The 72089-nt window shown below is 40.5% G+C and overlaps 5 protein-coding genes across 5 annotated transcripts; 2 read left to right on the top strand and 3 right to left on the bottom strand.

Moving 5' to 3' along the window:
* Positions 1-17430: 17430 nt before the first annotated feature.
* On the bottom strand, positions 17431-23476 carry LOC103711819. Its single transcript, XM_026806478.2, has 7 exons — positions 22874-23476; positions 22613-22762; positions 21939-22015; positions 20536-20632; positions 20402-20443; positions 19527-20131; positions 17431-18194 (listed from the first exon to the last, which is right to left on the bottom strand). Exons 1-7 carry the CDS (start codon positions 23430-23432, stop codon positions 17607-17609), a joined length of 2118 nt encoding a protein of 705 aa, XP_026662279.2. The 5' UTR covers positions 23433-23476; the 3' UTR covers positions 17431-17606.
* Positions 23477-30704: 7228 nt separating this feature from the next.
* On the top strand, positions 30705-34280 carry LOC103711818 (heavy metal-associated isoprenylated plant protein 4-like). Its single transcript, XM_026806477.1, has 3 exons — positions 30705-30770; positions 30993-31245; positions 34201-34280. Exons 1-3 carry the CDS (start codon positions 30705-30707, stop codon positions 34278-34280), a joined length of 399 nt encoding a protein of 132 aa, XP_026662278.1.
* Positions 34281-38629: 4349 nt separating this feature from the next.
* LOC103711793 (AT-hook motif nuclear-localized protein 23-like) lies at positions 38630-40319 on the bottom strand. Its single transcript, XM_008798072.3, has one exon. The coding sequence runs from the start codon at positions 39910-39912 to the stop codon at positions 39013-39015; it is 900 nt and encodes a 299-aa protein (XP_008796294.1). The 5' UTR covers positions 39913-40319; the 3' UTR covers positions 38630-39012.
* A 15298-nt stretch (positions 40320-55617) lies between these two features.
* Positions 55618-56686, top strand: LOC103711817 (transcriptional regulator SUPERMAN-like). The gene has a single exon (XM_008798102.2). The coding sequence runs from the start codon at positions 55618-55620 to the stop codon at positions 56200-56202; it is 585 nt and encodes a 194-aa protein (XP_008796324.2). The 3' UTR covers positions 56203-56686.
* Positions 56687-58819: 2133 nt separating this feature from the next.
* LOC103711792 lies at positions 58820-65198 on the bottom strand. Its single transcript, XM_008798071.4, has 9 exons — positions 64667-65198; positions 64278-64429; positions 63194-63289; positions 63038-63100; positions 60415-60483; positions 60201-60303; positions 60037-60108; positions 59421-59509; positions 58820-59290 (listed from the first exon to the last, which is right to left on the bottom strand). Exons 1-9 carry the CDS (start codon positions 65031-65033, stop codon positions 59138-59140), a joined length of 1164 nt encoding a protein of 387 aa, XP_008796293.1. The 5' UTR covers positions 65034-65198; the 3' UTR covers positions 58820-59137.
* Between the last annotated feature and the right edge of the window lie 6891 nt (positions 65199-72089).

The following is a 72089-nucleotide window of genomic DNA, read 5'->3' as shown; positions in this document are numbered from 1 at the left end:
AAAAAAATGGATTACTGTTGATTTTTAATCAATATAAAGTGCTAACACAGTGAGTTTATACAAATATATTGAGATTAAAATTCAGAATTTATCATTTATTTGTGAGGGTTGTAAAGATCTGAATTTGGGCCCGTCCTTGGGCCCAATGAATTGAAGTCGGCAATGGATGCCGACTTCAATCTGTTCTTCGTGGTCTCCCCACGATTACCACGCCGGCCGAACGGCCAGCGAAACCCCCGCAAAACCCCCTCTCTCGCTCTCTCTCTCTTCTCTTCGTAATGAGAGTTAAGAAACTCTCAGAGGAGCCCCATCCCTTCCCCATCCCTCTAAAAATTTAAGCTTTCCCTCTCTTTTTCCCCTTTTCTTGAGAGGATTGCCGGAGCCACCGTCGCCGCCGGAGCCGCCATCGCCGCCGGGAATCCAATCGTCGACGACCGAGGTGAGAAAGACAACCTATTCATTACTTTTTATAAATTTAGGGGGGAGATGAATGAGGGGATGTTTATCAGTTGCAACTTCCCCTATTTCGGGGAAGATTTGGTGAATTTTCGGCCGGCCGGGTCAATCCGGCCGAAACGAGTTCGGCCGGAGGTGGGCGAACGGGGGCCGGGCTTCCCAGCCCCGGTCTCTCTCTTTCCTCCCTTTCTTCCCTCTCCTTCTTCTCTTCCCCTTCTCTTCCGCGCCGCTCGTGACAGCGGTGTGGCCGACGGCGGCTGGCCGAGCGCCGCCGCCGAGGGCCACGGTCGGCCGCCGAAGGCCGACCGGAACCATCCAGCCACCCCCCTTTCTTTCTTTCCTCCCCTTCTTCTTCTTTTTCTTTCTTCTTCTTCTTCTCTTCCTTCTTCTTCTTCTCTTTCCTTCTTCTTCTTCTTCTTTCTTCTTCCTGGGTTTGTTCTTGCTTTGATTTCCGTGCCTCAATTTTGGACCAGAACCTAAATCGGTTGGGGCTATGAACCGGTTTCACCTATTCCGTGAATTAGGTTTGATCTGGGTTTGAGTGAATGGGTTTAGGTTATGGTCTGAATCTGAGTCATAAATTTGGGTTAGTCTGACTTGAGTGTAATCAGGTTCGTCAATATTTGATTCTAATCTGGTCTGATCAGATCTGGTTTGGGTTGGGCTGGGGACCTGTTTTTGGGCTGAGTTGGACCTAATTGGATCTGTGGGACTGGGTTGGTTTGGGCCTGAGATCTGATCTGAATCTGTAATCTGGTTTGGTTCAATTGGGCCTAATCTGTGTTGGGCCACAATTGGTTTTTTGGGTTTAAAGGATTCTGATTTTTGGATTTAGTTTACTTGTTCTTAGGGTCTATGTTTTGATCTTGGGGGCCCATTCTTGGATCTATGAACTTAGGAGTTTAAGGGGTTGGAATTAGTTTAAATTATGTTTCATAGTTAATTAAATAATTAATGTTTATGTTTCCAATCAGGGGTTCGTGATATCCGTGGCAGGGATTGTTAAGCTAGCCCAGGTAGGTGACCTAGTGCTTTAAAGTAGAATTTTAACATGTATCTTGCATATGTTGATGTTATGATTTATTATTGGCATTATGTGTTAGAATTAGAATTAAATATTTAATTTCATAAACTGTTAGTACTTTACTATTGGGAGTATGATCATGACTTTGATTTGGAAATTTTTAACCATGTGGAAAGTTGATTTATTGGATTTTTAAAATCCGTGTGACTATAGTCTAGGCCTCGCCAATGGGATGATACGTTGGCCCTGTCGACTTGTACTGAGGAACTAGTTCCGACACCCGCGACCACCGGTGATAGAATAGTGGCGGCACAGGGGTGCGTTTTGCTCTTCGGAGCAGCTCGGTGGAGCGTGAGATTGGGCACCAGGGGGTGCGGCACAGTGATGCGTTGGCTCAGTAGAGCGGCCTCTTTCAGAGAGTTGTATTGGCACTTCGGTGTAACATGCCAACTGGGTGATGTGGCCGTAGTCATGCGGTTGAGTTATTTTGAGTCTCGGATCGGGTTTACGGATTATCCGTGTGGATTTTTGGATTCATGAGTTTTAGCTGCTTTTTATATGCATTATGACATGTTATATGATGACTTTATTGCATGATGTTGCCTACTGAGCTGTTAGCTCACTCCTACTATTTACATTTTTGCAGGTGATGACATGATATGGGGATTATGGGATGGAGTGATCATGATGTATTTAGCTAGTAGATATTGACTTTTCTTTTGACATATGTGTATGTAGACATTTGATATGAAAACTGAAATTTATCTTTATGTAGTTATTGATGGTTGACTGATTTATCTGCCTTGCGTGCCTACGGGGTCCGCCCTGCAGGTGCGCGTCGTCTGCTCGCGACCCGGGCCCCGGGTTCGGGGCGTGAGATTTATTGGTATTCAGAGCACAGGTTAAAGATCACTAGGGACATTAAAACAGAATCAAAATATATATAATAATAAATAATAATAATTGATGAAAAAAAAAACTTAGGAATATAGGGACACCATGTGAAGAAATGAGAGTGGGGTAGAAAATCTTAGGGTGGATGGATCTAACACTAATGTTGTATTATTTGTGTAAATAATAATTAATAATAATAAAAAAAAAACTTAGGAATATAGGGACATATGCGAAGAAATGAGAGTGGGGTAGAAAATCTTAGGGTGGATGAATCTAACCCTAATGTTGTTTTATTTGTGTATGTATCAGCATGCCGCCCCGCCGAGCACGTGTGGCACCTCGTCGCCTGATCGAGACTATCGAGAGTGATCCAGCCACTTCTCATCCGACTGAGAGAGTTCAGGAGGACGAGATTGATCAGACGGTATTGGATGGACCAGATCATGGCCAGGAGAGCAGGATGGGAGGACCGACCCAGGTGTTGGAGCTGATTAGAGAGGTTGTTGGGTTAGTTCGACAGCAGAGGGAACCACAGCAGCTATTTCCATCTACTAGTTCTTCAGATCAGGGGAGGAGTATAGCAGAGTTCAGGAAGTTGGCTCCTCCGGCCTTCAAGGGAACTACCGATCCCCAAGAGGCCGAATATTGGATAGATGAGATGGAGAAGGCCTTCAGGGCCATGGGTTGTACTGAGGAGGAGAAGATCATATTTGCCACCTATATGCTTCAGGACCGTGCTCATCATTGGTGGGAGTCCTGTGGAGAGGACCATGATGCAGGATGTAGGATCTGTGACCTGGCCGGGATTTCGATGGCCTTCTACTCCAACTATTTTCCCTTCCAGTCGTATCAGGAGCTGGAGAAGGAGTTTCCTGAGCCTCTCTCAGGGAGTATGACCGTGGAGGACTATGAGGCTGAGTTCGATCGGCTGGCTGTCCCCGTTTGCACCAGCTCCTGTCCAAGACGCCCTAAATCTAGGATGAGATGAATTGAGGAAGACTGAGGCCTCGCCTTGCGTCATGCGGTTTAGTCTCTGTTCACTGACTGATTATGATGATCTAGTTGACAGAGGCCTAAAATATGGAGATCATCTGGAAGGAGACACAGGAAGGCTCATTGAGGTTCGATTGGCAGAGTTGGTGTTCCAGATTGATCCTACAGTCTGAAGAAGGAAATATGTATGGAGGAGGCTCACAGTACTGATCATCACAGTGCATCCCCTGTCAGTAACCAAAAATAATATAGGGATCTGGATAGTGGTGTTCTGTTGAATGGAACCAATATGAAGAGAGAGATTGCCTAGTTTGTATCTCAATGCTTAACTTGTCAGCAAGTTAAGATTGAGCATCAGAGACCAGCTGGTATGCTTCAGCCCCTTCCGATCCCAGAGTGGAAGTGGGAGCATATTACGATGGATTTTGTGTCAGGGCTACTTCGTACCCTCAGAGGTAATGATTCAGTCTGGGTGATTGTAGACAGATTGACCAAATTAGCACATTTCCTAGCATTTAAGACTGGGATGACACTATAGAGATTTGCAGAGTTGTACATTGAACAGATCGTGCGGCTGCATGGAGTTCCAGTATCTATAGTGTCTGACAGAGACTCCCGATTTGTAGCTCATTTCTAGGGCAGTTTGCACAAAGCTTTGGGGACCACTCTTAGCTTCAGTACAACCTTTCATCCACAGACAGATGGTCAGTCCGAGAGGACCATTCAGATTCTAGAGGATATGCTGAGAGCATGTTCTATTGATATGAGGGGTTCTTGGGATCATCATTTGTCGTTGGTAGAGTTTGCTTATAACAATAGCTACCAGGCAAGTATTCAGATGGCTCCTTATGAGGCTTTGTATGGTAGGAAGTGTAGATCAGCTATCTGTTGGGATGATGTGGGGGAGAGGAAGATTCTGGGTCCAGAGATTATTCAGCAGACAGTGGAGAAGGTTAAGCTGATCAGAGAGTGACTTCGGGCAGCTCAAAGCAGACAGAAGAGTTATGCTGATATCAGGAGGCGGGATCTGGAATTCCAAATCGGAGATCATGTTTTTCTCAAAGTGTCCCCTTCTAAAGGGGTAATGCGATTTGGAGTTCGGGGTAAGCTCAGCCCGAGATATGTGGGACCATTCGAGATTCTCGAGAGAGTTGGAGCTGTTGCTTATAAGCTGGCACTTCCACCTGCTTTATCGGGGGTTCATTCTATTTCCATGTCTCTATGTTGAGGAGGTATATTGCTGATCCCAGTCATGTGATTGAAGTAGCACCTTTGCAGCTTCGCGCAGATCTTTCTTATGTTGAGCAGCCTATCCGTATAGTGGATAGGAAGGACCAAGTTTGAGGAGGCGCACGATTCCTTATGTAAAAGTGCAGTGGAGCAATCACAGTGAGAGAGAAGCTACCTGAGAACTGGAGGAGGAGATGAGAGAGAAGTTTCCTGCCTTGTTCTTGGATTGAGGTATGTTTTAATTTCGAGGACGAAATTTTTTTTAGTTGGTTAGAGTGTAAAGATCTGAATTTGGCCCGTCCTTGGGCCCAATGAATTGAAGTCGGCAATGGATGCCGACTTCAATCTGTTCTTCGTGGTCTCCCCACGATACCACGCCGGCCGAACGCCAGCGAAACCCCCGCAAACCCCCCCCCCCCTCTCTCTCTCTCTCTCTCTTCTTCGTAAAGAGAGTTAAGAAACTCTCAGAGGAGCCCATCCCTTCCCATCCCTCTAAAAATTTAAGCTTTCCCCCTCTTTTTCTCCTTTCTCTGAGAGGATGCCGGAGCCACCGTCGCCGCGGGAACCAATCGTCGACGACCGGAGGTGAGAAAGACAACCTATTCATTACTTTTATGAATTTAGGGGGAGATGAATGAGGGATGTTATCGGTTGCACTTCCCCTGTTTCGGGGAAGATTTGGTGAATTTCGGTCGGCCGACGGTGGCCGGCCGGGGTCAATCCGGCCGAAACGAGTTCGGCCGGAGGTGGGCGAACGGGGGCCGGGCTTCCCAGCCCCGGTCTCCCCTCTTTCCTCCCTTTCTTCTCTCCTTCTTCTCTTCCCCTTCTCTTTCCGCGCCGCTCGTGACAGTGGTGTGGCCGACGGCGGCTGGCCGAGTGCCGCCGCCGAGGGCCACGGTCGGGCCGCCGAAGGCCGACCGGAACCATCAGCCACCCCCCCTTCTTCCTTCCTCCCCCTTCTTCTTCTTCTTCTTCTTCTTCTTCTTCTCTTTCTTCTGCTTCTTCTTCTTCTTTCTTCTTCCTGGGTTTGTTCTTGCTTTGATTTCCGTGCCTCAATTTTGGACCAGAACCTAAACCGGTTGGGGCTATGAACCGGTTCCACCTATTCCGTGAATTGGGTTTGATCTGGGTTGAGTGAATGGGTTTGGGTTATGGTCTGAATCTGAGTCAGAAATTTGGGTTAGTCTGACTTGAGTGTAATCAGGTTCGTCAAGATTTGATCTAATCTGGTCTGATCAGATCTGGTTTGGGTTGGGCTGGGGACCTGTTTTGGGCTGAGTTGGACCTAATTGGATCTGTGGACTGGGTTGGTTTGGGTCTGAGATCTGATCTGGACCTGTAATCTGGTTTGGTTCAATTGGGCCTAATCTGTGTTGGGCCACAATTGGTTTTGGGTTAAAGGATTCTGATTTTTGGATTAGTTTACTTGTTCTTAGGGTCTATGTTGATCTTGGGGGCCCATTCTTGGATCTATGAACTTAGGAGTTTAAGAGGTTGGAATTAGTTTAAATTATGTTTCATAGTTAATTAAATAATTAATGTTATGTTTCAATCAGGGTTCGTGATATCCGTGGCAGGGATTGTTAAGCTAGCCCAGGTAGGTGACCTATTGCTTTAAAGTAGAATTTTAACATGTATCTTGCATATGTTGATGTTATGATTTTATTATTGGCATTTGTGTTAGAATAGAATTTAATATTTAATTTCATAAACTGTTATGTACTTTACTATTGGGAGTATGATCATGACTTTGATTTGGAAATTTACCATGTGGAAAGTTGATTTATTGATTTTTAAAATCCGCGTGACTATAGTCTAGGCCCCGCCAATGGGATGATACGTTGGCCCTGTCGACTTGTACTGAGGAACTAGTTCCGACACCGCGACCACCGGTGATAGAATAGTGGCGGCACAGGGGTGCGTTTTGCTCTTTGGAGCGGCTCGGTGGAGCGTGAGATTGGCACCAGGGGGTGCGGCAACAGTGATGCGTTGGCTCAGTGGAGCGGCTCTTTCGGAGAGTTGTATTGGCACTTCGGTGTAACCATGCCACTAGGTGATGTGGCCGTAGTCATGCGGTTGAGTTATTTTGAGTCTCGGATCGGGTTTACGGATTATCGTGTGGATTTTTTGGATTTATGAATTTTAGCTGCTTTTTATATGCATTATGACATGTTATATTGATGACTTTATTGCATGATGTTGCCTACTGAGCCTGTTAGCTCACTCCTACTATTTACAATTTTGCAGGTGATGACATGATTATGGGGATTATGGGATGGGAGTGATCATGATGTATTTAGCTAGTAGATATTGACTTTTCTTTTGACATATGTGTATGTCGACCATTTGATATGAAACTGGAATTTATCTTTATATAGTTATTGATGGTTGATCTGATTTATCTGCCTTGCGTGCCTGCGGGGTCCGCCCCTGCAGGTAGCGCGGCGTCTGCTCGCGCCCCGGGCCCCGGTTCGGGGCGTGACAAGGGTAATCTATATTAAGTTATGATCAAGTATATAAAACAAGCTCATAATGAAGCAAGGTTTACCAGAAAAGAGTAATGACTTGTATGCTAAAACTCACATTGCTTTAAAATGTTGAAAACAAGTATCCGAGCCCCAATTAACTGCAAAAACATATATAGTTCATTAAAATCAACCAAATATTAGCATATTTATAGCTTTACCTCTAACCACAAATTATATAAAAAGAGCCAATACCTGGAATGCAAGCCAATTCCAACATGTCAAAAAAAGAGGCATAATTTGCTGGAAATTTTCTCCGAGATGTCGTCACAAGCTGTAGGCATTCATTGTCCTGTATATGCTCCAACATGCCTCATGTTTTTCGTTTAAAAGATGATAAACAAATATGAATATCAAGATAATCGTATATTGGAATAAAAAGAAAAAAATGTGAGTAAATTTTTTAGTGTGAGGAGTAAAAAATCCCTAGTGAATGTCTCATAATATTTAGAAAAATATTTCTTTTGCTGATGCTTGAAATGAAACAATTGATACTGTATTTTTCATAGTGGAAAAATTTTCATATATAGATGTTGTTCATAGGCCCAAGTACACATGTTTGTGTATGATGCCCGTATGGGGATGGCCGAGGAAATGAGGGCATGATGACCGAAAAGGTTGTTGTTTTGATTTATGATGGAGCAACAATTTCTTAATTATTTGTATCTACATTCTTTCAAGTGCACTAACGGGTGGCCCACGGCATTCTCTTCTAAGAAATCTGAAAGTGCTTGACATGAATGGTTTCTTCTGCAATATTTTTCCTTTTTATTTTCCCCCTACATGCATTCTAGAAGTTTGCATTAGAAGTCAAACATTATTTTCCCTTAAAGATCATTTACATTCTTCTCACCTATATCCAACTGATTTGTAGGTGGGCGCATGAGTGCGCACACATATATATAGATACATACATATATACACACCTACATTATACATACATATATAGTGATAATTCTAGTACTCAATTTTTGTATTATTAGCTTTTTTTTTTATCATGCCAATTGCATTCTTCCAATGTTCACAACTGCAAGAATATAATTCGACAGGTATCCAATATCAGGCTCGAAAAGAGGGAAAGAAAGATTGATTAATTAGGTCATATATGTCCAAATTTTCTTAGATTTATATGACAAAACGTTAAATGATTATTTATTAGGGTGTGCTTATTTAAGATATCTCATTTAAACCAGGCACTTGAAACAACAGAAATCCATTCCAAACATCACAACAACGGGTCCATTAGCATATTGTTGGGAAACTCCTAATGATGAACGAGAATCCCTGCTCTCCATGTTTTGGGAAAATGGAAGATCTTATTTTAAAAGAAAATTGGACAGGGGGTCACAGCATCCACATATCCAGATTATCCACACAAGGTTGCCACTTGAGCTCATCCTAGTATGAATTTATAACTTAATATCTCACCTTCCCTTATAAGTTAGCTATCTAAGACTTATTAATTTTCACGTAAAACCATAAATGCACTTCATCTAAGACATATAGTTGTCCATTTTTATAGTCCGCCCATCGCCTCATACGTGAAGGTTGATATAAGAGCAGTACTGGATCTTTACCTTGTATCGTGGATCGGAGGTTTCACGCACTGATGACTCCTCTACAGGCTTTTCATGTGTCTCTTCCAAAGGTATCCCTGAAATATAGAATAGAAGAACATGGGACTAAGGTATATGCTAAGCTATGACATGTTTCATAAATCCCACCATAGTTAGGATCGACAGTAAGTAATGGCTTATGACATGATTGTACAAAACAAAACAAGTAAATCTATAGGTAAATAAATCGATTTTATTTGTATAATTTTTTACCTAGTGCCATTTCTTAGAAATTCTTTACCTATACCATTTCTTAATTTATCATATCTTATGGTTTTTGGGTGATGGTGCTCAGTCTTCCTGAGGCTTACAGTACAGCACCCAAGTACCAGGGAATACTGGAGGAGAGGGGGCGTAGAGGATTTGTGGAACAATTGGAACATTTGGAGCAGTTGTGCTAGCTTGCTCAAAGAGATAAGCCAATGATGATAGGGTTTGTTTTCTCAAAAAAAAAGCAAGTGATAATAGGTTCTGAAATTAGATATTGTTGATATTGTGTGTTAAAAATTGGAAAGGTTATTTATGAACTAATATACGATGGTTTTGTTCGGAACTCTGCAATGAATGTTCGCATCAAGGTTCTTTTTTAGGTAATCGATCGGAAAGGAGAATATGATAGCGCAATTAATTTTCAATATCACATTAAAATCAGAGACTTCTATTTTCTCTCTAAACCACTACAAATAGGAAAAAGAGAGAGTAGAGTGCTAACATTCATAGATGAGGGATTCAAGAGGCCCAAGCTCAGATTGGCTTGGAAATGCCTCCGGAATGGTCACCATTAGCTGTAAAGGTGTGACAGCCTTTGTATTCCGACGAGACATCAGTTTTGATACTTTGTTGCTATCTCCAATGCCAGCTCTACAAAACATGTACAGGAACAAGCAATGAGTGGTGCCGAATCTCTAATAAAAAGTATTGTGCTTCTTAAAAAGCATGGATTATATTACCATCAAAAAAAAAAAGAAGCATAGATTATATGACTGATGGAGGTTCAACAGCTTTACACTGAAAGTAAAGTGAAGAATTTTCTTTTCGCTCTAAAATCCATGCCGAAAACTTGATAGAAAAAAACAAGTATGAACTTAAAGATAAAGATGTACCAAAAAAAAAAACTTAAAGATAAAGTTGCCCGTAGTACTTTATCAGAGAGATGGTACTTTGCTCAAAAAAAAAAAAAAAAATGCATGGTATTGGTACGAACCGGGTGCCTTGCTCACGATGGCACAATGCAAGATGTTTGTCGCCGTTCTCCTTCAATGCAAACACGTCGCTGCAGTGCCCGTGCCTCACCAGGTTCCAGAAGATTCGGCTCTGTCCGAACAGCGCGGCCTTGTGCAGCGGGATCTCCTTCTGCTTGTTCTTAGCCCGAGCAGGTTGAGCTGGGTGGTATTCTTTTTGACCAATGCCTCCACCACCCTCTCATCTCCCTCCTCCACCGCCACATGGAGGGCTGTGTCGTCATTAAAATTCTTGTCCATTAGTTTCTCCGGTGGCATGTTCGCCAACAGCTTGATCGCGAGCTTGCTCTTCCCCGCAGGCGATCACCACGCTGAGCAACGGGTCCCCCGATAGGTTCACAGGTCCCTCAACATGCTTCAGGAGCTCCCGCAAGTTGTCATGCCGTATAGCATCGTCCATAACGCGGAACTTTTTGAGGAAATCCTTGTCAAGAAGTATGGCGGGGGTGTCCCCTGCATCCCCTGCAGAGGAAGCAGGCATGCCTCCACCTGGACTGCCCATGGTGGTGCCTCCAACAGGAAAAGTTGCTGACATGCCTTCACCTGGACTGCCCACGATGGTGGAGATTTCAAAGGGAGGGTGGCAAAAGCTCTTGCTTCTGGATTGCATGAAATAGAGCATTATATAGACACGACAAAAGGTGATTTGGATTGGATGCCTTACTTCCTTCTGCTAATTTGCTTGCAGTTGGAGGATTAATGCATGCTGTCGGATTCTGTGAGGGCCAGCCGTTACTTTCGTAAAAGTCTCTTCAGCAACCAAAGTGCTGCTATGCCACACGAAGCCAAGCCGTTCTTAACTTATGGGAGTGGTTTAAATTAGCTAGTTGGTTTGTTTCTAAGAGACCTAGGTATTCAATTTAACAATTAAAGAAATTAGGCGCCGCAGCCCGCCGTCCCGGCCCCCTCCCGAGGCCCCCCTCCCCCCGTGGCCCGCCGTCCCGGCCCCCTCCCGAGCCCCCCTCCCCTCGCGGTCGCCACAGCCGGCCGTCCCGGCCTCCTCCCGAGCCCCCCTCCCCCCGCGACCCGCCGTCCCGGCCCCCTCCCGAGCCCCCCTCCCCCGCGGTCGCCACAGCCCGCCGTCCCGGCCTCCTCCCGAGCCCCCCTCCCCCCGCGGTCGCCGGGGCCCACCGTCCCACTCCCCTCCCGGGCCTCCTCCCGCGGCCGCCGCGACCCGGCCCTCTTCCGGCGCCACCGGCCTCGCGGGAGAAGAAAGGAGAAGAAGGAAAAGGAGGAACGAAGGAGAAGAAGAGAAGAAAAAAGAAAGGGAAAGAAAAAGAAGAAAAAGGAAAGAAAAAAAAGGAAAAAAAGAAAATAAATAAATAAATAAATATGTATATAAATGAAAGAATAAATAAATAAATAAATAAATAAAAATATTAGTAATTATTTAACTAATTTTTTCATCTAGCTAGAAAATTTGTTAGAGAAATAAATGGTCATCAAAAGAGTGAAAAATTAATTTATACTAATAATTATAATATTTTATACATTTATTATTGCATTATACTATAAATAAAATAAAATATAATATTATGTTATGTTAAATAATTTAATATTATATCAAATTATTATCCTATAGTATACAATGTTATAGTACTATGTTATAATAATATAATATTATATTACATTAATATTAGACTATATCATATATTTATGTATTAATATATATTATATTTTATTATGCACTATTGTATAATACTACTAATGTCCTTTATGGTCATTTTGTCATACAAAAGTACTTTCTCAGTTTGTTTACCAAACAAATGTTAAAGCGCCACAGCACTTTAGAAATGTAGTTACCAAACAGCAAACAGCTTTTTATAAAAGCTCTACTTCCAACAGCTCTACTTCGAACAGCTCTACTTCCAACAACTCTATTGCCAACAGCTCCCCCAAACAGGGCCTTAGCCTTCCTTCTTTTTTCTTCATTGGCTCACCCATGTTAAGCACACCACTTGGTCTAGTCCCCGACATACCATCGCCATGATACAAAGAGACAGGTGAATCCATGGGTTTCGTTACCAAAGAAGTCATAGTATTGAAGGATAACCGATTCCATGCATCATTCCTTCTGAATTTGGAACTACCATGGGACCATTTGGTGCTGCAGCTCCATAGGAATTGCTCTCCAGTCTCCACCATCATCCCCAGAGGCTGGGACGAGTTCAGTCTACCATCCATTCTTCAAAACCCTAAATACCAATGCGCTACCTCTTTTCGTGGCACTACCACTAAATCTTACGTCTTCTCAGTACAGAATAATACCATACCATAGACTGAACGAAAAGCCCTCTTTAAATCACACCTGCAGCTCCGAACAGACGCCTTCAGTGAAAAGAAGAAACTCTACACAAAATTTCCAGAAAAATAAAACGCAAATTCCATGCAGAAAAGGAAATTAACTGAAAGAGCATATCAGCATTACATCTCCGCTAAATCTTCTCCATTTACCCACCCGCATATATGATGCATTGCATCAACCCAAATTCTGCTATCAATTTTCTTAAAGAAAAAAAGAAAGCCTCCTATCCATAAAATCCACAAAAAAAAAGGAATGATAATAAACGGCGAAAGGGGAAACTGAGAACAGGACACTACCTCAAAATTGATCCATAGACTGAGCCGCGAACGTGACGAAGCACTAGAGTTTTCAGAGCGTACCAAAAAGTTATCATAATCAAAACGGATCAAATACATACTTACTTGTTATAGATCGGATTACATCACTAGCCGCGTAATTATAAAATTGAAAAACGCTTGTTGATCGTAGCTCAAAAGCCCCTTTTGTCAGAAAGAATATAGAGGAAGATCAATATTTTTTTCTTTATACGTTGTTCTCCTTTTTCTCTTATTATTTTTTTATTTTGCAACTATCCGCATATATAGAGGCAGAAATTAACTACCTCGGTAGTTATAAGATATCCAATAGGTATCATTGAAGGGTTGTTTCTCTTCAAATAAAATGGATCGAGTCAACCTATCATGGGCAGATTGACCTGACTCCATAAACCAATACAGAGTGTTAGGGTTAACTTGACCTCCAAGCCAAAGAAAAGAGAAAGCCCTAATTCTTCCATCTTTTCTTCATCACTAAACCGTCGCCGCACCACATTGCACCCAGACGTGGAATTGGGGAAAACAATGGGAAACGGAAGTAAATATTCTATGAACTTCGCATAGATAGAGAAGGGAAAAAGAAAATTATCGAGACGGAGAGCCCGAGCTTCGCATAGATTTATAATTTAATTTGGTATTGTTTTAGATTTATATCAATGAATTTAGGCATGTTTTATTATAATATATTATTTTATTATAACTTTGCCAGCTTTTCCGGAGTCCAAAATAACTTTATATATATAACATAGTTATTATTAGATGTTAATATTTTTCTCAGGTTTGGTCATGCCTCCCTCGAGGCGAGAGAGGGGGATGGGAGAAGTAGCGATTTTGGCGGGGGGTGGGTTCGTTGGGAGTTGGGACCAGGGAGAGTTTGTTCTCTCTGAAAACCAAGTCAAAGCCCAACTATTTTGGGCATTTCGCTTTTGGAGCCCAAGGCTCGTCCATGGGCCTAAACTATTTTAGGGTCTGGATCAAGGCTTCCAGTTATTGAATGCACTCGAGTCCCATTAGTGTTTGGATAAGCTTACCTAATAATCTCCCCGGAACCGGTGTTAAACCGGTTTTCAAGCCCATATAACGTGGGTCTGTGTTATTAAACCGGTTTGATGTCTTGCTATCAAACCCGGTTCACCTCGTTAACTTGAGGAGGATTTAGTAGGCTGTGAAAGAGAAAATAATATTTACTATTTGATGATCAACAGCCATCCATCAAATATTCATTAAAATATTATGCACGAGGATCCTAACATTATGTTAAAATTCGAGCAATCAATAGCTAATTTCTCTGTTGAATCCGAGGAAATATATTCTACACCTCTCGTAAGGACTTTTTTTCTTGGAAAAGATCCCGGATTCAAATTTTAGTGGCGTCAAACTTAGAGAATGTACACTAACAATTGATGTGCTCATACGTACATCTTGCTACAGTGCTAAGTCCATCACATGTGCAGTTTGCTGAATCCTGATCCTATCCTTTTGCTATATGCAATGGAAATAATTAATGTGCAATATTCATAACATGTTAATTTTCTCTATTAGATAGCCCAAAAGCTTAGGCTTAAGTGCTGACTTGTCATGACTTATGCATCTAATTTTGACGGCTACAGATCCTCTATGGTTCATATTTTACACTACAAAAAGTTGCGCATGCTCGGATAGCTGCCACACTGCTCATCTTACAGGCTCTCTGAACCTCACATTTACCTCAACGTTGGTTTCTCGAACACACGGTTGAGAGATTGTACGAAAGCCTCCCCATTCCTACATTAATAATGCGATGGTCACCGATCAACATGTACAGTATTTTACGGTACCAAACATGCACGTAACGAAGGCTCGTCCCATAAGACCCGGGACATAATTCCACCGCAAAGGCCCGATGCCATTGAAGGATGACGACCGGCAACGCGTCCACGCCCAGCCCTTTCATTTCTGTAACACCACCATAGCTTCACTAATTGTGTTGTTGCCACGGCACACGGATACAAATCTTTCATTTGTCACAACACCCTATTGATTCTGTCTATGGTGCATCATTCTGCACAAAATAAAGTAGACAACTAAGTTATTTCCTCTTTACGAAAAAGAAACTAATGTTCATGGCTGAAAATCTTTGGTCTATGATTTATTCAATATTTGCCATCTGATGGCATATGATTTGATGACTATTTCGTATATTTAAGTGCTAGCTCGGTACTATTAGTTTCTTTAGTTCTAAAAGAGAACATGAGGGATGCAACATGCCCATGGTGAGCATGCCAGATGGTACGTCGGCGCTATCCATTCAATAGCTATGTAATTTTTGTGTAAATAAAGAAAAATAAAGTTGTTATTCAGTTTTTGATGATTCTTCTTAATTGTTAAGTGTCTGGATTGTAGTATCCGAGAAAGAGTTTAATTGAATATGCATAAGAGTTAGGAAGACGGGTCACAACCATCCTATGAAAAAGATGATATGTGATGTAATTATGTAAAGGGGTTAATACTGAATAGCCTAATGTATCATCTTTGTCTCCACCCTTCACTACAGGAAAAGTAATCTTTTTCGGTATTTTTTACATCCTTCACCGACGCTTATAAGCGTCAGTAAAGATCCGCCCGACGCTACGCAAAGCATCGCCGAAGCGTCGGCGATACTTGAGTGAAAAAGGTTTTTCCCGACGCTTTTGAAAAGTGTTATAAAAGGTTGGTTTTTTAGCGACATTTTGTAGCGACACTTAAAAGCATCGCTAAAAGCATCAAAGCCGGCGTTAGCCTTCAATTTTTTTAAAAAATTATTTTCTTCACTAAGTGGACCTGGGGACTGCATGTAGGCCGGGACTCGAATTCCCTAGGCTTAGATCCAGATCATGGTCGCTGCGCCGGGATTTCAAAATCAAAAGAAGAGTGCAGAAATGGAAAATCAGAAAGAAAGAAAAAAAGGGGGAGGTGATGCCGAACTTGGTGTTGGAGAACTCGTAGAGGGGAGGAGATCTGAACACCATCTTCCCTCCTCCTTCTCCTCCTCCTCTTCACCTGGAGTCAAGTTTCCCAAAATAGAAAGAAAAATAAATAAACAAGGAGAGGGGAGGAGATCTGAACACCAGCATGAGGAAAATAGGATTTGAAAATAGAAAGAAAAATAAATAAACAAGTCCCCGCTTGCCTCGGTACGTGAAGCCCCAGGCCATGGCCAGCCCCTTCCCGGCCACCGCCTACCCCCGGTGGCGCGATGCCGGTGCTCCGGCCCCCGCAGCGGCGAGGGAGCAGTTGTCCCTCCTCCCGCTCTCCTCGTCCATGCATATCCGCTTGCTCCTGTCACGCCTACAACAAAAATAAAGAAAATAAAACTTCTAGAGAGAGAGAAAGAGAAGTTTGTACTCCCAAAATACCTATATGGGGGCTGACTGGAAAGATATGCTCACCTAGGCTTCGGAGGAGGGAGGATTGGAGATGGAATGGAGGAGAGAGAGTGTTCGGAGGACGGAGGTCTTGCTGAGGATTTGGGTGTTCTTTGGGGAGTCCTTCTGGGCTTCCAAACCCGCCATGGAACACTTTCCTTCTCTCCCTTCTTCTTCTTCTTCAGAAGCGAGGTTGGTGGCGAGACACTCTGGCTTAGATTCGCGGTTCAGATCCAAGAGACGGGGGAGGTGGTGGATTGATGTTGGCGCCGGAGGGAGGAGGAGAGGAGAGTGGCTTGGATTCGTGTCTCAGATCCAAGAGACGGAGGAGGCGGTGGATTGATATCGGCGCCGGAGGGAGGAGGGACCTACGACGCTTCAAAAGCGTCATCGATTCTAAAGCTCTACCGATGCTTTTTAGAAGCGTCGGCAAAATTTGGCGCTGAACCAAAATTTTCCGACTCTTTCTCCTAGCGTCGGAAAAAAAAGCGCTTTTCCTGTAGTGCTTGTCTCTTATGGTAATAATTTATGACAATTCTCATTCCATAGAACTTTGACTTTGTGAATCTTAGATATGAGAGATAGGACCGATGGGTTTGATCTCAAATGACAAAAGAGAGGTGGATGGCATGTGCTTTACATACCTGTTTGACAACAAAGTTGCACAAGTCGTACATATATTGGAGGCTTTTTGTTATACTTCAGCCTATTTAGCCTTGTCGTGTATAACTTCTATTGAAAAAAAATGCTTATGGCATATATTCAAGAGATGAAATTGTTTTGCCGAGTTTATATTAAGTTTCTTACACCAGATTGTTTCACGTTGTTATCAAGGATTAGAGTCTTGCTATAGAGGAAGAGAAAAGCACAAGGAGGAAATAGTTAATGTAGTGTTTTTTTATTTTATTTTGTTATGCATAAATTGCATGATTCTTCATTTACATGTATAGTTGCTGGGTGCTTAGTTTCTTTCTCTCAAATGCATGCTAGGGACCTAAAGGGGAGGAGAAATGTAATTACATATACTAAAATGAATATATTGTTTCTAGAGGCTGCATGAGTATTTTGCACAAAAAAAAAAAAAAAAAAAGCTCAAGAGGCTGTTGTCATTGCGATGGTACAGTAAGATATTGTTTCTGCATTTCAAATCCATAACCTCAAAATCATCATAGAGAAACTTCGCTGCTGCACCAATGCTTACTCTCTAACATAAATATTTTGTAATCAAATATATATTTCAAACCCAACTAATTGAAACTCCGTACGCCCATAGAGAACAGTCTTGATATCTAAGGAAATTATTCCATGCGAAGAAAGTTGTTATTTTTTGAACATAATGCCATTCATAACTTTTCTATAGTTGTTTTATATAAGAGAAAGTATTTGCAGTCACCATACTTATGGATCATTTCTTTTTGGAAAAAATGCAGCAAAGTCCAGTCACTTTCATTCAGATAATTATAGACCATTTCAAATTTAGAGCTGTAATGATTACAAACTTCATGCATCAGTATACGAGTACATGTTCGAAAAGATCAACAAATTAAATAAGAAAATGAAGAGCTCTGGCTCTCAAAAGTGCATAACCGAACTTGTTGAAGGATGCATGTAGGGGGTTTTATGATCTAACGCCAAACACGTCGCGTGAAGGAGCCAAATCCAAAGGAAGCGCCCCGATAAAGTAACACAAACAAACACACTACCGGAAAGATGGTAAGCTCACACACAAGCGGTACAAGATCCTTTGTCTGTGCCTTTCTTCCGCCATATATATTTAGGTAGATGTTACATGTGAACGCCACTAATAGAGCCACCAATGCGAGAGAGAAAGACACATTAGCAAAAAAGTACTTCGTAGGTATCGAGCGGCGGAATTCTTGAACTCTGTAAGGTGAGGTTAAGAGAGACAAAAATAATACCAAAGCTGTAGCGGCACAGGACAATCCAATCACATATGCATGTGAGAAAACTTTGAAAGCAGTCTTATGCAGGAAAACTGGGTTATTATTAGCATCCTTATCGCCTGGTATGGAGAAACTAGAAGCAAAGACCACAGCCGCTACAAGGCTTGAGTATGTTTTCCCCATCTCCATCAGTTGTTCTTTACCATTCTGAACCATAATCTTGTGTTCCTCGTTGAAAAGTTCTTGAGCTGTTAGCTCATCTTGGTTTCGGCTATAATCTAAATCTTTACGGACCAACCTTTTCACCCTCTGCACCCCGTATGAAAGTAATCAAAGTAAATATACAAGCAACTTTATGTACATTGTGCAAATGCCTCTGCACCCAATATGAAAGTAATCAAAGTAGATATACAAGCAACTTTGTATACATTGTGTACATGCACACATAAATATATTTTTTAAACAGATGTAAGATTATTTCAACGAACTAATCTATAATTTGAAACTTTGTGTGCAGCTTGTCCTATATTTTTTTTTAGCAAAATGGAAGGAGAGACCACCGTATGTTTTACTACAAATGAAATGAATACAAAAGGGAGGAACATGATGAAAATAATTAAAAAGAAAAGAGAAGGAAAAAAAAAAAAGGAGAAGAAAGCATGAAAATGATGGTGAAAACTAGCTAGCCCAAAAAACAACACTCAGCACAAATAACTCCGCGTTAGGGTTGATCATGGGCCGAGTCTCGGGCCAAAACTATATTCATTTTTAGTTGGGCTTCAGGCTGGGATTGACATTTTCTGTGCCCAAATCCGGCCAATGATCAATCCTACTCAACTTGCATGGTTGACCTACATCTTATGAAAGATTTTTTAATACAATTATTTTCTCAAATATTGTTATTCAACATCAACGTGGTGATTTGTGGAGGCTTCTAATTCAAGAAACACCCTAATGATATTGAATGAAAAACGATGAATTAAAATTGGTAGGTTAATTGCTTCTCTTATCTCAAGCTATTAATTTTGGTAGTAACATAAAATAAATAAGAAAGTCAAATTGCTGAATCAAAAAATTATATATATATTGATTGAATATTGGCCATCAATGTTTACTTTTCAAAAAGAAACTTAAGCAGGGCCAGTTATTAATAGGTTGGAGACATTTCCTCGCAATACACTTCAAAATTATGGACTACGGCATGCACAAACACACACATGTGCATGATTGAATCTATTTTACAAAACATTCCTTTATTAAACTTTTCGAAAAAATTCAAATAGAAGAAAGATTAAATTAAATAGAAACAAAGCCCATTTGGAAACATTGAGCAATAACGTAAGAAATGATTTGAATACTCCAATCAAGCTTGAAGAACATATTATAAAGTATAATAGTCAATTTATAGCAACTATATGGTCAACAGTTTAAATAACCAAAAATAGTCATGCATGAGATATTCGTAGATGTGGATAAATGCACGACTATTTTAAATCTTTTTGTAATTACTGAGAACATATTTGAGATTTTGCTAATGCCTCTGGTACCATAATAGTTAATCAATTGAATTGTATGCTACTTTTTCATTTACGAAGCTTAATGGTAGTAGAAAAAATGAATAAAAACTTTTAGCAATCTTACCTCAAACCATTGGAGCTCGTATTGCATTTGTGTGGCAGGAAAATTTTCTTGGACAGTTTTGACAGCAGCGTAATGCAAGATGGTGTTTTGTGTTGTTTTTTCAATTTCAGACAACAACCAAGACGGTAAGACTGGATTCTTCCCTGTGGCCATTGACTCTATAATCTCAACAATCTTTTCCTGACCATGCAAAATTGCCACTTGAAGGACATTCCTCCCCTCTGTGTCATGCAATGATGCAGATGCTGGACATACTGTTAAAATTTGCTTTACAAACTCATGAAGGCCAAGTGCTGCACCAAGAATTAAAGGTGATTCATTCCATCGAAGTTTCTTATTAGTGCCAACTTCAGGAAGTTTTTCGTTTCCTTGTTTTCTTTGATTTTCATTACTTTTTGAAGTTTCGTTTCGGCCCGACGAAATAGTTGGAGGTTTGCTGATCATGTCAGGTGGAGTTGGTAAGTATTCGCTCGGGGCTGTTGATGGTTTTCTTCCCTTGTCAATAAAATCCCAGTAATCAAGATCTTTAGCCAAATAAGCAATAAGTTCCATAGCTTGTTTATGATTTTTCTTCTGAAGTTCAAGGTCTTGAATTCTGGTGGACACTATCCAATAACAACAGAAGTCAAAATTAATAATTTATTTTTTTTGCGTAAATAATGAAATAACCTAAAAAAATAGATAAGTGTATTTTTTTAATAAACATAGTGTGCTAACACAGTGAGTTTATACAAAAAAAATTGAGATTAAAATTCAGAATTTACCATTTATGTGTGAAGTTAATCTATATTCAAGTTATGATCAAGTATATAAAACAAGCTCATAATGAAGCAAGGTTTACCAGAAAAGAGTATGACTTGTATACTAAAACTCACATTGCTTTAAAATGTTGAAAACAAGTATCCGAGCCCATCTAACTGCAAAAACATATATGGTTCATTAAAATCAACCGAATACAGCATATTATAGATTTACCTCTAACCACAAAACTTATAAAAAGAGCCAATACCTGGAATGCAAGCCAATTCCAACATGTCAAAAAAAGAGGCATAATTAGGTGGAAGTTTTCTCCGAGATGTCCTCACAAGCTGTAGGCATTCATTATCCTGTATAGCTCCAACATGCCTCATGTTTTATCGTTTAAAAGATAATAAACAAATATGAATATAAAGATAATCATATATTGGATTAAAAAGAAAAAATGTGAGTAAATTGGAGTGAGAGAAGTAAAAATCCCCAGTGAATGTCTCATAATATTTAGGAAATATTTCTTTTGCTGATGCTTGAAATGAAAACAATGATACTGTATTTTTCATAGTGAAAAATTTCATATATAGATGTTGTTCATAGACACAAGTACACATGTTTGTGTGTGATGCCAGTATGGGGATGGCCGAGGAAATGAGGGCATGATGACCGAAAAGGTTGATTGTTTTGATTTATGATGGAGCACAATTTCTTAATTATTTTATCTACATGTCTTTCCAAGTGCACTAACGGGTGGCCCACGGCATTCCCTTCGTAAGAAAATCTAAAAGCGGTTGACATGAATGGCTTCTTCTGCAATATTTTTCCTTTTTATTTTCCCCTACATGCCTTCTAGAAGTTGCATTAAGAAGTCCAACAATTTTTCTCCTATAGATCATTTGCATTCTTCCCGCCCATATCTAGCTGATTTGTAGGTGGGCACACATATACATAGATACATACATATATACACACATATATACATACATACATAGACATACACACACATATATAGTGAAAGTTCTAGTACTCAATCTTTTGTATTATTAGTTTTTTTTTTTATCATCCCAATTGCATTCGTCCAATATTCACAACTGCAAGAATATAATTCGACAGGTATCCAATATCAGGCTCGAAAAGAGGGAAGACAGATTGATTAGGTCATATATGTCCAAATTTTCTTAGGTTTATATGACAAAACGTTAAATGATTATTTAGTAGCTTGTGTTTATTTAAGATCTCCTATTTAAACCAGGCACTTGGAACAACAAAATTCCATTCCAAGCATGACAACGATGGGTCCATTAACGCATTGTTGGGAAACTGCTAATGATGAACGAAAATCCCTGCTCTCCATGTTCTGGGAAAATGGAAGATCTTATTTTAAAGGAAATTGGACAGGGGTCACAGCATCCACATATCCAGATTATCCACTCAAGGTTGCCACTTGAGCTCATCCTAGTTATCAATTTATAACATAATATCTCACCTTCCCGTCCCTTACAAGGCCAGAGTCCCTTATAATTAAGGTAACTATCTAAGACTTATTAATTTTCACATAAAACCATAAATGCACTTCTTCTAAGAAATATAGTTGTCCATTTTTATAGTCCCCCATGGCCTCTTACATGAAGGTTGATACAAGAGCTAGTACTGTATCTTTACCTTGTATCGTGGATCGGAGGTTTCACGCACTGATGACTCCTCTACAGGCTTTTTATGTCTCTCTTCCAAAGGAATCCCTGAAATGTAGAATAGAAGAAAATCAGACTAAAGTATATACTATAAACTATGACATGTTTCATGAATCCCACCATAGTTAGGATCAACAATAAGTAATGGCTTATGACATGATGTACAAAACAAAACAAGTAAATCTATAGGTAAATGAATCAATTTTATTTGTATAAATTCTTTACCTAGTGCCATTTCTTATAAATTTTTTACCTAATACCATTTCTTAATTTATCATATCTTATGGCGCTCAGTCTTCCTAAGGCTTACAGTACAGCACCCAAGTACCAGGAAATATTGGAGGAGAGGGGACGTAGAGGATTTGTGGAACAATTGGAACATTTGGAGCAGTTGTGCTATGCTTGCTCAAAGAGATAAGCCAAGGATGATAGGGTTTGTTTTCTCAAAAAGAAAGAAAGTGATAATAGGTTCTGAAATTAGATATTGTTGATATTGAATGTTCACATCGAGGTTCTTTTTTAGGTAATCGATGGCAAAGGAGAATATGATAGCACAATTAATTTTCAATATCCCATTAAAATCAGAGACTTCTATTTTCTCTCCAAACCACTACAAATAGGAAAAAGAGAGAGTAGAGTGCTAACAGTCATAGATGAGGGATTCAATAGGCCCAAGGTGAGATTGGCTTGGAAATGCCTCCGGAATGGTCACCATTAGCTGTAAAGGCGTGACAGCCTTTGAATTCCGACGAGTCATCAGGTCTCGATACTCTTTTGCTATCTCCAATGCCAGCTCTACAAAACATGTACAGGAACAAGCAATGAGTGGTGCCGAATCTCTAATAAAAAGTATTGTGCTTCTTAGAAAACATAGATTATATTAACATAGAGAAAGGTGCATGGTACCGGGTGCCTTGCCGACGACGGCACAATGCAACATGGTGGCGCCGTCCTCCCTGTTTGCACGCGCGTTGCTGCCGTGCCTCACCAGGTCCCAGAATATTCGCCTCCGTCCGAACAGCGCGGCCTTGTGCAGCGGGATCTCCAGCTGCTTGTTGGAGGCCCCGAGCAGGTCGCGGTTCTTTTTGACCAATGCCTCCACCACGCTCTCATCTCCCATCTCCGCCGCCACATGGAGGGCTGTGTCGTCATTAAAATTCTTGTCCATTAGTTTCTCCGGTGGCATGTTCGCCAACAGCTTGATCGCGAGCTTGCTCTTCCCGCAGGCGATCACCACGCTGAGCAACGGGTCCTCCGATAGGTTCACAGGTCCCTCAACATGCTTCAGGAGCTCCCGCAAGTTGTCATGCCGTATAGCATCGTTCACAACGTCGTACGTTGGGAGGATATCCTTCTTCAGAAGTTTGGAAAGGGTGTCCCCTGCATCCCCTTCAGAGGAAACAGGCCCGCCTGGACCGCCCCCTGCAGGGAAAGCAGGTGGCATGCCTCCAGCTCGACTGCCCATGATGGTGGAGGCTAGGTTTCAAAGGGAGGGTGGCAAAAGCTCTTGCTTCTGGATTGCATGAAATAGAGCATTATATGGACATGACAAAAGGTGATTTGGATTGGATGCCTTACTTCCTTCTGCTAATTTGCTTGCAGTTGGAGGATTAATGCATGCTGTCGGATTCTGTGAGGGCCAGCCGTTACTTTCGTAAAAGTCTCTTCAGCAACAAGTGCTCCCATGCCCCAGGAAGCCAAGCCGTTCTTAACTTATGGGAGTGGTTTAAATTAGCTAGTTGGTTTGTTTCTAAGAGACCTAGGTATTCAATTTAACAATTAAAGGAATTAGTTCTTTCTTCCCAACTCAGCTGCGATTTTCTCTACCGGCGAAAACCTATTTTATTTTCTTGTAGTACAAATCTGATCGGGTGAAATGGTAAAATGACAGTAGCTAGCTCCTCCCAGCTTCCGAACAAAAAATACTGGTAGACCGGTCCACCTTACTCTTAGTCTGTTGTCGTAAGCTGAGATCTACCAGATCTACAAATTAGTCATCTTTCTGCTGAAAGATATGACCTTAGGGAGCTGGCCAAATGTGGTGCCTGCAGGTCCTAAATGCAAAGCTTAAGTTCATTGCTGACCATGCCTTAACCACACTTTTTTTTTTCTTTTACCAACAATTGAGCTGCAAGATTCAAGCATGCTTCTTAACACCAAAAATGATGAAAGAAGGATATTATTTCAAAGCTGCAGCCCCAGTAAATCTGCATGTATTTACAAAGCAATCAGTTCGCGCCCCAATCGGGACATGGTCAGAACATGCATTCACAAAAGCTTTATGAAATTAAGGACAGTGGGAAATTCTCTTCCCATTCTGCATAAATCAAGAATCTATCAAGCTTAACTTACTAGAGAGGGTTTCTCCCAGGGATTACTCCCCGTGAATTTTCTTCTCTTAAGATCAAGCTTAATTAGATGTAATCTCTAATAATGTCAGCGAAGTCTGGAGAATCCTTGGAAGACTGCTTCTTCCCCTTGCAATCCTCCACACTAGGAGCAATACGGAAATCCACCTTCTTACCCATGGACACCGCATCGCGATATATTCTCACTTCAGTCACTCCAAGAAAGCTCTTCGAAGTAATCTACATGATGGTCCCCACAAATTACGCACCATTTACAGAACTCCATATTCGTTTCTTGAAGAGCTCTGAATGATATCACAATTAGATTCCGTAACAAGGACAATTAGATTCCATAATAAGGCCCCTAACAGGTTGCCTCTTAGCCGGCAAGTCAAGGCCTCTGATGTTACTTCCATGTAATGAGCATCGTCACCAACACCGACACCAACGGCCTCCCGTAAAAGCAAAGAGCATCAGAACAAAAAGAAAAAGAAAAAAGACGCTAAGTACAAAACATGATGGAAGGGACCCGCAACAGAGTACGCAAATTCTTCATCCTTTTCTTTCTTAAGAGAGGAAGGAAGGAATAGCCACTGTAGCCAGATCTAAATATTTGGACACTCACTATCCAAGACTTCAATCCTTTTTCAGTTACTCTTTCAGTTCGCATTTTGGATTTCTGTGTTTCTTTTCATGATTTTTTTTTTTTTTGAGGAACGATGGAGGAAGTGAAATTCTTCCCCCACTTTTATTAATCAAAGTAGTATGCCTGGGAAAGAGGGAAATCTGTAAATAAAGAGTGCAATAAAAATTGGAGAGGAACAATGTCAGAGCCCGTAATTGATTGGGTTGGGCCGGCTTGGTTCGGCTTGGGAACATGCTGGACCGGCCACTTGGGCCGCCCAATGTGCGCTAGCACGTGCGACGGGAAGGAGGACTCCTGATAGCAGTCGTCTTCCTCGCTGAGTCTGTCATGGAAGAGGAGTCCTAAGGCTCACCGGACTCCAGTGAAAGCCCGAGGACTCCGTCTACCCCACTTCCTTCAAGCCCTTGCTCATAGATTCCAAACAATCCTTGCCTGATTTTCTTTGTTTTTCGAGTTCTAAGTCAGGATCCTTCTTCCTTGATTTGTTGTCGGAGAGCCACCGAAGCGCCTTGCCGGACCGAGGTAAGGCTCCTCCTTTTCATTCTCTTTCTTCTCTACTATTTCCAGCCTTGTTCGCCGTGATTGGAGTTGGTGCATCACTAGAAAATCGTTGAAACAGGGATGCCCTGTTTCGGTCTTCATCCTCTTCTTTTCCGTCGCTGCCGGCCGCTGTTGAGTGGGCATTGGGCCATAATGGCCGCCGCCCCTTGGACCTGCGAGGGGGAAGAGAGGAGACAACCAATCGTGAAGAGTGGAGACAAAGAGTTTCTCTCTCTTCTTTCCTCTTCTTTCTTTCTCCCTCCTTTCTCTAATTCTCTCTCTAATTTCTCTCTCTTTCTTCTTCTTTTTGTTTCTTTCTTTTGGTGTTTCTCTCTCTAGTTGACTCGAGTAGATGGTAGAAGGGACTCGGAGGATGTGGTGATGGATCCCTGGTGGACGCCGGTAGGTAGTCTAGGTTACTAGTCCACTATTTTATTCTATTTTTTGATAATTAAGTTTGATTCCGTAAAGAAAGAGTGATCTACATAAGAAGGTTCTAATTGGAATACTCTGCACCCAGTAGGAGGGTCCTAGTGTTCTCATTGTAGACCCAGGTTGACCCCAATAGAGGATTCTAGACCAATGTTGCTGCGACCAACCGTCACGCTAGTCTTACCCCAACCATCATCGAGTACCATTGGACTCTATCATTATGAATCTCAACTGTGTTATCTGTACCGTGGACAGAGGCCCGGTTTGAGGGAGCTTTTGGAGGGCCAAAAAGCACTTTCTGGCCCTCCAAAAGTACTTTTGAATGAAAAAGGATGTCTAGTAAAAATTTCGGAAAGCTGTTTTAACTTTTTCAGAAAGCTGAAAACAACTTTTTTGGAGATGCTCCATTTTGGAGCTTTCCGAAAATACTGTTTTCAGTTTTGTCGGAAAGCTATTTTTTTGACCAAAATATCTCTATTTAAAAAACTATTTTTTCTCCCAAAACCCTCCATCCCACCGCCTCTTCCTCTCTCACCCTTCCCCCCCCCTCTCTCTCTCTCTCTCCCTCTCTATCTCCTTCTTCTTCTCAATGCTGCTGCCCCATGTTCCTTTGTTTTTTTTTCTTTGTTTTGGGAGGATGCTCGTGGTTACCCACGGTGGCAACCACCATGTCGGCCATGGGTCACCATGCCGGCCACCACTCGTGGCCGGCGGCCCCTTCGTAGGTCGCGCCGAACCGTGGAGCCGCCGGGCTGGGCCGTGGGGTGGTCGGGCTTCCGCAGCCGCAGGACCGTGGCGTCCCAACCGCGGGACCGGGGAGCTGTGGGGCGAGCCGCTTCAGCTCCCTTCCGCCGAGCCCAGCCGCGGCGTCCCAGCCGCAGCGAAGCCTCCATGGCAGTGGAGCTGTGGGGCGGCGATGTCCGCCTACGGTGGTGGCGGGCGAGCCACCTCGGCTCCCTTCCGCCATGCCCCCTCCCACGGCTACCGGTGGCGCTGGAAGCCGCACAGGAGGGGAAGAAAGAAGAAGGGGGGAGAGGAAGGAAGGAGAAGAAGAGAAGAAAAAAGAAAAGAAAAAGAAAAGGAAAAAAAAGAAGAAAAAGAAAGAAAAAAAAGAGAAAAAAATAGAAAAATAGAAAAGAACAAATAAATAAATAAATAAACAAATGTATAAATAAATATGTATATAAATGAATGAATGAATGAATAAATAAATAAGATAATAAATAGATATATTTCAATGAATAAAATAATAAATAAATAAATAAATGCATAAATAAATATATATACGAATGAACGTATAAATAGATAAATAAAAAAATAATGAGTAAGTGGCAAATAATCTGATCTTTATGATAGTGAATTTGTCACCATTGCAAATAGTTAAGTAAAGAGATAAATGGTCATTAGAAGGATGAAAAATTAATTTATACTAATAATTATAATATTTTATATATTTATTATTATATTATACTATAAATATAATATTATATTACATTATATCATAATACCTTAATATGTTATGTTAAATAATTTAATATTGTATTATATTATGAGAAATTAATTGATACTAATAATTATAATATTTTATATTTTTATTATTGTATTATGCTATAAATATAATACTATAATATATTATATCATAATACATTAATATGTTATGTTAAATAATTTAATATTATGTTATATTATGAAAAATTAATTTACTCTAATAATTATATTATTATTATGCTATGTTATACAATGTTTACTATATTATAATAATATTATTTTACATTACAGTAATATTATACTATATCGTATATTATGTATTAATATATATTATGTTTTATTATTCTCTGTTGTACAATACTATGCAATGTCCTTTATAGTAATTTTATCATACAAAAGTATTTTCTCAGTTTGTTTACCAAACATATGTTAAAGTACCACAACACTTTAGAAATATAGTTACCAAACAGCAAACAGCTTTTTTTAAAAGCTCTACTTCAAACAGCTCTACTTCCAACACCTCTACTACTAACAGCTCCTTAAAATAGGGCCTGATTCTTGTTTTATGAGTTGATTGGTTTGATTGCCAGAGCGGACCGACCTACATCATCGGACGCTGCTACCTAGTCCACCCTATCCGTCTACAAAAATCGTTAGTTGAGAGAGTTGTTGCATAGTCCCAGATTACTACGTGATGGTGGACCCCTTTAGTGGATCAGTAGAGGATTCTAGATTGTCGGATACCTTAGGTAATATTTAATGTTAACTTGATTATGTAGGAGAACAATCTTTTGGATAAGAGGACATTGAGTAGGATTTTGCGCACCTCGGTTCGTAGATTACGGTGTGGGTAAGTGATCAATCTGTCTGGATTGCCAGCAAAGAGGTAAGAATCCTTGTACACCGGTCTACATGGTATAGATGTTTTTGTACTTATATATGTATGATATGCTAATGATTCAGATATATAAAAAGTAATAGTAGCTTTATGATGGTTTTTGTATCAAATCATATTTTAATCATGTATGATTGTAATTGATAGTATGATGGATGCATATATGAGCATAATTTATATTTACATAATTGGACTAATGGATGTCGTGCTTTGGACTAACCATGTTATATTGATTGCCCTATCACGGGTGAAAAACGTGACTGTGGTTAGTTTAACGCCAAAAAAAAATGTTTAAAAAGAAATTGATGTGTGGATGTGAACTTGATTAAATAAACAAAGACTTCGGATTCGTCTCATTATCATTGGTTGCCCCGTCATAGGTTAAAAATATAAAACAACTATTTGCCCCATTATTGGTTAGAAATGTGAAACTATTGTTTGCCCCGTCATAGGCTAGAAATATGAAACTGTTGTTTGCCCCATCACAGGCTAGAAATGTGATACTACTGGTTGCCTCATCATAGACTGAAAATGTGATACTATTTGTTATCCTATCACAGGCTGAAAATGCGATACTGTTGGTTGCCCCGTCACGGGCTGAAAATGTGACCGAAAATTAGCCCAAAGTTAAAAAAATAATTTATCTGGGTCAAGTTAAAAAGAAATGGAATGAAAAGCATTGAAAATACTATTAAAAAGTGATGAGATATTGTATGCTATATCATTCTTGGGAGGATGGATTTCTATTGATCTTTGATGTATATATTTATACTAATTATTCAAGCATTATTGAAAGTTGGTTTGTGATTTCATGTTGTGTGCAACAATTTCTTATGGTTTTCAAACTTATGGTATTATTGTGTTGGTGTGAATGTGTGGAGATTCTTACTGGATTGTAAAGCTCACAACCCCTTCTTCTTTCTCTTTTCAGTGTTTCAGGTTGCATAGTATATAGATATAGTTGAGATCATAGGCTGAGGGAATGATTAGATAGAGCATCACTGATACTAGTTGGATTATCAAATTTTGTAATTAGACCAACTTTATCATTTGGTATGAATTGTGATTATTGTTGATTACGGACATTGAGATTGTAATATATTTTTAGGCCTTGCATATTCTTTAAGGCTCTGCTCTAGGAAGTGTGTGGCCGTATTGCGTGCCAGATCTGAATTTTGGGTTCGGAGCATGACAAACGATGAGAACAAATTAGCTTGGTAGTCATCAATTAGTCCTGGAGCAAAGTCTGAAGTTTCATACTGCTCTCAATCACCTTGCCAGTGCATAAATTGGAAAGTGCAAATAATTCATTTTTGGAAAATATTGCATCATTCATTTTCTAATTAGGCATTAAGTAAGAATTTTCTCTGCCAAAAAATACTACGAGAACAAATATATATATATATATATATATATATATATATATATATATATATATATATATAAAGAAAAGGATAAAGGAAGGGAGAGCCACTTGCACCCTAATTAGCCACATGAACACTGGGATAACCCCCAACTTATATACATTATAAAGTGCAAGTTGTCAATTCCATCTAAAAGTTTTGATCATTTTGCTTACCAGAAAAAAAAATTGTTCAATGTACTTGGAAAGAGTTAAAAAAATAAAAATTCTAAGGTTTGCTACTGTCACAGTTTAGGGCCTCGTTCAAAAAGACTAACTAAAAAATATTATTTGAATTTCTTGGCCTTGTGCAAGTACCTAAGATCTACCCAATACATAACCAATGTGCATTAAATATACACCCGCATGAATCCTCATATGCTTTTCCCATTTAAATCCCAGCACCCTCACTAGGCCAATGATCTAAATCTATTCAAAACTAATAACAAGTATCACGATCGGCTCATGATCAACCCTCATAAACCGATGCTATAGTATCTCCTATTCCATATAGGTCATGGGTCGGATCCGTTCTGATAACATTTATCACAACTAAGATTTTATCCAAAAAGGCTATCTAAAGATATTAATCGAAATTTTTGGTCCTATCTAAATATTTAAGATCTACCTAGTGCATAATTGATGTGGGATTAAAAAATATATTCGCACGAATCTCCACAGTTATGAAATGATTCAACGACCTCATCGATGCATCGTCCCAGCACAATGATGACCATCAATGCTCTCGTAAAATCTTGTAGTGGACTCGCACATTGTAACACCGTATCAAGTTGTACCTGTGAAATTGCCGAAGAAATGGTCGATTTCAAGTCCTCCAATAGAGAATTGTGGTCCAATGGAAAGAGCAAAACATTCTTCCACAGAGGTTGGCATCCATGCATGCCCTTTTCTTGTTTATGAATCAATTGTAGTGGCTCTCCCTTCCCTTTGAGTTCTCTTCACCCTTTGTTTTGGTTTTGGTTCAAATGGTTGCAAGTGAGAAGAAAGAAGTGGTTGTGGAGAAGGAGAAGAGCGAGGACATAATCACTGCCGTTTATAAACTCCACCTCCATTGCAAGGAATGATATCACGCAGTTGCGAAGACAATCATAAGAACCCATGGTGAGTTTAGATGACTGAACTTAACATCTGTACCTTCCTTTGTCATGGCTATCTCAATGATCAGCTTAATTTGAGTCGTTTGGATGCAATACTGTAAATAATAGTTCTTAAAGGTGTAACGGGCACGCTAACCTTGTAATTTTATTTAACAGGAGTTCGTAAGGCGGATATCGAAGTCGACAGGAAAGATTTCGGTGAAGGGCGTGTTCAACCCTGGGAATATTCACAAACGAATAGAAAAGAAGACCAGGAAGAAACTTATGCTGATATCACCCAAGCCAAGGAGGAGGATGAGCCAATGTTTACACTCATCCCAGGAGGCCGTGAAAAGGACAGTCATAAACGTTCACATTCACTGTAAGAACTGTGAATACGACCTTCAGATGAAATTGCTAAAACTCAAAGGTGTGGATTTTTTTTAAAATCACCATCTTATAATGATCTGCTAAATGATTTCTAGTTCTTGTGGTTGATAAAACAGGTGTTCACACTGTTAAAATGAATTGAGATGCGCAGACTTGCACTGGGGTTGGCACCTAGAGGAAAAGAAGTTGATTGAATACATTCGCAAGAAGACACGCAAGCATGGAGTAGTTGTACCTCAAGAGATCGATTAGAAGGTCGAAAAGGAAGAGGAAAAAAAAGAAAGTTGAATTGAAGGATGGAAAGAAAGAGTAGAAATGGTTAAGCAGAAAGAGGAAGTGAAGAGTAAGGATATAGTTGTCCCTTCATCCACTGCACAGGGGCGGCCCAATACATTTGGAGGCCTAAGGCGAACTCATTGGAAGAGGCCTTTTTATTATTATTATTTAAATAATAAATTTTTTTAATAAGTATAAAAATGTTTAAAAATACATTTGGGGGCCTAAGCGAACTCATTAGAAGAGGCCTTTATCGATTTTTTTTTTTTGAGTTTTTCATACCCACTGTCACGCCCCCGCCTGCGCGAGGCACGTGAGGCACCTAGTGCCCACGTGGGGGCCACATGAGGGGGAACCGCGGGGCTCCCCTGCCAGATATTGTCCGGTTCTGGGGCTTCACGCAAGCGTCCTTCACCCCTCCCCGGTTTTGTTTTCCACCCAAAACGCGTCTGCAGGATTAGGAGACACCCGCCTCATATGCCCAGGCTCTGGAACGAATCTTTCCGATGTGGGACTATTGGGCCTCACACCCTTCCCACCATCGGACAAGAGCCGTCCTCGGCTCTGATACCAAATGTCACGCCCCCGCCTGCGCGAGGCACGTGAGGCACCTAGTGCCCATGTGGGGGCCACATGAGGGGGAACCGCGGGGCTCCCCTGCCAGATATTGTCCGGTTCTGGGGCTTCACGCAAGCGTCCTTCACCCCAAGACGCGTTTTGGGTGGAAAACAAAACCGGGAAGGGGTGAAGGACGCTTGCGTGAAGCCCCAGAATCGGACAATATCTGGCAGGGGAGCCCCGTGTTCCCCCCTCATGTGGCCCCCACATGGGCACTGGGTGCCTCACGTGCCTCTGTCACGCCCCCGCCTCTGCGCGGAGCACGTGAGGCACCCAGTGCCCACGTGGAGGCCACATGAGGGGGGAACACGGGGCTCCCCTGCCAGATATTGTCCGGTTCTGGGGCTTCACGCAAGCGTCCTTCACCCCTCCCCGGTTTTGTTTTCCACCCAAAACGCGTCTGCAGGATTAGGAGACACCCGCCTCATATGCCCAGGCTCTGGAACGAATCTTTCCGATGTGGGACTATTGGGCCTCACACCCTTCACACCATCGGACAAGAGCCGTCCTCGGCTCTGATACCAAATGTCACGCCCCCGCCTCTGCGCGGAGCACGTGAGGCACCCAGTGCCCACGTGGGGGCCACATGAGGGGGGAACACGGGGCTCCCCTGCCAGATATTGTCCGGTTCTGGGGCTTCACGCAAGCGTCCTTCACCCCTCCCCGATTTTGTTTTCCACCCAAAACGTGTCTGCAGGATTAGGAGACACCCGCCTCATATGCCCAGGCTCTGGAACGAATCTTTCCGATGTGGGACTATTGGGCCTCACACCCACAGTCATATTTTCTATTAGACATTTTAATATATAAATAATATTATCAAACTAAGCAATTAAAAAAACATCACAAATAAATTAAAATATAAAAAACTTGATTGTGTCAAGAAAAACAAACTCGGATCCCGACAAGTAGTGCCGAACTTAATTATGTCGAGAAGAGGCCGAATAGTGCCGAACTCGACGGCGAGAAGAGGCTGAACCGCCGAAGTCATAAGTCACAACCAACCTACATTTGAACCCAAAAAAAAATCAATTATAATGTCTCTAACTTGATTAAATAAAAATTAATTGGACCAAAAGATTAATTAGTAAACTAGCCTAGAAGCTAACAGAGGAGATACGGTGGATTAGATTCTCATATCTCACCGGTCACCACTGCCTGGGAATTGGGAATTTGGGATCAGTGATTCGGTGGGATGCTCACGGTCCAAGTGTCCAACGGAGGATGGTGGACTTTGGTCCTTGGAGCGACCGAGCGAGCCGAGCTGCTGAGTGCCGAGGAGCGGAGGAGGCCGGAGCGGCGGAGCTCGGAGGAGCCGAGGATGGCGAGGATGGCGAGGACGGCGAGGAGAGCTGGAGAGGACTCCTCTCAGAGGAGATCCGGCCGGCGACTCGCCACTCGCTGGGTCTTCCGTCGGCCGGAGGCCCGGAGGTTGGAGGACAGGAGCCGAGGACGGCGACGTCGGCCAGGAGAGGAGATCCGGCCGGCGGTCCAAGAGCTGGAGAGGAGATCCGGCCGGCGGCTCGCCACTCGCCGGGTTCTGCCTTCTTGGAGTTGGAGCCGGAGGAGGAGGACCGAGCCACCGAGGACGGTGGACTTTAGAGCAGAGCCGATTAGCCGAGGAGGCCGGAGACCGAAGGGTCGGAGGCTCAGAGCCTCGGAGGAGCCGAGGACGACGAGGAGCGGTGCTGCGAGTCTGCCGAGAACCGGAGAACGGAAGATTGGGATTTGGGAGAAGGTTCACTGGTTCAGCAATAAAAAAGAAAGCACGGCAGAGAACTGAGAAGGGGGGGAGAGAAGGAGGGAGGAAATGCCCGTTGCCTATCATTTGTCACTGTCGTAGCCGAAGGGCCGAAGGGGATGCCGGATGCACTGTAGCGGCGTAGCAGCCCGGTACTGGTAGCCGTCGCCCACTGCTCAATGCCCAGCTACAAGCCTATGACTCCAGCTATCGGATGGGAAAGGGTCTTTCCGAAAGGCTGAAGGCTATCTTCTGGCTCTGGATTAAATAAAAAAAAAACTATGCGGTGGGGAGTGGGGACCGTGGGGTGGGGGCCTTCCATGGGACGGGGGCCTTAGGCGACCGCCTCAGTCACCTAAGGCCCAAGCCGGCCCTGCCACTGCACACATAAACTTGAGTGGTTTAGTGCTGAAAACCCAAATGCTTGTTATGTGATCTAGATGTGAGGTAAATTGGAAAGGATTATTGCTATTTCGCTACGATATTCTCATACTTATTTGGACAAACAGATAGTCTAGCGGTCAGCATCTATAAAAATGTGGATATGCACATGTTTGAGAAATGTTGCGATGTCCCTTCTACAGAAAAATAAATATCGCTATCAGAAAAGTAGATTGATATTAAGTTTAAGCAGAACATGTCACATTATTAAAGAAAAAAACTAAGGAGAATATTTAGTGTATGTAAAGAATTAAGCAATTATATCAGAAATCAAACCAATTAAATAGAGGACTACGACTATGACTATAGGTTGAATTAAGCAATTATATCAAAAATCAAACCGAATAGAGGACTACAACTATGACCATAGTTTGGGAAGCAACTAACTCATTTGATGGAGGATTCCCACAGCATAAACAACTTTAAGCTTTATGAGTACATTTGTTATGGCATGCATTTTCTCCTGATGACCATTGCACAATCACTGGAATTATATGAGATGCTTTGGCCACGCGAACAGCAGTTTGATGAGGACGCCAGGATTTGTTAAGTTAGGAAAAGTGAAGGCAAGGCAAAAATCATGGAACTACTAATGAGAAGAAGCCTGAAGCTACTTTTCTATATAACCGACCATATGTGATGAGGTTCTTTAAACGTTTGTTTTTTGTTAGGCAGCACCATCAAGACATGTAGAATAAATTGTATCTCCCCAAAAGGTGAGATGCTTGATGAACGAAAGAAACATAGTATTGCTTCACAAATTTTGATTCCACTATCGACTGCATTCAATTTTAGGAAGTTGCTTTCGGCATGGATATTATACCCCTCCTTTGAATCTCTAAATTTTTCAAAAGATAGAAAGAAATTAAAACAAGACCATGTCCTGTCCAAAAATTGGATCTCCACATATTGAAACCCCTATGGGAGAGCCACTGCTGCAACAGACTGGAAATATCCAAAGAGAAAAAAAGTAGAATAATCAATAAAAATTGTCATAAGTGGATAATCTTTTCTCACTTCATCAGAATCAGAATTCATATAGGATTGTCAAGCTTGTTTAGGATGAACCCTTCAGCAAATAAAACTTTATTGAGCGGAATACTGTTCAACCATGAAACGTAGTTAATCAATACTGAATTGAATAAACTAAATTGCATCGCTTACGAGCCAATATTTCCCCAGTACACTAGCTAGGCAGTAAAGCTTCATGGTGTCCATTTTGTCCAGCTTAATGCCTCCTTATGTACTTCGAAATATTTATACCATGAAACGACAGTGGATAAAGAAAATGGAGTCCAAAGCCCACAGGACACATAGCTGAAGTCATATGCTTAATTAGTCACTCCCCAATCCCCATAGTAGGAGATCACAACAGAAGGCAAGAGACATGATAAATATAGATTATGGCATTATCATAATATTGCTTCCTTTTCATAGGGAGTGCATGGTTAGTACTCAAAAGACCTTATCCCACATAGGTTATATTGCCTTTAACTCAAGGAGATCAAAATAGCTAGTTTAGGAAATACCGTTGGATCTGGCAAACTACGAATTTATGCAGCAAACACATGCATCTTCAATGGTGTTTTTCACTGAAATTTTTGAATTTAATCATAACAAAGTTAATTTAAATTTACAGTGACATAGAACTAACTAGATTTGCTTCAAACTTTGGTCTAGATCATTTCCATGCGAACTGATTCTACTAAATCTCGTCTCTTTATATCCAGATATTTGTAAGTTTTATTTTTGGAGAAACATGTGTAGCCAGTGGAATGAGTTAAAAGCTGTACCGCTTCAAAGTATAAAGATCCATTTGTCTATTGAGCAACTAACAAGATGAAGTGGATGTAGCGAAAAACCTGGTGGAAGATAAATTCCTTTCTATGAGAGATGGAGGATATATTTCTTAAGATAACTGATCTCCCATTAATGTTTTGTTGAGAATGTTCAAATGGCAAGCATTTAATTGTCCCAAGTTATTTTCGTTTCCGTATTCATCTACTTATCGAAAGTGTTTGAAGGGAATCAAACTTATTCCATCATGCGATTATTTTTAAACAACTGATGCAAAGCATCAGATATCTTCCCAACTCAGGAGTCCTCACAATGAATATACATTTTGCTTCACAATTCATCAACTGCTATTCATCTGGAAAGTAATTAGTTTATGTGATTATTATCATATCGATGCATAAATGTGGTGGCAATCATTTATTTAATTAATTAAAACTCTTAAACAACTTGCTTGGGTTTTAATTTTATATGACGCCAAACAATGATAATATTTTCTATGTGGTCATTTGAAGAGAAAAACTGCTCTTAGTTGCTTCTATGACTTGTATTTATGTCTATGTATCTATATTCATATCTGTATCTATCGGTCTTACAACGCGGAGACAAGCATAGATTGTGTTCATGAGTGTGTGGGGACGACTTCAGGACTTCGACAAGTTATTTTTCCTAGAGAATCAAAAATAATTTAAGACCAATGGAATCAGTGATAGAGGTGTAATAATCGATCATGCCAGTAATCAATTGATGTTAATTACCCCTTCTTCAAAAATAGCTAAGTCAGCATTCTGTGAAGATTATCATGTTCTACCAGCAATATTTACAGTCCCTCCAGTGAGGAAGTATTCAGTATGAGATTGTGATAAGACCAAATCTTAATAGATATGAACAACTTCCCTTATGCTATAAATAAACAGTCAAGTAGAATAGAAATTCAGATTGATCCAACACAGACTACTGAATGTGAAAAAGGCACAACCAGACTGAACCAACAACGATAGTTCAAATGTTCACAAACCATATCACGAATAGCATGAGCTAAAATACCTGAAATATTGTGAAGAAAAAACTTTCTAGACTACAAATGACAAGTTTCAAAGCATAAGAAATCAAGTACAAGCCCAAATGGATCCATATTAACAGCTTGGTAATGGTTATTTTTTTGTTATTATTGCTGTACAATCAGACATTTGCTCATCTGGCTCAAGTTATCCATATTGAAATTTAAAGATGCCACAATACGGTAAGGTGTTTATTGACATATCAGGACTTTTTTGACATTCGCATTTATTCAAACTTCATTTGATTTCGCTTTATGGATTTCATCAAATAGCTTTGGGATCAACCTGAATCAAAGCTTAAAAGTGATTATGAAGAGACATAGTTTGCAACTTGGAAAATCTCAAACTCTTAATAAATATTTTCTAAATTCTATACCAATTAGCTGACAGAGTTCGATGACGAATTACTTTTGATGCAGTTCAACTAATTGGAAACAATTGTGGAGAATATGCATTTTGTGGCCGGTGAAGAATAAGCTTAGAGGACTCTTACAAAGCATGGATTGTTTTGTTCCCCCAAGGTAGTACTTGTAAACATAAACAGCTCTGCTGCTTCCATGAATGTGCAACTATTCAAAACCTTAGCATTATGTGATTTTGATGATAAAAGGAAAGAAAAAGAGAAAAGAAGATGGAAATGTTCAGAAAGTGATGATTTTAAGCATTCAAAGACCTTCTTCATGAAACCCTAGTATATGCACTAAATCTAAAGCAAACGATATGAAGATTTAGCTCAAAGCAATCATAAAAACCACGTTAATTGTAGAAGAGGCAGCACCAGAAGGAAGAAAACAACCAATGTAACCAAGTGCAAATCATGCGATTCGACATGCTCAGTTAGTGACTGTTACTACCAAATTTGCTGATTATCACTTACCATTTGGTGTTGCAAATGACGTGACATGATGAACCCATTTCTATATAAACTCCTGCTAGTCTACTAGTGAAGATGACCGAAATAAGCTAAACAATGAAAACATCGCATAAATATAGGAGCCAGCATTTACTTTTTCTTGACATTGTTGCCTTCAATGCACAACCCAAAGGAATCTTTGAATGTGCTTGCTCCAAGATTTCATGGAGACCAACATTTTATATTTCAGATGCAAAGATAGAGAGCGAGAGGGTGAAGATTCCCCAGGAGCTTGTTCCGAGAAAGTAAGAGCTCTTTCTATCGAAGGCATGCACACGCGAGATTAAATTAAGACCTCCGTTTCAATTCCCAGAGAAGAAACCCTAGCCCATCATGTCCTACTTGTTTTTATTCTTTTGGTCTTACTGAAACATCTCTACAATGTTACTAAAATTCAACCTCCCACATCCCTGTTGCTTCGTTTCTCCATTCCTTATATTGTATTGCTCTATTCTTTTTAGTAATAGAAGCCCATGCGTAGCACTTCACCCTCCAAACAATCCCGGAGAAACCCACATCAAACTCCAAATAGATAAGTAGACATGAAGTTTACCACAAAAATAATATGTAGACACGAAAGTTGAAGTGGGAATTCTAGTGGTGGATATATTTGGATGGTGATGATAATGGAAGGAGAGGAGGAGAAATGATGGACATATAAGGGTGATGATGATAGTAATAAACAAGTGTCAAGGCCTGCGGCCTCAAACCCATTGCTTATGAAGAGAGAGTTTCTATAACAGCAGCAACAGCAAACCGAGAAAAATGAAACATAGAAGCAGTAGAAACAGAAAGCCCAAGAGACCAAAATATCAGAACAAACAAAAAGCTAATTGTACATGGATATCGTCAAATTTGCATGCTAACCTTTGCAGCAGCCAATGGTCCATCCGATGTCTGGTGTCATCTCCCTTGTCCTCAAATCTCCAATAGATCATTTCTTGATTCACAGTTACACCACCATCAGTAAGGGGTCCGGCCGGTCGCACCTCCGGCCCACCCGTGCCCGTCCACCGGCAACTGGCAATTGGCCATGTTGAACGGCAAATTGAAGAAGGGCAGCCCGGAGGACGGGTCAGGGAACGGGTTCCCCCCTCCGCCGCCGCCGTCGCCGCTCCCGCCGTCACCGCCTGACCCCTGGGACGCAGGTGGTTGCATCTGCGGTGGCGGCTCCTCCTCCTCGAGCGGGAGCCGCTCGTACGCGATGTTGGTGAACGAGGCGGCGATGACGATCACCGGGCCCGCAGCGAAGAGGGCACCGACGACGTTCCCGCCGACCACCTGCCCCTGGCCTCCGGCGAGGAAGATGGTGAGGCTGGTGGCCCCCGGCGGAGCGGGGGGTGGGAGGAACGAGCCGGAGAGGGAGAGAATCTCGAAGCGGCCGTGGAGGGTGACGACGGCGCCGGGGGCGGAGGGCTGGCGGAGGCTGACGTTGGTGACGGTACCGCTGCCGCTGAGGACGCAGATGCCCCGCTGGCGACGGCGGGCGTACGTGGCGACGCAGTCGAAGACGTCGCAGCCGCCGCCGACCTCGAGGATGTGGGCCCTGAGGGCATTAGCGCTCTCCCTGGTGATGATCACAGGTGGCTTGGGCTTGTTCTTGGAACCTGGGGGGCGGCCCCGGGGGCGCCGACCAACCACGTCTCCCGGCCCGGAGCACGCAGCGACGAGCTCGAGGCCCTGCGGAGCCGACGACGACCCGTCGCGGTCCGCGGCGCCGGCGAATTGGCCGTTGCGGTCGCCGTCGTTGTTGTTGTGGTCGTCATCAGAGTCGGGGTCGTGGCGCTGCTGGAGGTGGAGGTCGGGGTGGCGGTGGAGCTGGTGGATGAATCTGGAGGCGGTGCCTAGATCCAGGCCAGCCATGGCCTCATCCAAGAAAAACAATAATATGAGAAAAAAATAATAGGAGAGCTGTTTTTAATTATAAAAAAAAGGGAAAAGTGTGGGAAATCATATTTAAAATAGAGCTTTTTTTTATGTTTTTTAAGATTTAAAAAGAACGAGGTGAGAAGGGAAAAAAAAAGAAAACAACTAGGGGAGAGGAAGAGAGAGAACAGGATGAGCCCCAGTGGAAGGGAGTAGAAAAAGAACAAGGATCGAGTGCGGAGAAAGGGAGGATGGAGGGACAGAGAGAAAGAGCGAGGTGCGAGGTTCCCCAGGAGTTGATGAAATGGATAAAATAATATATAGAGGGAGAGAGAGAGGAAGGGGAGGAGAGGGAGCAGAGGCGCGTGCGTGTGCGTGTGCGTGTGCGTGGGATGGAAGAGAAAGGGGGTCATGATATGCGTATAATGTTGATGGTGACATCTTCTAGGGTTTATTACATCTCCTAAACTAGGGTTAGAGGTGTCTTAACTAGGGTTTAAGGCGGTTGACGTAGGGTTAGATTGAGAGTGGGAGCAAGCAGATGGAGGGTACTGCGGCGGATGGGACCCACTCCTCTCTTTCTCTTTCTTTCTCTCCCCTTAGTCTGAAAGGAGGAGCTCAGCTTGTCGGCTCCGGCTAGGGTTCACTTTGCCAGTTTTTATCAGATTGAGATGTATACCGCAAACGCTAGCATAAAAAATCCCATGAAGACTGTTGATTTGTAGTTCGTATCTCAAGAGATAATATCGTAGAAGACCAAATCCAAATGACTTCGAGGTTTTCCATTAGTCGGTTCATGGGTAGAATTTTTTAAACGACTGTCCAAAAGATAACGTTGCCTATTAATTTGGGTCAACTAATTGTTGCTTCTTACGTGGGTTTAGAAGATAGCGGTTGTCGCATTTAATGTTTAGTGCAAGTCGGCAACAATCAAATTGCTGATAATTTCATAATGAGGCGTGACTAAGATCTAAGGAAACGAAGATGAGTGATTTTGTTAACGAAAGCACGATCTATATATCATGCGAAATTTATTGGGTTAACTAATAGACAACCCACTCACATTGTCATATAGGAAGAACTCATTATTCATGGGTACAAAATTTAGTATACCCTTTAGGTTTTATTATATTCAACTAACTTTCTTTTAAAAAAAATAATTGTCTATTTTTGAGTTGATATTCTTAATTTATTTTTAACCAATCTTCCCTTGCCGAACAAGAATCAATAAAAATATCAAAATCTATGTTTTATAAATATGTGCCTTCATGTGCATAAATACGCCTGCTTCTCACATATAAACGAGCCACCGATGAGTAATTGTGATTGATATAAGAACAAAGCACATGCACATATGTCCACCCAAAAGTTAGCACTGAGATAAAATGACATTTACACAGAACTTATATAAAGTTTGGTGCTTGAACCATGCTCGAGTGAGCTAGAAGGAAAAAACAAAGATAAATTTAAAATTTAAAATTGAAATTAAAATAACTCACTAGTTGTGAGAGTCGCCTTAGCGGACTAACTTGATAAAAGAGATTAAATTTCCCAAGAAAAGTAAAACAATAAACTACTAATACACAAATGAATTTGAAGTTTTTCATAAGGAACACAGATTTACTTTAAGGTGAGAATGTTGAATAGTAAAATAATTGAAAACTACTTTTCCCAACGAATTAAAGATAAAACAAGGAATTACTTCTAACACTAAAAAGAGTTTATGAGGCTTTTCAGAAGGAATTCATAGTTACTTTGAGATATCGAAGTTGAATAGTAAAAGAATCTGAGCATAAGACATCTAAGATGTGGATGGTGGGAGGTTTGGAGATACTTTTATTGCATAGTTGCAGGTAAGATAAGTTTTTATCATCACTTTGATTGATTTTAAGGCCATGGCAGCAGGCTTATCGGGTTTTAAATATGAAGGTAACTAAAAATGGCTAGTATTGCCTGCTCCTTACATTGGAAATAGTCTAGACTGCTGAATTTCTAGACATTGTTTTGAGAGGACGTGAGCTTCGAACCTTTTGCTTATTGAAAAGAAAATGTAAAGAACCAAAGAGATTTTTAAAATATGTAGAACTAGGAGAGGTAGAGACATATTTGTGCAGCCAAAGGACACCTACTTGTTTTGGTGGGTCATTGTTGACCCATTTACTAGCAATTTATGCTTTTGAGTTCGAGTGGCTAGTTAGCATGATATTAGAATTAATGTTGCTTGAAGTTATTGGTTTAATTCCTCTCCATGCGATTATCTATTTAATTGATCTGATTGTCAACCTAACTTGTTTGTTGTCTTGCTTATCCTTCCACACATGTAACCCGGATAATATGAGAGGAAGGGACATTAAATTTGTTATACATTGTTAACTTATTTCCTTACAGCTTAAGCTTTTACATTCCAGTAATTAGATAATAAATTAATCTACAAATGAAATACATGTGCCAATTGGATATTGTGGCTCACGGTGTTTGCAGTGGCACTTTGCCTATTATGATGTTAAACTCCTAGAGACAGCCACAAAGTATGCATAAAGCGTAAAGAGATTGCTTTATCAACTTCAAATTCAATTAATTTTGGAGGTTGAAAACAAGAATAAAATCACCCGTTGCTAGTTAATGCAAGAGAGAGAGATTCGGTTTGCTATGCATAGCATAGTATAATATAATGTATGTCATATAATATAATATACTAATATACTATTATATATTAAAATATTATTATAGTATAATATTATTATAATATAATATATTAGTGTAATATAATATAAGAAATAATAATATAATGTAATATAATGCTATCATAATATAATGCAATATAATACAATGTATCTATTATTACCTTATAATATTTTAATATGTAATAATGTATTATCATATATTATTACATAGTATAGTAGTATTGTGTTATAACATATTTTTTTATGATACAATATATCTATAATATAATAGAATTATATTATAATATTTAGTGTGTCGTTAATTTATAATTTCTATATTTTATAATATAATATAATATAATGTAATGTAATAGTGTATTGTTCATTAGCATTTTAGTCACTAAGATTTTTTTTTTTTTAGCCAGAAACAACGTTCCAACATCTGCCAAGTAGAGATTTTGAGAAAAAGCTCCAAAATGGAGCTTCTTCTTAATAAATATTTTTTAGCTTTTTAGGAATCAAAAAGTATTTCTTATTTTTTTAACCAAATACCATCATATCTCCCAAAAGTACTTTTTGCCCTCCTTGCAGCCCCTAGGGTTAAATTGGTGAAGTTTTAGCATTATAATTTAACCTACAACTTAGGTTCGGTTCATTTATCAATGACATCGGCCGGCCTAGTTTTCTCCTTTAAAAAAAAAAGGATAGGCTCAACTGCTTCATGATACATGTAGAATAACTATAATTAAGAGGAAGCTCATAACCAACAACAAACTTTCTCTTTACATGTCATATCAAACTAGAAGCAAAGCATGTTAGTGCTCATTACGCTACTTTTGACAATTAGATATAGCCTTAATTGAACGTTACACGCCAAGATGACTGAGCCACTATGCATGGACTTTTACGACCAAGCAATATACATTCAATCTGCCATTCACATATGGCGATGATTGATATGCAAACAAGTTTGTACCAAACCAATTTAATGGTTCAATATGTGTCAAGTTTTTGATTCTAGTCTATATTGCGATCTCGTATAGATCGCACATGCAAACTTTGGTAAAAAATGTTGAGATCATTTTCTATGCCTATATGGAAAGGGCGTCCAACCAATGTTTCTTTCTCATGCAGAAATTTCTCCAAAGTCCTCCCTAAATTTTTATACCCTAACAAATTTAGGGCATATTTAGTTGGAGAGAGTTGGACTTTGAATTGGAAATAAGTGACTCCTATTTCAGTTGTGATGATCTGTACAAGCGTACGTTTAGTCCCATATCGGCTATACATTAAGTAGATCTTGTATACTTATACAGAGCCAAAGAGCCCAAATAATACCTTTCGACTAGTTTTTTTGGATAAAATCTTAAGTTGTTACAAATGGTATCAGAGCAAAATAGGCTAATGGCCTATGTGGACTAGGAGACTATAGCACAGGCTCATTCGGGCTGATCATGAACCGATCATGGTACTTGTGATTAGATTTGAATAGTTTTAAATCCTTAGCTTAGTGAGGATGCTAGCGCTTAAATGAGAGGAGTATGTGAGGATCCGTACGAGTATATATGTTTAGTCCCATATCGGCTATGCATTGGGTAGATATTGAGTTCTTATATAGAGCAAAGAAATCCAAATAATACCTTTTAGTTAGCCTTTTTAGATGAGATCGTAGGTTGTTACACCAGTTATTTAATTGGAGGGGAGTTCCATCTCATTCCAATTTCAGGAAGGAACGGAAATGCTCCAATCCTCCAAATCCAATCCTAACTCTTTTCTCGTATTCAAATCTAATTTCGATTCCAGACACAAACCAAATATGGTCGGAAATATGATCATTACGATTCTCATTCCAATCTATTTTGATTTTTACTCCGATTGCGAATTAGCGCTCAATAAAAACTAACAGATCCAAATGGAAAATATTCTTGAACATTGCTCGATTATAATTTGAACTTAAAATTTATTTTATTTAGGAAATGGGCTTGCTAAGTAGTGATTGTTATTAGCTTTATACAATGCTGATTACAATTAAACAATATTCATTAACTATAAATACACTGCAGTAGGGGATTTAGAACACGGCTCCGAACTGATTCAATGAAATTGCATCCTTGGACTCGTTAAACTGCCGCCTAAGCCATCATATGTATCTTTCAAACCTCCTTTCCTCCCTCTCCACGCATTGCAGCGAAAACGTTCACGAAAACACGATTGAAACTTCAAACGCGGTGGGCCGTCCAGAGAAATTTTGACCGCATGTAAAATCGCAAATCAAGATCAGCTTCCACCAAATCTCGCCTTGGGAGCTCTGCCGCCATCGCCAGCTCCCACAAAGTAAACGCCAAAGAAGACGGATCACGGCAAGAGGCCTAATCCCAGCTCGACTCGAGCCGAGCCGCCGGCGCCACTCCTCCCGGGTTAGCCGGCGAGGCGACCCGCGGATCACGTGTGGTCTCCCAGGTCAAACAATAACCCCCCCCCCCCCAGAGCCACCGCGTGGCTGTCGGCCATGGGCCGGCTGTCGCTTTCCTCGGGAATCCCTCCGCACCCTGCCCGCATTCCCCGGGCAGCCGGAGACACCACCCCTTCCCGCTCGCGGACCCCGCCCGTTCTGCCCGCCCGTCCAAACCCTAACCCTAAGCCTACAAAAAAGAAAGAGAGAGAGAAGCGAAGAGACTGAGACCCCCGGGGTTTTAGGGCTCGGCCCGCTCGCCCTCTGACACACCGGGGGTCGCTGCAGTCCCCCGAATCCAATCTGTCTGCCTTGCCATCATCCAATCAACATCGCCCACGTCACCAGCTTACGTACCCCTCAGCACGTGGCAGGCCCTGGCATGGGGTCGTACGATACGCTTCTTCGCGGTAGAAGTACCGCCCCCAGGCTTCTTGTCCTCCACTCCGATGAACTCGGCCAAGTTCCAGTGTATAAACACCAGGTTGGGCTATATAATTAATCTCTTCTCGAAAAGCATAAGACGTGCAGGGGTAAAAGATAAAAAGAAGAAATGATGGAGAGCTGGGTTTATGTAAAAGTAAATTAGTTGCCTCGTACAACTGCTAACAAAGACATATGAAAGGATTAATTGATATAGATTAAGGAGACGAGAGCATAGTACGTACATAGTTGGCACTCATTGAATGGAGTTCTTTTTTTTTTTTTTTTTTTGCTTTTTGTAAAGAAAAAAATCTTAGATTAGACAACTGTGTCAAGGTTAGCTATATAATGAGGATATTAATCATAAGGAGTGGAGTAATATGCTTGTCTCGATGAGGGATTTATATTGCCAAAGCTTATCTCCCTGTAATCAACAACAGCTAATATACGTCTGACTTAGTTTTTACCTGAGGGGGTATTTAACGTGCTAGTGCAACAAAGGATCGATGTATTGCTTTGTTTGTTCTTAGATGTCGATGATACTGTTAACTTCTTGAGGGAAGTACGAATTAAAGATCTCGTATGATTCCTTGGAGATAGATGAGCTATGGTGGCTCGAGATCTTAAGCGTACATCATTATTTTCACTGCTTTTGACCGGTTTCAAATTAATATGCATCACATCTTGGGCTCTCAGGAGAAGTGCCATGGAGGGTGACTTGCACCCATTTGTCTCCTTTTGCTTTAAGAATGTGATTAAAATATGTTGCCAGGTATCTCTATGATCAATGTCCCAATCAGTCAATGGCATGATGTGTTAACCACTATTAATCTGCCGATTAAATTTGAATAGTGCCATTAGATTGTCCTCCACTTCCTAACTCGAGTTCTTCTCCACCATGTTAATTTCTACACTCATTTCGATTGGCTAATTACTTTTTCTCCCTTCTTCCTCTTCACCTTTTCATTCCAAAGGCCGAACGAACATCCACATAACAAGACCAAACATGGTAGGCATCGAATTAAGAGTTAAAAAATCACATCCACTTGGAAATCAGAGGATTAATACAGGTCCATCAAAAATGGTAGCACCTATCTTATTTAATTTATTCAACTTTTTCGATGTACTCCTATGAGCCAATGGACATAATTATTCTTAGATTCCTTGCAGTTAAAAAATTAGGAAAGCACTTGAGTTATCCAAACAAGATTGTTAAATAGGCGCTTGACAGTAGTGTTGATTGAGAATTTAAATAAGAGCTGCTTTCTTTTATAATTAATGTCTTTTCTTTGTTTATCATGCAGTGTATTCGACAATTGAATGCCTAAACCTGGGGAAGATTCTTCCATTCAATCATTCAATGATGAGAACTTTCTTAAGGGTTTCAGAGAAAACAACCTACAGATAATGGCTCGCTAACCTGTACATATGTTACTTTTGTTAGCTTTAGCTCTTTATCTGAAAGAGTTTAATATATTAGAACTAGGTGACTGCTATACAAACATTTTTTATATTCATTAACATAGAAGCTTATGTTTTGAAACCGCATGTTAGGTCAAATAGCAGAATATTTAAGCATCTGTAAAGAAATCAATTATGCCATCTGGATAAAATGTATTAGGAAAATGAAAGATGACTATTTACAACTCTTTTTTGTTGTTTGTTGTCTGACCTTTGATATGCATTTGGTTTATATATATATATATATATATATATATATATATATATATATATATATTAGTCTTCCTCTAATTTAAATGCAGTTGATGCTTAACAAAACAGAAGGTAATCATATAAAACTTCTGATCATATATACATTTAGAATATATTAAGGATCCTACCAAAACGACCATTTTGGGGGTTACTGATCTGTTCGGATGAAACCAGATATGGATAAAAGGAGCAGATCAGGATCGGAAAAAAAAAAATAATATCAATAAGATGTTGTATTCAACAGTCAATACGATTCCCCTTGTGTTGTTTCTAATGATTTTCAGTTAAAAAATACTAACCACCGAAGGAATCTCAAATCTATGTATGTTCTTGGCCAAATAGGATTAAACATTAACTTTGTAACTTTACTATCGTTAGCTAGACTGAATATAAATTAGAAAGTGGTCCGTAATATTATTCTGGTGCATAGTTTAAATCGAGTAGTAATTATTTGGGAGGAAAGAAAACTCCTAAGAGTGATTTTTATTAGGTCTGTTCCTCCATGGTATAGAGTTAGGGTACTAATCCAATATAGATACATTCATGTACGCATAGAAACAACAACGACTATGACATTCTAGGCCATGTAAAGAGTCAAGTACTGTAACATATCTCTTTCTGAGGGCTTTGGACTAACCTTGAAAGAGAGGACGTTGTTGCCTATGTTTCTTTTGAGAGGTTGATCACTAAAAAGATTAGGTAGGATGCGGCTGTTCGAATACATATAAAAGCAAACTTAATTAGCTAAACACAAAATCTTGAGGGTACTCTCCTCGGCAAGACTACATAAACCACCTTGCCCTGGGCGCGGCAGCTCCACCTAACCGTGTTGCCATACTTCAACATCAAATTTATAGAATTTAGCTGACAAACCAAGTCTTTAATGATATTTTAGATCATGTTTGCATCGGCCATGATGGAAACCCATATATTACGCAATTAAAGTGAGCTTACACTTATTGTTCCACAAGAAGAGATTATTTATCATGACATGCATGGGACCCTACAATGATAATCATGCACGACACCTATGACAACTTGGATTCAATTGAGTAGAAACTTTAATCAACCTAAAGAATAAGCTGGGATCGGTTACGAGCCCACCCTTGTGATTGATAGTGATTGCTTCCTCGCTTTATCACCTTGTTTAACAAGCTGTATAGCTAGCCTCTCTCTCTCTCTCTCCCTCTCTCTCCAAAGAGGTCCAATAATGAAGACTTTAGATGTACAGACCTTTTCTGATCAACATATGATAGCTACAATTGACCTCGAGTGGTTAGAACTATCTTGCTACTCGGGAAAAGATAGTAATGCTGGTAGCTGTGGTGGTTACATGACCAGTTTTTTATACACAGACCTAAAAGCTTAGATGAAGCATTTGCCGAGGACCAGGAGCTGCAAAAGTGAATGTTCCCGATCTGCATGGCATTTATTATACCTTTCCCCCATCAAATGGTATGCCTGCAAGCCTGCAACTACTCTGCATTGAAATATTACTTATGGGGGAAAAGAAATCATGAACATCTTTTCGCCACAACTAATTAACGTGGTATGGATTAAGTTTGGGCACTGCATCTTGGCTTGGATGGATCAGAACTACATTATAAATGGTCCCAACCCGATCTGTTTGCAGCTCTATTTTAGCAGTAAATGGACGGCTACGAGTTTGAGGACCAGCGTCATGATATTATGGGTTGCATGCCTCCGCGTGCGCCCCTGATGTCCCTCGGCAGTCGAAATATTCGATTTCTTGCGCACGTGCGACTCACAATGCACAAACTCCTAGGGGGAGACCGGCTCCATTATGTGTTGCCGGGGCCGGCCCTCGCTCCCACGTGATGGAACAAGCGTGTGGGGCCTGTTGCATACTTGCATCGATTCACGTAGGGTTTCTTTGGACATCCAAAATAATTCCGGCCCGACTCAGCTAATTGGCACCCCTAGTTTTTTTTTTTTTTTTTTTTTTTTTTGTTGCTAGGACGGATGAATCATACTTGACAAGTACGAATACACCCAATAAAATTAAAAAATAGAATATCTCAGAGTGTCAGGAGCAACTCCCCATCTCCAGCCCACAAAGTACTGCCGAAGTGACAAGTTACATAAGCAGCCACCCAATCCGCAGCCCCATTGGCTTCGCGGTATACATGCTTCGCCTGGAAGGCCCCTCCATCCCTCACCATAGCCCAAATGTCCTGGAGCAATGGGTGGTCACAGCCGTTACCCCTTGGACCCCCCAGATTCAACTGATAATGGTGCTGAGTCACCCTCCAAGATGATGGACCTGGCCTGTAACACGCACCGGGATGGCGAAGACCCGCCCAAGCAGCCCTCAGCTCCGCACTCAGAACCGAAGTGTCAAATAGCTGACTGCCCCCAGCAGCCATAACCCTCGCAGACAAGTCTCGAATAACAAAACCCACACTGCCCCTCGTGCCACCATTCAAGACTGACCCATCAAAGTTGACCTTGAGGAAACTCGGGGGTGAGGGCTCCCAAGTGAAAAACACCATACGGGATGCTACCGAAGCAAAGTGGGAACCTCAGATGTCCTGAGTTGTTAAGATCCCTCCAACAGGAATGGTGTGATACAGCTTTGCCGCCTGCACGCGGGTACTCTCCACCACAAGTCTCGACGACATACGCCGTTCGCCAAAGGTTCGAGCATTTCTGGCCAATTAGATCTGGTAGGATGTACAAATTGCTCGAACTGCCTCCTGATGAAGTACCGGGGACTCCGAGCCCCGATGCATGGCCTGTAAGAACTGGTCCCTACGGTTTCACACCTCCTGCAGGACTCCTGCCAGACACTTAGTCACCCTAGCCCATATGCACTAAAACAAGGCATTGTCCACCGTCTTGTCCATACTACAAACCCCACACTCCAATGGGATCCTTAGTCCTCATCCCCCAAGAACAGCTCTCGTGGGAAAACGGTCCCAGACCACCTTCTAGAAGAACAACGCAACTCTCAGGTGGAGTCCTAATCGCTAGATTCAGGCATAGTCTGGCCCAGGCTCATATTTTCGCCTAAGAATGTTTTGCACCAGTAGTTGCATTGATTCAGGTAGAATTTGTTTGGACATCCAAAATTTTATGTGGAGATATTCCTGGGCCTTAGTACTTACCACCGGACTCCGTCTAAGATGCAGGCTGTGGGAGTCGCACGGCGAATGTTTGGTACAAAAGGAGTTGAAGGCCAACAATTTTTCTTATGATAATAAAGGTGATGATACTTATCTCTTTCCATATATAGGGAGAGAATGTGCACTTGTAAGGACTTTAATTCTCTAGAGGTGGCAACCGTCTGGTCAAGTTCAGTTTGGAGTGAACTCTAGTTGGAGCACAAAAACTGGCTTATTTGTAATTAAGTTTGAAATGATAAATACATGTGTAATCTATTTATTTTATATAAGCCCTTATCCAACCTGCTAAATCAATTAGTGTTTCACTCATCAATCATATATAGAAAAGGAATAAAATAAGGTCAAGAAGAGAGAATATAGAGTTGAGCATCAAAAAAAAAAAAAAGTGTGAGAGAGGTAGACAAATTAAAGTGAAATTAAAAACCTAAAAAACGGGGGGGGGGGGGGGGGACTATGTTGTATATTCCACACTTAGCTTTAGCATTTCCCATCTGAACAATGAACCATGTAGCTGCTAAGATCATCCAAGTTGAAATCTTGATGAGCCTATGACTCAATGTGCTACTATCACTATCTTAGGGAACTCTGACTAGATTTTAAAGGCTTATGCAATCTGGGGTGACTTGTTAGGTACAAACTAAAACTCGACCCATTCATAATCTAGCTGGTCTTAGAAAATTCAAATCTAATGGCATCATAAAAAGCACTCCTACTGCCCTGCAAACTTGCATATCCGGATGTTTGATGGGTTCGAGTTATAAATTACTGCTGCAACTCTCCGACGAGGGCCATGCAAGATGGTGGCAGGACGTATTGAGGATGCATTAGATCGAGAATGCAATAATTGCATTCAGTTCATGGGGCAACCTTCAAGCATTTAAATAGCCTTATTTTATTGAATCTCGGTGCCCCATTCAACTTAGAAGTTTGGATTTGCCTTACTTTGTAGATAACATTTCGCCATTTAACATTCGTTAGCAATCAACCCATGGAAGTTAAGGAGTAAAGGAAGATTAGCATGGATGAGGAGAGGGGGAATTTGTGATGGATGGGAGGTAAAATTTCATTTGTGCAAACTTTCTAATGTGGTTGAACGGGACAGTGCATGGCAATTGTGAATTCTAACCATCCTCCATGCCTAGTGTCGTGCACCGGGCCATGTGCCCCATGTCGTTGACGCGTGCGCCGGCGCCGTTCATTCGCACGAGCGCCTGTGCAGGCCCTCGGCTCATGCAGCGTGCAGGCCGTGGCCCGCGTGCCAACGTCAAGCGGGTCACATGGGCCCAATGGATGCGGACTCATCTTTGCCTGGCCCATGTGACAACTAGAACCAGCACATGCATAGTTAGCTGGGATTAGCAGCACTATGTTTTTAGAGTAAATTACAACAACCCGTTAAAATTTATGTTTATTATATTTGCATCTAATAGTTTTTAAAACTTACTCTTACACCTGGTTAAATTAACCGTATTGGTAAAACCGTTTACCTCATGTGGAAAATCGAAATTGCCTTTAGGTGGGGAAGAGGATGCACATATTTTTTTTTTTGTATCTTAAAATGATTGTTATGTCATTTAAGGTTATTTTGGATATTTTTGAAATTTTTTCTGATATTATATTTGGGTCTAACGGTTTTGACTGATGTTCTGTTCAATTATGAGTTAAAAATGTTAGATAATAATAAACTTCATGGGAGTAAGCATAGGTTTTTTTTTAACTATTGGATGTAAGTGTAATTTATTCATAATTTTAGTGGAGTTTTTATAATTTATTGATGGTTTTATTGCTGCGGCATTTAGATCTCATCTCAAAGATTCTTGGTGCCGCCCATGTGGGCTTTGGGCTGTGCCAGTTCAAGTAGATTTCAGTACTTTGCAGCCTACAAAGAGATTCGGCCTAGCTGCATGGGCCACATTGGTGCGACCCAGGTCCATGCTCTTTGTTGGTAACAAAGCTCGTAAGGGTTCTATATCACTTCCAAGTAGTGTTTTAAGTAGCCAAGCTAGTCTTGGAGCTGCTGGCCTCATACTTGTTTAGAAATGGTTTATGCCCCAGAGTGCATGTTTTTTTATATGATGTTGCTGAGAGGATGAGAAAGTATGGGGGATAAGTATGTCACAAAAAGAGCTGCTCTTGAGCCTTATGAACATGCTAGTTCTTGTCAAGTAACAGTTCTAACAACCAAGACCCAAGACAGTGGAGACCAATAGCTGCATGCACAAGACCCATAAGAAGCCAAAAGTTTTAACATCTAGGATTAAAATATCATTATTACTCTGTTACAGAATCTATAAATTGATCGAGTTAGCTCACATAACAACTAAATCTAGCTTGACCTGGATCCTGTCTGATTTGGATGTGGGGCTGCAGGTTTAGATATAGACTGGACACCTCATCCATTTCCAGGCTGGGCTAGACGTAGGGTCTATGTTTAAGCATAGGCCTGACTGTGATCAAATTCTTGTTGAAGGTCCAATTGGTTGATTTGGACTCAGCAATAAGAGACCCATAGCCAGCCTTGATGGATTCAAGGCCTGCATTTTGGATCCATGGACATGGAGCAGGTCTATTAGAGCGATGATAAAATATAGAATTATTGGAGCGGTTCCCTTGCTTTTTTCAAGGTCTTTATTGCTAAAAATTAAAATATGTCATTCTTTTTGATGAACATTATGTATGCAAGTTATATAGATGAATTATTGGAGAAATATAGAATGATCATGATGGTATCCATCAACTAATCTTTCAAGACAGGTGTTCTATTTATTTTAAAGTCATGTCCATATGAACTCACTGAATTGGACATGCAATGACAAAAGGTCATTAGAATTCAACATCAAGCTGCTGTAGAATTCATAATGCGCTCTAATTTGTGTCATCAATATGCACTTTGGGTTGCATCAGAAAAGTTGCATTGCAACAAGTAGTAAATAATATAATATAGCACCCAAACACCAATGTAGTTTGGTGGGCATGTAAGAAAATCCCTAAAATTAAGACTAACATAATCAAACCTTCCGAACGTTGCCGTGTTTGATAAGCGTTTCTTGCAGTACCTTTGTCTCGTTTCATTGTCTTATAGCACAATTAGTACTTGTCATGAGAACAAGAGTCATCTATACTAAGGGCCAAGAATATCCTTCCGACATGATCGACGAATCAACCAACATAAATTAGCACATCCTAGTAGGTTCACCAATCACGGGACAAAAAAAACTAATCTAGTCATTTAACTAGTCTAAGTTAATGAAAGGATCGATTGGGTCCCCCACCCCTTGAATATAATTATAAGCTGACCAAATTAAACACACTTCTAATAACAGTAGGATTTTTTTATATTCGTATGGATGATTATAGACTCGGAACTAGGATAGGAGTTGTTCCACCAAGGCAAATTACTTTTCTTGTTTGTTGGAGGCAAGAGCTTCTGACTATGGAACCAAAGTTAAGGAGGTCCCAAGAAAGAGAGATTAGGTTAGTTTTGGTACAGGGAAGGCGAAGCAAGCTATGGTGAAGCAACTTTTCGAAGCATTGTTGGCTAGCCCAAGAACAATTGCCAAAAGCCATAAAATGACAATAGTAAAAGATGGGTATTACAATTATGGATAGTACAAGTCTATCATGTAGTAGCCATGACCGAGTTCTAGTTTTAACATTTTATAATGGATTAGGAAGACTTCAATGGGGACGTATGTGAACAGGGAAGAAAGCTTAAGGGTGGAATTCAATGGAAATGACCAAGAATTAGATAATGGCGGGGGTCTTGCTCATGACAGTCTATGTCCACGAAGATGGAGATCGACTCTCTTATGGCATTGAAATTGTCGTGATATACAATGAGATGTTCACCTTTTTCTGTGGTACTTTTCACATTAACCAAGCAGTACGTTCACTCTCAAACCAACATGCTGGAAAAACTTTTGATACCAAGCACAACCTTGTTATATTTCGGCCACTACACTTGGATCGTATATTGTCTCAGAATATTGCTGAAATCCTCCTTGGCAATCTAACTCAATGCTGCTTTCTTAATATATTTAGGTTTCCATTGTTGACCGACCTTTTAAGCTCCCGAAGAAGATCTGGAATCTTGGCTGTTCCCATGAATGCTTGTTTCCATCCTAGTCTCCAGCCCTTGTATGTTGCACTGTTAATTTATTATCAGGCATTCCAATATTGTTGGCTTCCTAATTCTTCCCATATGTTTGTTGTCTTCCCAGAACGCATTGTCCATGAAGAATAAATGGAAATATATAATCCAAAAGGATAAGAAGGATAAGTTGCTTTACTGACTATTCGTTGCACCATAAAATGCCATTTCACACTGACATGGATCTACAATTCTGGTCCCACCCGGCCATTGTCCATCGAACAGCTGCCATGCTTTGGGATGGCATTCAGCACGCACCATGAACCGGTATAGAGTCAAGAGAACCAAGTATATTCTCTCTATAAGCCTCTTCTCCAATAACAACTCAGGACCTCATCCAAAATAGCTAGCCAGAAGATATTATTTGGGTTCGTTGATCCTGTATAAGTACTCAAGATATACTCAGCGAATAATCGATATGGGACTAAACACACGCCTGCACGGGTCCTCACATACTCCTCTGTTTCAAGCTCTGGCGTCCTCATCAGGCTAAGGGTTCAAATCTAATCACAAACACCACGATCAGCCTCAATAAATCCGTGTAGCAATGTTTCCCAGTTCACGTAGGTTATGGGTCGGGTCCGCTCTGATACCATTTATAACAACTCAGGACCTCATCTAAAATGGCTAGCCATAAGGTATTATTTGGGTTCCTTAACCCTGTATAAGTATCCAAGATTTATCCAACGACTAATCGATGTGGAACTAAACATATGTCTGCACGGGTCCTCACATCTCCCATCTCTGGCGGGTTTCCTGCTTGCTACCCTGTGATCGAGAGGATGGAGTAGTAAACAAATTAAAAAGAGAGCGGGCGTTCAAGGCAATGCATGGACTTGTACTCTTCTGGGGGGAGATATTCCACCTCCGTGTGCTAGCTTGTAATCCTATATTGTTTTTGATGAATCAACAGCTCTCTTTCCCTTTACTAAAGTCCAACAGCTAACTAGCTCCCAACACTGGTGATACACTCCATGCTCTCTCTCTCTCTCTCTCTCTCTCTCTCTCTCTCTCTCTCTCTCTCCCTCCCTCCCTCCCTCCCTCCCTCCCCCCTATTGCACCAAAACCACCCTCCCTTGGTATATAAACCACCAACCCCTACCAAACTAATCCCATACTCTCTTCCTAATCCGAAAGTATAGTTTTACTAGTACCATGGCAGCTGAACTTAGCCTTCTGTCCCTGAACCAGCTCCAAAAGCTAGCCCAGCAGCAGCAACAGTTTAATCCTAGGAACTGGCCAGGTCTCCGACTTGGCGAAGCTGATGATTCTTGGGAGGTCCGGGCATTTGCGGGGGAAACAAGCGGTCCCACGGGCACGACATGGCCGCCGCGCTCGTATACATGCGCGTTCTGCCGTCGTGAGTTCCGGTCGGCCCAAGCCTTGGGTGGTCACATGAACGTTCACCGACGCGATCGAGCTAGGCTCCGGCAGTCCCCTCAAGGATCCGACCCATCCCCTCCTACAACTCCATCTCCTCCCATTACCTTCCCGCCACCAGTACCAGAATTCGTCGCCAGCGGCCGCTGCTGCCTTCTCTACCCTATCCGGGACACTGGCACAGTCTTTGCACCGACTAGCGATTCACCCTCCACTCTCCTATTTATTACTCCATATCCCGGGACTGGACTGATCTCGCCTTGTCCACCAACGCTTGACGGCGGTGTTAACAAAGATGGTGGAAAAGATGGAGATGCCGTTGATGAGGAGCTGGATTTAGAGCTTCGACTTGGGTGGTGATTAATTTGGAGGTTGAATGGAAAGGCATGCTGTAATATTTGTGATTTATGCATGTGTTGATTTATATATGCTCATGTAATTCCTCCAAAGTGGAGTCATCGAGTGGTGTAAGATATTAATCTGTTCCTGTGAAATGATTGAGCCAAATATTAGTTTCTATCATCTAACGATGTCATATATGGAGGTGCAGTCGCATGAGTAAGGAATTGAATGAAGACGTAGCTGTTGTTCTGGACGTAGAAGCCATGGATATAAAGAAAATGGAGGAGGATGATATGTCGTTTTTTATGTGACATTTATTCGTACGCACATTTTCTGATCGTAGTTGTATCCTTTGCGCGAAAGAGAGATTCACCTTCCTTCGCTTCCATCTGCCGTTGGATCACCCACCACACAGAGCTCGAAGCACTTCGAACTCCGTCATTCATCCGCCTGCACAGCTCTCAAAGCGATTAGTGGATGTTCCAACAGTGGATGGGTGCGAAGGTAGATGAATCCTTGAAGGATACAATTACGATCTGTCAGTTTTCATGTCGTTCGAGCTTATAAGCCCTGCATTTGCTGCATTTCTCTGCTCAAAGTCGCACTATGCCATCGTTTATATATATATATATATATATATATATATATATATATATATATATATATATATATATATATATATATATATATATAAACAGGTTACTAGTTTCTACTCCTTGTGTGGCTTTAAAATTTGTCCAGAAAAGTACTGAAGTATTATTAGATATTGCTGCATTATGTCATCCAGACTATTACTCTAAATTATAATGCCTACTAATAGATTTTTATTTTGTTTCATTTTTTAAATAAAAAGAATGAAAGCTGGCATATGTCATTTTTTTTAAAAAAATGATATATAGGCCAAATTGCGAGGAGATTTTGGAGGTCCGATTTTCAAGCTAGCCAAATGAAGCCAACAAAGTCGCCATAAATTAAGCAGGGTATCTACACCAGTGAATAGTCGCAATTAAAAACCAATCTCTTAAAAGAAATAAACATGTAAGAACTTAAAGCCCCAGAAATCACGTCATTACAAGGAAAATAGATGAAAGCACTGACAACCACATTCAGGAAAAAGTGCATGCACGCAAGCCAACTATAGCTTCAATCTGGCTTGATTTTGATTAATTACTGGCTCAAAATTTTGATTGACATAATTCTATGTGTAGACCTTCACATAATACTAACAATAATGCATGCACAGTGACTTATAAAAGTATTGAATATAAAATAATTTGATTAAAATTTTAATTTGAAAATAACTAAAAATAAATAATTCATAATTAACTTTTTTCCTACGCACAAATCTTATCTTTGTCTTTATGGTATTTCTTATTCCTCCTCCCGTAAAGGCTTTTAGAGACTAGATATTCTAAAATTTTTAGATTCTTTCTTTCTCGCTAAATTGAATTCTTTATTATCTACTAATACGAAATGCCTTGCACCTCTTTTCAATATTCTCAAAGCCCAGAATATTAGAATCCGTTCATTACATTTACATGTTTGCATGTCTTCTAAGTGAAATCTAAATAGAGTTTCTCTAATGAAGTCATTAGATTAGGGTTACCATGCATTGAAATTGAAAATTAAGAAATAAATATGCTTTTAAATAGTTTATTGGTATAAGATTTAAAATGAGATTTGCCAAAAATTGTCCGACAACCTTCTTCCCAAAACTCGAAAGCTTTTTTTTTTTTTTGGTGAAAGATAGGATGAGGGAAGAGAAAACCTCACTCGCGTAGCAGCCCCCACTGCCCCCATCTACCAGAGAATGTTCGATGCAGGCCGCAAGTTTTCGCGTACCCTTTCCGATCCGTAGGTTTTCCCTACTGGGTTCCTCATCCACGTGTGAGTACGTCATCCCAGCGCCACCTCAGTACCAGCGGATCAGAAAGCGCTTCAACCTTGTGCGTCCAAATGGAGAGCATCTGATCTCCATATTTAATCGACGCTTGCGCGTTTTGAACCTGGACTACACCAGTGGAAACAAATCCGAAAACTTTAGCATCAGCTGCACGCTGAAGCCACGTGTTTATTCGTTGCCTTCCATTTCTGGGGAACCAAAGCTTGCTCCAGGATTCCTGTCTTTCCTCTTGTTCCATTCTCCCTTTCCGCTAAGCCCTCGCTCGTTCCCCTGCTCCTTCTCTCCTCTTTTCATCTATCTCCCCACACCCCAGTCCAATCCAATTCCAATGGCGGCCGCTTTCGTGAAGGAGATCCTGGGAGAGCGAAGATTGTGGGCGAGGCCAATACATAAGTTGTTGGTAGTGGCGTTGCTGCAAGCAGGGGTTACCAGGAATACTCCACCAGTCTCTTTTCCGATGCACCGTGCCATCCCTTCGATGAGAGGCACATAGAAACAAGGATTTTGCACCAGTTTCCTATGGATTTGAGCCTCGAAGGCCTCCATGGTGACCCTATCCTTGTGCTACTTCAACAGTGGGAAGGGCAAGAAGGGTGATTCCCCCGATGGACTCAGCCTTTGAGACCAAGCAAGAATCTCTCGATAACCAATCCTGAGGATTGAAGCGATCATGCAGAGATGGTTAGCAGACAATGTGACATAAATAAGGTAGAAACTAGTGGGAAGCAGATGAAGTTGCCAACTAGGAAGCACTCCTAAATGGAGAATTTAGCATCAGTAACTGAGAGGGAAGGAAAGAAAATGGCCTTCGCCACCTTCGTAATTTGAGACTCTGAGCATCCCTTTTATATTTGATACAGTACCTATGCGCAAAAGACATTGCCTACGTGTTTTCATTTTTACGGTATACAACTGCTTTCATTGGTATCGACTCCTTGTTACAGAATGCGCAGCAGTTCCGCCATAAACTTCTAGCCCCGGACTCTGTCCTGGTTCAAGCCAAAGCATCCCTTCTTTCTTGCAAACGTTAATGATTATCATCAGCCAGCTTCATGATTTATTTAAATTCTTGGCTTCCACCCTCACTTGCTGGATTCTTTGGCGCAGCCTACGCTTGTTGTCATGAATTTTACAAAGTCCATGCCCCAGCACCACAGCCGAGTATATCCCATGTGTGATCATAGGAGCAAGGATATTATCCGTCTACAAATATCCCAAGATAAGTATAAATTTATTTTTTTTTCATATTGTTGCAGTGGTTGCTGAAAATGAGACACTTCCAATTTTTTGATAAGAAAAAAAAAAATGAGACTTTGATGAGATGCTAGCATACCTGAATCCATTCAAAACCAAGGTAGAGAGCCAGTAATCCTTCCAAAAGGGGAGAATATATCTTCTTCATTTGTCTCTTTTCGTACCAAGCTGCATAGCAAAAATTATGTAGGCCACAGAGATTTAGTTTCGTCTGTTTTGAGTTCATGCGGAATTGCACTAAATAGTACTGAAGTAACAGAGTTAAGCAGGCTAAGGTGAAGCCATGCGTAAGGTGCAGCTGTTGCCAACTAAGCTGCCCACTGGAAAAAGTATATAAGAAATAATCTAGTTTTTTATAAATGAAAATGGACGTCTGTTCGAATGTAGAGTTTCTTTTTAGTGAAATCCAAGAATGCTGTACGGATCCATAGCCAGCAAATCTTTGTTTAGAGGCCACCGTAGACGGCAAAAAACTAACTTGCTCCCCACCTGACAATTTTAGCTTATATTTTGGCTAATTACATACCAAATACATTAAGAATTGATACACGAATTGCACTGCAAACACAACCACCTATTGCTCATGGGATATATTTTTCCATCAGTTTTTTTTCAATTTATTCCAACTAGTCCAAACATAGGTGATTTATGATGCATATTTCTACGTACCACAACTGGGCATCTAGTTCACTGACCTGCAAAAAGCTTCTTAAGGTCTTCACGGCCAGAACGAGACTGTAATACTGGTGCAATGACATATGTAGGGTCTGCAGCAATATACAAAATATATGATTTAAAATATAGGGGATGAGACAGTAGCTGTGGTTGCATAAAAAGGAAAAAGTGAAGGCAAACATACCTTTTGGAGCAGTCGCAACATAGTAGAGTGATCCCGTGAGGGCGGCTGTGACAACAGCTGCAAATGCTTGAGCGAATGGGACAAAGAGAGGCAGCATGCCAGTCTACAATGATTTGGGACATTAGAATTTTACAAAGCATCTAGTTTAGAAGTGGCATCTGAAATAACGATATGTAACACTATACAGATATTGCCAACAAAACTAGGTGCTTACCAGAGATGCAATTCCACGTGCATCTTTCATGAGTTCAGTGCTCTTTAAGAACGTATCAGCCAATGCCCCCTGTAGCATGGCATGAATTAGATAAGAAAAAAAAGATTATAAGAAGATGAAAACTGAAGAGACAAAAGGAAAAGGGTGGCCTTTAGGATTGGATATTTTGCAGCCAGATGGGAATAAGATTTATCATGAGTTGAACTCACTTGATGGGGTGATCGATTAAAGAGATAATATGTGTCTGACTTTACACTATGGGTGTTTTAGCTTGGACTAGGAAATGGTTGAATTCTTGTAAAACAGCATTAAGCAGCATGGACATTGTCTCCAAAAAGTCTCATCTTCCATCCATGTCTGCTTCCTTTCTGTGACTCAGTATATATTTATTTACTTAAGGCACAGACACACTCATTAAAAAGTTAATTTTAATAACCATGACTTGAGGCTTCCTGGTTTGGTCATTACACATGCTGCGAATGAGCTAAAAATCTGCCTACTGAATTAGATTAGTTTGTCTCATGTTAGGACATCTCATTGTTATTATATATAGAAACCTTATAATTATTTTGAGAATAAAGATGGGGATGAATTTGGATTTAGCATAATTCATCATAGCTTATTGCTTGTATCCTATCTAATAATGCCTATGCTGTCAGTATTTACTCCTCTCCTGGTTTGAAACATCTTTAGTCCTTGCATCATTCTTCATCTTTAGCAGATTCACTGATCACAATTATGCTCTCTTCAGTAATGTCTTTCCTATCCTTTTTGTTGATAAGAACTCCATTTCCCATTAGATGGAGCAGCTCAATCAACAATTACAGGAGTAGTGGTAAGATGCGTCCACCATTTCCTGCAGCCATTTGTCCCCCATATGCTACTATGGTAGCACACCTCCACATCTCCATGTCCATGTCTATCATGAAGGGAACAAAGCAGCCAATTGGGCTGTGAGCTATGGAGCCATGAACAATATGCGTACTGGGCGTGGACGAGTTCCTTCCCTAATGCTCTGTTCCAGCTTGCCGTGGCTGATGCCCAGGCATCAGCAATTTAAGATTGTAATGGGGGTCTTGGCTTCATTTATCGAAACAAAGAAAGAAAGGGAAAGGATGAATCGACCTAGGCTCCTCTTCCTGTAACCCACATCATCAATTGATGCCGTATGGAACTTACATAAAGTTTTGCCCATTGACAGCAAACCCTGTTCAGATTATACTATAAATCCCCCACTTAGGCTTCCTTGTGTGCCATCTAAGATTCAGCATTTCACATGTAACTCATGCAATGAATTTGTTATACTTTATCCACTGTCATTCTCTTCCAACTTTTCCAGTACTTTAAGGGACTATTAGCTCTCTCTTATTCTATTTTGCCTTATTAAGGCTGGCAAGCTAGCGATCCTGCTGATTAGTGTTTCACTGGTTTCTACATCTTGTTTAAATCTATAAATTTCTAGGAAGAGTTCAAGTTCGAGGATTCGTTAATGAGTCATAAGTGGTGTATTTTAGGTTGTTTAAAATTAGCTTGTGCATGTAAATCAAATCATACGAAATGTAGAATAATACCAGATTGGTTCATAAATAATTACTTAGAAAACAGTATAATTTAGCTATGACTAACGCATTTTCAACAATGTAATATCAACTGATAAGAAAGGGACAAGTATTTTGAAAAGAAGTTACAATCAATTGGCTTGACACCATTACATTTCCATGACTACCAAGTATAAGATCAATCTTGCCATAATGCCAGGCCTATGCAAACAAATATGGATTCCATGACTACAGTGGAACAGCTACATTTTAAGATTTATATCTCTTGAATTTATCTCGATAAAAGCATTTTCCCCATGTGCTAAAGTTTCGATTTCAGGTTTTTTTCTTCTGATTAGTTTTTCTTTTTTAGAAATACTATTCTCATTAAATTTGTATTTAACTTATTTTACCTGAAACTGAAACATTTCAATTAAAAAGCAATTGAAACCAGTGCAGGGACCAGATGGAGTTTTGTTAAAACTGTTTGAATTGTTTTTTTGGTTTCATTTTTAGACTATTCACCACAAAACAACTATCCTATTATAATTTGGATTTCCAGAAGTCCAACACCATTCACCAGACACAATTTTGAATCATGCTATAAAAAATCCGCTCTAGTTCATTTATTAACAAACAAAATGACTGTATTTTATTAACAAACGAAATGTATTAACTTGTTTCACAATAATATCAAAACATTACTTTGTGCAGAGGATGGTCAAATTGTGTATATTCCAAATAAGGACAGATATATTACGCATGTTTATTCCTTTTCAACATTTGGAGATGTCATCTGTAGTGTGGTCCTGCTATATATCTTCTTAAAATGGTCTGTAGTGAAACCACACAAGTTTATGGTGCAAGAAGGAATGATATCCTCCAGAGGCATGTATGATCATTTGCAAACTACATGTTTCATGACTAAATAGTTTCACTCACTCAGAAATATCAATATAGTAATGATAATTATGATATTTTTTCATGGGATGAGATAGTGAAAAAACAAAATGAATTTAGTATTTTGTTGATAGAAAGAAGAATGTAGTTTTAAATAGAGCACATTATTTCTCATGAGGCCTTACCTGAACAGCAACACGATAGAAAAGCTCCTCACCCACTGAGCTTGCAGTAACAATGAGTATGAACTGCAAAAAGCCCAAAAGTACCAGATGATGTTAGTCATCACAGGATACGATATCAGAAGAATATACATGGACAAAATAAATGTTAGTAAATACCTGCCACAGTGACATGCCATAGAAGAAGCTCCGGAGCTCCTCATCCTCCACATCTCTAATGGCACGAGCCTGAGGTGAATGCTTGACAACCTCATCCTGTGTAAAGCTTGTCAGTTAACATCATAATTATGAATTTTTTTGTCTTTTGTATTTTAGCATCTTAATTTTCAACCAAATAAAACATAGATTCCTGATTAGGCCTTAAGAAGGCAAGCAATGAATATGCATTACTGAGGACATGTAGATAATTATTGCTATTTTAAGAATATGAACCCATGGGGTTCTTTTTTTATAGAAATATCCTATCTACTCAGCTTTATTATTAGTTTGAACTGTTGATTGTCCCATCTTAAAACTGTAGAAGGTTGCTGTCCAAAGGAGAAGCGATTACAGAACAGAGGCGGAACTAAGTAGAAAGCCTTAATTCAACCTTGGGCCCAGTCTCCTTTGACCATGCTAATCAATACGAAAGATTAATCAAGATATAAAAGAAAGCCTTGACAGTTATTATGGCTACAGGTTTATTAATTCACGTTCCGCAAGGATGCCTATTTAATACTATTGTAATTCTATAAGTAACATGCTTAGAGACACAGTTAAACTACTGCATTCCCATTTAAGACTTATTCAAGTGTTATAAGTAACACTCTTAGAGACACAATTAAACTATTGCATTCCTGTTTAAGACTATTCGAGTGCTGCAAGTAACATTGTTAGAGACAATTAAGCTACTGTCTTAAAACAGTAACAGATTCTCAAACATATGAGAATAGAATTTCAAACTAAGCCATCGAAGTCCAGATGCATATTGGAAGACTTTCTAAATTAGGTAGCATAACTTTGTGTGGAAAACTCTATAAAGAGAATTAGTGTATATCACCATCCAAGTCCGGGCCCAACTGCACAGCTACAGTTTTACGAATTTTCATTCGGCAAGCATTAGTATTTAAAGCTAACTCATGCATGGCAGGTAACATAGTTGGAATGCCAATTCTGATTTGAAACTTGAATTACCAATTCTAAATAAGAACAAATAAAACAGAGTAACATATGATGAGAGGGTATTCTCAAAATGGGAGCATACGTCTAAGATGAAGAGCAGAGCCATGATTGGAGGAGCTGCATATCCCAATCCCTCCACAATAGCATTTAGCGACGGATGGAAACCTCCCGTACAGTCTACTCCTGTAATCGAACATATAAACTTCCCCGCCAGCGCCATAGCCGCATATATCCCTGATATATTTTTTTTTGTGGAAAAAAATCAGAACTTTCCCCCCTTTTTTGAATTAAAATGCCATTTCATTCGAACTAGAAGAAATTACTCCCTCATTACAAGCATAATATTTTTTGTACTGACAGAAACAATTAAACTTAAAAACTCCAGAAATTAGTTTAACATATTTTCAGAAACAAAATCGCGAGGTTGAGGGTTTCCAGAGTTAGTAAGAAGAAGGATGATACAAGACTCACCAATTCCGAAGCTGAGTCTAACGACGGCTCCGAGCTTGTCCCAAACCGGGAACTCGGTATCCCCGCCGCCGAAGCTCCGATCGATGACCGTCGTCGTCGTTCTGGAGGAGGAGGAATGCGAGCCCGAGGCGGAGACCTCCATCGTGGGGCCACCGGAAGCGAACCCCCTCCGGCGGTGCTCCCCGTCGCTCCCCTCCGCCGAAGCCTTAATCCTCGTCCGACCGATCCCCTTCCGCGGCCAGAAGCGTAGGCCGCCGCTCGGAGAAGAAGAACACGAACAAGAAGAAGGGGAAGGAGACGACGAGGATGCGGCGGAAGAGGAGGAGACGAGGGAGAGACCTCGAGGAGAACCGCAACGAAGCTCCATGGAGAGAGAGAACGCGCACTAGGGAGTGGAGATTTTTTATATTATATATAATGAAAGCATCGCCAGCGCCACCACCATCACCGAAGGGCCTTTGCGGCTTTGCTGTTTAACGCGAGCTTGGACGCAGGAGAGGCGGCTCCACATCGACCAGCTTCCACCTCCGTTCGTTTCTCCCGCGCTTTATCCTGCGACCCGGGTGATGGGACCCACTCTGAGAACACTGGGCACACCATGAGCCGTTTATGTGGGCGTGGCTTGGTTGAGGGTGGAAAAATCCCTATTAACTAATTGGAATTGGCCCATTGTTCTATCAATTAAGATAAATCGGTTTGCCTTTAGGTCCCCATAATCTTCGACCTTAGGATGAGGCTTCCGCCCACAGGAATTCCCTGGGCCCAATGGGTCTTTGCCACGTAGGATAGAGATAGCAGGAGAATCAGGCACTCGCAGATAAGCCACGCTGGGAGCCAGGCCAGATCCGTTCCCTTCACGGCTTAACCCATTAGAACGGGGAAGTCTATGCCGAGAATTTATGTACACTGTTTAAGTCCGGACGTGGCCACTGTTAACAGGTCAAACCATCCGTGGGGTTGGCGGCAATCCTTGTCTCCTTTTGTCGTAAGGGGAACTTGATGCCTGGTCCTTAATTTTACCGGGCTCCAATGCATAGTGTTTTTTTTTTTTTTTTCTTTGTGTTGTGTGTGAGGGGATAAGGGAGGGTTTAAATCAAGTTATACAAGGCTTCAACTAGTATATAGGTTCCTAAGTAGAAATTTTATCCGGATAAGTGTAATCATGAGAGCTTGATTAGATAAATGGGCTCCCCCCAGCCCTTTTCTAAATGGTGCCTAAGTATGGCTTTAACTTTAAAAATTAGTATTATTGGTGGAGAATAAAAATTTCATCCCATTCCATACAAGTGCTGCTCTGTCAAGGCTTTGCCCATTCTAGAAACTAGGTTATTGCTTTGATTTGACTTATCAAGGGACTTGTACATCGCTACATGCAATAATAATCTAATAAATGGGGCTATGAGCGAGTTCGATTTAAATCGAAATCCATGCAAGATCCGAATATTTTCTAGATAAGTTCTAGGCTCTGGTTCAAGCCCCAGCCCAGCGATTATACGTGGCTTTGGACTTAGGTTGGTCGAGCGGCCGCCATACGAGTGGCCCAGCACGGGCTTTTGACGTCAACCAACATTCGTAATGGTTTAACATCATGGGCTTTCTCTGACCACCCGGGCCCATTGAAAGCCCTGAAGCAGAGGTTCCATAGAGGACAAGCCTTGAAGAAATTTCACCAGTAATTCCAATCAGATCCAGATTTCAGAAACCATATTGTTGGTAGGATGACGGACGATCATGCAATTCTTAATAGATGGCTTTTCCAAGCGGTGGTAAGGATGGATTAATTTGCCATGGTCCATAGGTGGACACCATAATGATGAGAAATTCATTAAATCGTTAGTTATGAAGATATCTCACATGGACATAGAAGCTTTGGATGCCAATAGCATGTTGTTGACGTTCAAAAGTCACAATATTTTTGGTAGAGGGTTTTATACATACATCGCACATAGATATTTGCATACACACACACACACATACATACATAAAACAAGATGTTGATTAAATCATAAGTTTGTAGATATATATCTCGCATGGTCATAGAAGCTGTGGAGCCTAATATGATGTTGTTCATGTTCATAAGTCACAATATTTTTGGTATAGGGTTTTACACACACAAGCACACACACCTAGATATGTGCATATATATATATATATATATATATATATATATACATACAAGCACACATACATGCATACATATATACACATTTATATATATATATATATATATATATAACATGCATACATATATACACATTTATATATATATATATATATATATATATATATATATATATATATATATATATATATATATATATATATATATATATATATAGACAGCATTTAAATCAAAGATTTACATCATTGATATATTTTGTACCACTAAAAATGCCTCAAAACTAAATGTCATATATTCATTAGGATATAAAAATGGATGGTTTCTATTATGCTAGTATACTAAAATATAATGGAGCATTTAGATTGAAAATTTAATTTTGTAAATCATGCTCTAGACATATTAAAATATATACTTGATGAAAATCAATAAAATATAATACTTAAATTATAGCAATATATGGCCTTATATCATTTTAATCCTTTATTTTTGCACCCATTTGACACGTGAGATAGAAATTACTAAAACATGTCATTTTTAGTGGTACACTGATCAATGGTGTAAAACATTAATTTGTATAGCCTGTATTGACTTTTAACTTGATCAGATGGACAGATATCATCTCCTCTCGAGAGGGGTAAACTTCATCCTTATGTATATTTATATTTTTACGTATATATACATGTATATCATGGAAAGAAAATTTCTACGTACGTAAGCAAAATATGATCATATATGGATCAAGGAAAATTGGTCTTCAAAAAAATAATATTTAGTATACATGAAATGTGCGGCTTGTTAAGATTCCATATATCCCAAGAATAAGGTAAGTCCACTAGCCGACCAAGAAAGAAAAGGACTCTGATCAGTCGTGGATTCCATTATTGATGCTACAAGATACGTACTTATTCAGCTTGGATATGCCAATGAAAATGGCATGCATCCCGATGTGGGCGAAAGCAAGTTTTTATTTCTTAGATAGCATTTGTAACTAACAATTTAAAGCTTTTATTCTTGCCAGCTAGGAAATCCAGCATTCTCTTGCTTCTACAGTATAATATATATTAGTTACCTCCTCAGTATAAAGCGAGTGTTTCTTTTCGTACAAATAGGGGGCAACGCGCGTTATTCCAGCCACTGTCGAAATGTAAATGCATGGGAGACATTGAGGTCCAAGAGTAAAAGATGGTGCAGTTAATATTATGGATGTATGAGATATACGCCAAGGCCCTTTTTTTTTTTTATTTGGGGCGCCGAGCTTGGGGGCAGGCACGAAAGTGGTTCCGAAATATGTTATCCATGCTCTTTCTGATAAGTTGCTAAGATCTATCTATCTTTCCCATAATACCTTTCATGCTTCTAAATATAATTTGTACATTCATAATGTATCGCCTCTTAGTGTATCAACTTAAAACGAATATTTACAGGAACAAAAAATATAACCATTTTACAGGCCAATAGAAAACCAAGTTATCCACCTTCCAAGTGGATAAATGTTTTTGGCCATTTTATGGATAAATACTATCATGAGAGAGTAACTTAGCAAGGGCCATTGTGATCAGCTGGGTTCAAGAGGGCTTGTGCGGTGGTGGAGGCGTACACTCGTTGCTTCAAGATATTTGGGCGATGGTTAGAGATGGAGTGGCTTTTCAGGTTAAACATGTGTACCAAGAGGCCAACAGAGCGACGGACTGGGTGGCAGCATATGTGGCTAACTACTCAGAACATATCCTGAGGGCGGAAGAGGGAGAGTTGCCCTAAGTACTTTGTGACTTATTATTTGCTGATTTCATTGGGTGTATCGATCCATACTTGTAATGTATGAAATACCCGCTTTAGCAAAAAAAAAAAAGAATAACTTAGCAACATCACTTTTTTGAGAGGAGCATGAGAGCATAGGTAAACCGGTCAATGTGAAAGTTTATCAAACTTTTTAATTGACCTCCAATGAACAACATATATGTAAATATTGAAACTAAACCCCGAACTCTGCCTTCTAACACCGAACTATGCCGAACCTAAGAAGTTCCAGCTTTTCAATGTGCCGCGTGCATATCACTTGCAAGTCTCCATGCTAGGAGTTCAACGCATGGAAATGCAACATTAGACCATATGGCAAACGAATTCGGTGCAGGTTGAGAATCCGGTTCCCATCAAACTATGGTACGTGGAAATGCTCGCGCATGTATTTGACGAGAATCACTCCACGCAAAAAAGTAGCAAAAAAAAAGGGACAGTTGACAAGATCCGATCTCCCTTATTCTCTCCTACCTGTACATTACGTCACAGTCACTACCTTCCATTGGAAAAGGATATTAAGCAAGAGATATGCAACAAAAGTCTTTATTTATCACTGAAGCGATTGAGCCATTCAGAATCTCTCTCTCGCCAGTCTCCTTATTTTCCATTTATGGGCCAGCCCGGGGCTCTGCAGCTACATCATGAAGGCGATGGTCACAAATTCTAGCAGACCACACACAAGTCATGGCCATCCTTGGAGTGATGACCATACAGAGGAGGATACGTTTGTTGAATAAGATTGTAACTGTGACGAAATAAAGACACGGAAGTCTGATACCATGCGTAAAGTTGACGAAGACCGCTTCCTCCTCTATTTTGTTCTTCTTTGTTTTTCTTTTTCTTGTAGTTAGCTGTGGCCCATGGGACAACACGTAGACCAAGGAGTTTAAAAGAGTATAACCTACTGTTTAAGACTGTGGGCGGACGTGTGTGTCACGCTGTCTTAGGCCGGCATCTACCCATAATTAAGACCGTATTCATTCCGCTTGAGACCTGAGATCCTAGAAGGACTTTTTATCATACCAAATAAACCGGGAAACATCGAATTAGTTTCTCATCCCTTTCATTCATGACATTGCTGGAATTAATGGCACAATGAGATTACAGGAGCTCGTATTAATTAATCCAGTGTGGTTGACGCTCGATCTAGAGAGTCCACCCCTTCACACTTGGCTATCGTGCATGCTACTGGGTCTCACAAATTAGTGCAGGTGGTTGAACAACGTAAAACATATGTTGTAGGTGGGATCCGTGAGGACTAAGAGGGTTTCCTATGTAGTGGAGAGGATCCAAGCCCGTGCTTTGCATAACTGAGAGAAATTATATCCCATACAACATGCACCATGGCGCTCATTCCTACATGTTTCATTCATCAAGCACTAATCTCGGTGATTAGCCCGTAGGAACACATGCCTGTGATTGATATGGTGCATCACCATGTGGTGCTTGTGGTGTATGATATAATTTTCTATAGAACTAGAAGTGTGAAGCCGGTTTGGTCTCTAGTTCTTATACAGCAGAAAATGGTAAGTATCTCAAAAATATATCACTCAAAAACCACTCAATTGGTGTGGCATATTCTTATTACTCTTTTTGAATTTTTACATTACGAAGCGTATCATTTAATAAAGCAAATCGACCGGTGCAAGACACCGGAGTGATTTTTCTGGGTTATCATAGCATGGTTCATACGAAGAAACTCTGGAGGTAATCCAAACTCTAGGGTGCAGTTTAAGTCTGCAATATATTCACTAGAAAAGGTTGTGAAGCATTGTGGACTTTGAAATTTTTGTTTGGCAGATGGTCACTTTTACACGCGCCCACCAATTGCACAATACAAATGTCAACGTCCATTGAGCTACACATTCCACTTCGATGAAAATTAAGTCTTTGTTCTTACCGAGCAATTAAGTAATAGAGATGAAGTCCTCCCTAGGAAAAATTGGCAATTAAGAAGGGATATAAACATTGGTCTAACACATACAAGGAAAAATCATGTGAACACATGCAAGTTGGCTGGTTTTTTGTATCGAAGGATATAACTAGTTCGCTAATTATGTGGATATATAATTACTCAATTTACTCAATTATGTTCTTTGCCAAATGGAGGGAAAGGTGATTTTAGAAAAGTTGAGGTAAGAAAATAAACTAAACACATATTCTAGTCGATGCTGCAGAAAACAAACACATCAAGCTCAGATATAAACTGCTATCCGATATTTAAGAGCATGTGAAAGGTTCTTTTAGAACTTCAAAATTCTGCTTCGCTAGGGAAAGAAAAGTTGCTCTAAAGGTGGTGGAAATACCTTTCCTTTCCACGTACGTATGAGCAAAATAAAGACCCCGGGGAGAAGTCAGCGTAAACAATTAACTAACTTGTGGGACAACAAATAATGATGTAAGTTAATGAAAGAAAAAAATGATAAAAAAAGACGTAGGGTTGAACGCCCGTCGTCGGATGCAATTCAAAATTATATTGAAAAAAAACATACGCAGAGAAGGTAGTCCTATATTTAAAACTAGTCTCTTGCGAGGCAATGAAAGCTCGAAGCAATCGGTCCAAAACTTGGGTTTCAGCTGCCAAAATTCAGAAACTTCGACGCAAGACAAAAACCATTCTTCCGAAGTTACCTTTTAGAAACTTACATGTCAAGAGAGTATAAATCTTTTCTTCCCAAGTTACCATCACTATAATTATATCCAGGTCCAAATTCTCAGGAATCAAATCCAAAACCTTTAATTGCCCAACAAAAGTGCATGGCTGCTCAGGCAAGCCTCAATCCACATGGAGTTTGGATCTTGCATTACTTGGTTATTCAAAAATGTTACAGTCATGACATATGATTGTTATTCATCTCCAATGAGAGTGCCAATCCTCTACCATCCTGATTAGAGTGTCATAAATTTTTACTGAAACCACAAATTTGGCCCACATCCAATTCATCTAAGAGATTAGCTGAAACTAGAAAGTGATTCTCACCTAAACTGAGTTTTTGATGTTGGTTCGGATGATTCGATTGTTCAATACAGCGACAATTGTTGCCTACGTCTAATCTTCGGAATGGAAGAGGTATACCATACATGTTGTATGTAACATGTATCCACAACTTATATATGATCATCAAACCCACACAACCGTTTTCAGAACCTCAATAGGCTCCAACCTTCGAAATCCTCGGCATGGGCTTGCTAGCGCTATGCAATGAGTAAACACCATAAAAAACAAGAGAACTTTATGATTCCTTTGTAGAATTCCAATAATAAATCATCTTGGTTGAATGGATGATTCAGAAGGATCACCGGACTTGATGTAGACCAATTTCGCCACTACGGAATCCAGGAGGATTGGATCAAGTTGGTATCCGAGCCCCGGTCCTCTACATCTATGGGAGTCTGAGTGCATGGTCCTGATATGCGAGCAGCGCAAGCAGTCAGAAAAATAGCTATCCATGCTTGAAGTACATTGAAGGATAAAGACGAGTATTGTTGCTAGTTCTATCTTGA

The sequence above is a fragment of the Phoenix dactylifera genome, chromosome 2 (genome assembly GCF_009389715.1).
Source record: "Phoenix dactylifera cultivar Barhee BC4 chromosome 2, palm_55x_up_171113_PBpolish2nd_filt_p, whole genome shotgun sequence".
NCBI classification, from domain to species: domain Eukaryota; kingdom Viridiplantae; phylum Streptophyta; class Magnoliopsida; order Arecales; family Arecaceae; genus Phoenix; species Phoenix dactylifera.
The sequence above is the reverse complement of the archived record's forward strand: the minus strand, read 5'-3'. Positions and strand labels throughout refer to the sequence as shown.

Coding starts and splice junctions, on each gene's coding strand:
- LOC103711819 (XM_026806478.2), bottom strand. CDS start 23,432: ATGGGCAGTCGAGCTGGAGGCATGCCACCTGCTTTCCCTGCAGGGGGC. Junction 20,633..21,938: donor CCTCCGATCCACGATACAAG/GTAAAGATACAG, acceptor GGAGCTATACAG/GATAATGAATGCCTACAGCT. Junction 20,132..20,401: donor TTTCAACATTTTAAAGCAAT/GTGAGTTTTAGT, acceptor GTTATTGGATAG/TGTCCACCAGAATTCAAGAC.
- LOC103711818 (XM_026806477.1), top strand. CDS start 30,705: ATGGTTGCAAGTGAGAAGAAAGAAGTGGTTGTGGAGAAGGAGAAGAGC. Junction 30,771..30,992: donor GCGAGGACATAATCACTGCC/GTTTATAAACTC, acceptor TTTATTTAACAG/GAGTTCGTAAGGCGGATATC. Junction 31,246..34,200: donor GAAATTGCTAAAACTCAAAG/GTGTGGATTTTT, acceptor CAGTCACCTAAG/GCCCAAGCCGGCCCTGCCAC.
- LOC103711793 (XM_008798072.3), bottom strand. CDS start 39,912: ATGGCTGGCCTGGATCTAGGCACCGCCTCCAGATTCATCCACCAGCTC.
- LOC103711817 (XM_008798102.2), top strand. CDS start 55,618: ATGGCAGCTGAACTTAGCCTTCTGTCCCTGAACCAGCTCCAAAAGCTA.
- LOC103711792 (XM_008798071.4), bottom strand. CDS start 65,033: ATGGAGCTTCGTTGCGGTTCTCCTCGAGGTCTCTCCCTCGTCTCCTCC. Junction 64,430..64,666: donor TAGACTCAGCTTCGGAATTG/GTGAGTCTTGTA, acceptor AAAATATATCAG/GGATATATGCGGCTATGGCG. Junction 63,290..64,277: donor CTCTGCTCTTCATCTTAGAC/GTATGCTCCCAT, acceptor AGCTTTACACAG/GATGAGGTTGTCAAGCATTC.